Genomic DNA, 72089 nt, shown 5'->3' on the forward strand with positions numbered 1-72089 from the left:
GATGGAGTGGGTGAGGATGGACTCTATGATGGCCGTGTAAAACTGGACCATCATGGACCTCGGCAGGCTGAATTTCCTCAGCTGCCGGAGGAAGAACATCCTCTTCTGGGCCTTCTTCGTGAGGGCCTCGGTGTTCCGCTCCCACTTAAGGTCCCGGGAGATGGTCATGCCTAGAAAGCGGCATGACTCCACGGAGGCCACCGGGGTACCTCCCAGCGTGATGGGAGGGGGCAGGGCTGCTTTCCTACGGAAGTCCACCACCATCTCCACTGTTTTTAGAGCATTGAGCTCCAGATTGTTAACACTGCACCAGCTCTGCAGCCCCTCGATCTCACCCCTGTAGGCAGATTCGTCCCCCCTGGAGATGAGGCCCACCAGGGTGGTGTCGTCTGCAAACTTCAGGAGCTTGACCGAGGGGTGGCGGGAGACACAGCTGTTGGTGTATAGGGAGAATAGTGCTGGAGACAGGACGCAGCCCTGCGGGGAGCCCGTGCTGGTGGACCTGGAGCTGGAAATGCTCTTCCCCAGCTTCACCCGCTGAGACCTGTCAGTCAGGAAGTCCGTGATCCACCTGCAGGTGGAGTCCGGCACCTGCAGCAGGGATAGCTGGTGCTCCAGGATGTGTGGGAGGATCGTGTTGAAGGCCGAGCTGAAGTCCACGAACAGGATCCTGGCGTAGTTGCCTGCAGTGTCTAGGTGTTCTAGTGCGTAGTGCAGAGCCATGTTCACGGCGTCCTCCGTGGATCTATTGGCTCTGTACGCGAACTGCAGGGGGTCCAGCACAGGATCCGTGATGAGCTTCAGGTAGGCCAGGACAAGGCGCTCCAGGACCTTCATGATGACAGAGGTCAGAGCGACGGGTCTGTAGTCGTTGAGGCCTGTGACCTTGGCCTTCTTGGGGACGGGGATGATGATTGACGCCTTGAAGCACGCTGGGACGTGACACAGCTCCAGCGAGGCATTGAAGATGTGGGTAAACACCGGGGCCAGCTGGTCGGCGCAGTGCTTCAGGACAGAGGGAGAGACGGAATCCGGACCAGCTGCCTTCCGGGGATTCTGCCTCTTAAACAGTCTGCTTACCTCTCGCACTGTGACAGAGAGAGGGGGTGGGGAAAGGGGGGTGGGGGGGGCGGGGCGGGTGAGGAGGGGGGAGGGAGGGGAGGGGGGGGGGGGGAGGGGGGAGGTTGGGGGTAGCAGGAGGGACATTGGCCCCCCTGGGGGATGGGGGTGGTGGTTGTAGCCGGGGGGGGGGTGGAGGGAGAGGGCGGGGGTGGGCGGGAACCTCTCTTTCTCAAACCTACAGTAGAACTCGTTCAGCTCGTTAGCGAGAGGGAGGTTGTCGGACATCAGCGGGGACTTGGGTTTGTAGTTGGTGATGGTCTTTAGGCCTTTCCAGACGGAGGCGGAATCCCCCTCAGAGAGCTGTTGCTGCAGCTTCTCCGAAAAGCGATGCTTCGCCTCCTTCACCGCTTTGGCGAACCTGTACTTGGCCTGCTTGACCCGGTCCACGTCCCCACTGCGCCTAGCCACCTCCTTCTCTGACCTCAGACGCCTTAGTTGGGATGAAAACCAGGGCTTGTCGTTGTTGAAAGACTTCCTGGAGCGGAGGGGGACACACACCTCCTCGCCAAAGCTGATAAATGATGTAACAGTGTCTGTGTATACATCCAGATTGTTACCAGCCTCTGGCCCCGCCCACTCCACCAAGTCCTGGTCACAGCCTGCACTCTCCAACCAGGCGCAGAGTCGCTCACATGCCTCACTGGACCACACCCTGAAGCGCCGTACAACAGGCTTAGAGAGTTTTAACCTCTGCCTGTAGCGAGGGATCAGGTGTATGAGGATGTGGTCACTGTGGCCCAATGCGGCACGGGGGACAGAATGGTAGGCTTGTCGAGCTGTACAGTAGCAATGGTCCAGAGTGTTCACCCCCCTGGTGGGACACGTGACTTGCTGCCTGTATTTGGGGAGCACCCGGCTAAGATTAGCCTGGTTAAAATCCCCGATAACAACAACAAAACTGTCCGGGTAACTACGTTCCACACTCATCAATTGCTCTGCCAGTGTGTCTACTGCTGCGGTGATGTCAGCATCAGGTGGAATGTAGACACACGCGAGAATTAATGAGCTGAACTCGCGGGGGGAATAGAATGGACGACAAAGGATGAATAGGGATTCTATAGCCGTGGAACAGTGTTTGTGGAGCACTGTCACCTCGGAACTCCAGCGCTCGTTTACAAAGAACAGTAACCCCCCACCCCTAGACTTGCTCACCGCCTCGAAGTCTCTGTCAGCCCGGAACGCGGAGAATCCCTCTAGCTCCACCGCCTCGTCAGGGACAGATGAAGACAGATGGGTCTCCGTAAACGCGAAGACAGCCGAGGAGTGGAAGTCGCTGTTCCTCGCAACGAGACACCGGAGTTCATCCATTTTATTGCATAGGGAGTTCACGTTGCTCAGGAATATGCCCGGTAGTGGTGGTCGCGTCCCTCTCCGCCGAAGGCGAACCAAGCAGCCGGCTCTCCGACCTCGCTGCCTCCTGATCCACCTCACAGCACTGGCGAAAAACGCGGTCCCCCTCACAAGCATATCCAGAATGTCCGTGGAACGGGTGAGTAGTTTGGGGAAGATGTCCGGTGGGGTTAAACCCCTGATGTGCAGTAGTACGTCGTTTGTGTACGACGTTAGGCAGGACACAGTGACACAGAACAGACAGAACACAACAAACTGTAACACCTGGGCTACATCTCCACAGCCAATCCTATGCTGGCTTGTTCTATCAATTGCAATCAACGCTCTCCATTCAAATTGAGAAGAAGAAGAAGAAGAAGAAGAAGAAGAAGAAGAAGGAAAAGGAAAAGGAAAAGGAAAAGGAAAAGGAAAAGGAAAAGGAAAAGGAAAAGGAAAAAAGAAAGTTTAACATTGAAGATGGAAACTTCTGGCCACGCTTGTCGACCTCAAGTGAGTGATAGAAATTGTGTGATATTACGAGTACATCTAGATAATGTTAGCCTACTATATTATGATGCGTGTATCCATATCAATACCTATAATTAGACCTGCATGCATCACCTACAATCGTGATTTTAGCGTAACCTCTCCAACCTTACTAGACTAATGTTAGCTAGCACTAGCTGCCTAATTAGCTGACAACATATTAACTATGATCATTATGTAGCGTAATTGTGGTAGAGTCAGTCACTTTTCCGTTTCAGTTTACAATGTCCCTATAGTACAATGTGGGGTAGAGGGTGCATTAACTATGTGGAAAGTTTGAGCAATGTTAAGGTTAGATGGTTTGAGCAAACGTTAGCTAGCTAATAATAATCCAGCTATGTATTGCATGCAAAAAGTGGGGCCCTCATCCAATTAAGTTGTTTTTTCTCAAACTTTTTCATTTGGATAATGTATCACAATGCACGATTTGTAACACATGGGACTTTGACATGCTGGACACACTCCGAATATCCCTGTAGTTTTCAAAATATATAGCCTAACATTATTCTTCGTCTGAAATCTGGGTTTTAGCTAGGTGAAACTAGCATCTTGTGCTACTTGTAACTATGTTTCAGCTAGTTTCAGTCAGGAAAAGGTTGTTAAAAGAAAGATAATGTTTATTTTAGGCAGTACTTAATTAATTGTATTTTATGTTACAGGACATTCTGACAGACCAGCTTCTGGAGAGGGTGCAATCAAGATGGCAGCAAGCACTGGACAGATTACCCCTGGATCTAGATATTTAGATTTCCTATGTAAAAATGAGCATCATTTGCTGACCAAACTAACATCCCTCAAGTAATAGTAGACACACTGAGACAACTGTCAGTTCTTGTGAAAGCTGAAATTGAAGCGAATCCAACAACATCAATACAGCTGGAGACAGTTGTTGGAGCAAGAGGCCGCTCAAAATTCATAATATCAAAGGAACAGCTAAAGAATATGCTAGATACTTGCCTCTCTGTATCAACCATTGCAGAGCTATTAGGAGTCTCCAAGAGTACAATGTTTAATTATATTAAATACTATTTACTCTATCCAAATTCATTACACATTACACACTGTTCTCTAATAGTTCCATACATAACTTACTGTGTGGGGAAACACATACAAAACAATCACAAATCAGAGGAATATGTATGTTTATGAAAACAAAGATTAGAACAAATGCTAAACAAAGATGTATAACAGTTAAAGGAGTTAACTTATGGAATACTTTTGAAAGGAAATGAAAATGTGTAGTACACTAAAAGGACTTAAAAACTTTAAAAAAAATAAGATGATTAACAAGTATAAAACAGGTATAAATATAGTCTTTGGTATTTTTTAACCTTTTGTTAACATGCGTAAGTAAAATTCTGTTTATAAATGTTTCTGTCTTGATTATGCACTCATAAGGGGAAACCACTAATGTAAAAAATAAACATTCTCAATCACTTCACACACCGATGGCAACATTACACAAGCCCAAAACCTGTATCACAAGTGACTATGCAGGCCTCCAGTGCCATTTGGAAGTCGTTGTAGTCATGGTAATGAGCGGGAAGGCGTAGAGACTGGAAACAAGTTGATGACTTTGGGAATGCGCCATTCACCACCTCCACCTGCAAATTTTCTGTTGCCATCTCCCACCCTGTCCAAAACTTCAGCAGCTGCTTAAGATACTCTGGTGGTGCTAGGAATGAAGAAAACAAAACGTGTAAGTGCATGAAACAAATGATGTGCTTCATCCCTACAATTGTTGTGCTAATTATTCTGGTGAGACAGACAGATACACGGAAGCATATACCGGTACTCCACTCTGTAGGTGGTCCTCCACTTCAGAGTTAATAAATCAGTATTGGCTGAGATTATAATACCTGTCTCAATGAACTGACGGAGATACCCTGCTATACGGCATCTTGTTTCAATGGGGTGTGTTTCATCATCTGAGTGTTGTGCAGGCCACACAATGTGGTTAAGGATCATCTAGTTATGAATAGACATAGTGTGAGTGAGTACGTGCGCACACACACACACACACACACACACACACACACACACACATACACACACACACACACTAATACACTGAGGAATGAAGAGCGGTGCTCAGCCTGTGAGAAGAGTCAGACTATTGCAGAGCTGAAATGCAGAATCACTTAGTGTAAATATAGTTCAGGATTTGCAAGTCTATTCACAGGTATGCTAATGAATAAAAAATAACTGATGTTACCTCAGGTGTGTGACACAGAGGGTGTCCCACATTGTCCCACACAAACATACTCCTTGTCCCACATTTGGTTTGTTGGGACCTGGTCACCCTAGGTGTGTCTGCCTTTCGGGGGAACATGAATGGAGCGATGGCGTTTCTCAGAGTCAGCAGAGGCCACACTTGGGTCTCCTTGATGCCTCGCCGGAACGGTTTCATCTGTTGGACAGTTCTTCCCAAGACCTGGAAAACAAAAGCATGGAAAAACATTTCAAACAATCTCACTTCAGAAAATAAATATCAACAAGAATAAAGCATTAACTGGAGAAATCAACCCTCCAAAATTGTCGTGGCCTTGAATTTATATATTATTTTATGCTTAGATCACCATTTAAATGCTTCAAAAGTCTTATTTGAATGTAGGCCCCACTTTGCATGTAGACGAATCTAAAACTTTCCACATAGTTAATGCACCCTCTACCCCACATTGTACTATAGGAACATTGCAAACTGAAACGGAAAAGTGACTGACCCTACCACAATTACGCTTACATAATGATCATAGTTAATATGGTAATGCTAATTAGGCAGCTAGTGCTAGCTAACATTAGTCTAGTAAGGTTAGAACGGTTACGCTAAAAACACGATTGTAGGTGATGCATGCAGGTCTAATTATAGGTATTGATATGGATACACGCATCATAATATAGTAGGCTAACATTAGCTAGATGTACTCGTAATATCACACAATTTCTATCACTCACTTGAGGTCGACGAGCGTGGCCAGAAGCTTCCATCTTCAATGTTAAACTTTCTTTTTTCCTTTTCCTTTTCCTTCTTCTTCTTCTTCTTCTTCTTCTCAATAGGCTAGGTGCACGATCTCCCTACTTCCTGAAAGGCAACTGGGATGAACATATCCTGTCTCACTCTATTGGTTTAATTGATTAATCAGCTGTGCACTGTGTGTTCCAACGGTTTACCGCACAGCTGATTAATCAATTAAACCAATAGAGTGAGACAGGATATGTTCATCCCAGTTGCCTTTCAGGAAGTAGGGAGATCGTGCACCTAGCCTATTTGAATGGAGAGCGTTGATTGCAATTGATAGAACAAGCCAGCATAGGATTGGCTGTGGAGATGTAGCCCAGGTGAACGCCCTCCCACCTTTGCAAGTCTGCAACTCTTTTTGAGCCAAGACGTGAGAAAGTTGTAAGCTTGTACTTGGGATTCATAGTCTTTTTTTGCAACTACAACTTTGAAGATGCAAGTCTGCAAATCTTTTTTGCAACTACAACTCTGAAGATGCAAGTCTGCAAATCTGTTTTGCACCGACAACTGTCAATATACAAGTCTGCGTATTTATGACATCAATACTTACATACAGCGTGACATTCGCGTCAAACATCTGTGTGTGCGCATACTCAGTTAAACATGTACAAGTCTACAAATCTTTTTTGCAACTTCAACTCTGAATATGCAAGTCTACAAATCTTTTTTGCAACTTCAACTCTGAATATGCAAGTCTGCAAATCTGTTTTGCACCGACAACTGTCAATATACAAGTCTGCGTATTTGTGACATCGATATAACTCCATACAAAGTTAGCTTTGTCTTCGAATTTGTGTGTAACATGTATATGAAAAGTTACAGGATGGTGTAGTTCTTATTAAATAATTTGATTCATTATCAGTCTTGCTTCTTACAGCTTTGCATTTATTTGAAGGATGTGATGTAGGCTGAAAGGTTAGCGGAGCTCGTAGTGCTTATTTGATTCTTTTTCTAGGATTTGACTGAATTATTTTTTATTTTTTATTTTTTTATGATAACAACCTGTCACTTAAGCTCCACCGTCACAATATATCTCTGTTACCTAGAAACTCCCAACAATGGATCTGTATTGCAAGACATGTCATTCCATGTTCCATTCCAGCACCCAATTGTCTGAGTGGTGTCGGAGATAAAGCGTGTGACATATGAAGGGACAGAGACCCTCACCGATTTCATGGTGGGATGGTCAGAGTGCTGGCTCTGGGCATCTCAGGCTCATGCTGCTGCCCCCTCTACCCCCCTGATGTCCCTCTGGTGGGCCAGCCCGTGACAGAGTGGACGCAGGGTAGGTGGGTGCTGGCCTTGTCCTTTAGATTACAACTACTGTAGATGTGCCCTGTCAGATGGCTCTGAGCCCCTCAAAACTAGACTCAAGTTCCTGAATTCATCAGGCTGAGTCCGATATTGTTTGTAATTGTATTTATTGTTTATATTGTTTAGTATTGTTTTTGGTGAGAAGCACTTGTGAAGGAAGAAGTGCTATACAAATATATTTTATTGATTGGTTGCCTATCATGTTGATGGTCATGCCTTTGCATCTATGTAGGCTATAGAGTGGTTGCATTTCTCCAGTCCCATCCCTTAGCTGCTTACCAAAAACAAGTGGCGGAGAGACGCTTCGTTATTTGAATTCAAGATTGCCCCTTTAATCAGTTCAGGTCCATATGACATTGTCCACATGACCTGAACCGTTCCAAGTGTCACAGCATTTAACGGAGATCGTGCGTCATGTTCTCCCTCTTCCCCCCAAGTACTCCGAGGACCGAGCAGGTGCTGCGTTTTACCGTTCAGTATTTACAGCCGAGGACGTCTTGAGCTGGGGAACCCGCAATAATGGTAGATACAATATGTTATTGTCCAATGCAATTTAGTTTTCACAAATGGCAGGTAATCAGAATGGATCAGAACTGTTTAATCATGAACACCACGGTGTCCCCCTTAGCATATCATATTTTATTTTCGATGACGTAATGGTAACTGGTAAGTGATGATCAAGCAAACAGCTTGAAACAACAACGTTTCTAGGATACAAACAATTATGATGTTATTGTAATAACATATTGTGTTATTGTTAACGTCGATTCAATTAGAAAATAGCAGGGTACGCCACAATGTCTAAGTAAAGTACAGACAGTAGCCTATGCTGTACACTGTTTTGTTTAGGCGCAACATATCTTTAATTAAACTTGGGACACGTTCATGTGCCTTATATCCGAATGTTTTGCTCAAGCTGTTTTAGACCTGTACTACCCCTTATCTTATTTTTGTTTCATATATGAGTTTTATTATCTTCTGAGGTCTACCTTTCATTTCGGTAGTCTACTGCCTGCCCCTGCTGGGGTACAGATATTGGAATAACGTTACCCCCGGCTATAAATAGCATGTGCACGCCCACTGTTCCCTATGATACCCGTATTTCATATCCAGAGATTGTGCAATCGCTTTTACAGCGCTGTTGTGTAGTACTGAGAATCTGATATGGTTTTGGCTTTTGTAACACAATGCACCTATACCAGACCATGGTGCACGACTCGAGCTAAGGGTCAGAGTAGCATTACATTGCTATACTGTAGGGGGTATATTATGATTTCCTTTTACGCATGTATGGCTCTGCAAATTCCAAGATATGGTATTCTCGCCAAGGTATCTCTCCAAATAGACGTGCCAGACTTTACGCACACGATTGTAACTCTGTCTCAAAATCACACCAAGAGAAATCATTTGAGTTACATTCAAGATTTGTGTGTGGAATTCCTAAGTGGCTCCTGGTGCCGTTCAAGATTCGATGGACGATTTGTATGGCCTTATTTCTATTACGACATATTGGATGACTGCATTCATATTCCATTCACCCAATGTAACATAGGTTTAGGTTACTAAATACCCAGCGCAGATACTAGACTTTGCCCACCATCAATTTAAACACGCACCAAACTACACCGATTTAGGGCGCCTGGGCGCGGACTCTAAAACAGAGCGAAAACATGATGGAATATGGTAATTCAGACGGGTAAGGACAGCAAAATAAACAAACAAAATAAACATGGAGGACGTCTAACATTCATAACCGCACACATCTAAAGACAGACATTCATACATTACATAACACATCAGGAACATCTCAGTAGCCTAGTTCACGGCAGTAGTGAGTTGTAAGCAGTCTTGAAAGTCTCTAGGTCGGGGCGATACACCCATCAGGAGGTTGCTACCCTACACAGGAAAGTTTAAGGTGCACAGGAGGAGAGACAGCTACAGATACAGAGTTATCCAGGTGGCAGTGACACATTCAACACCACCATGCACACCTTGCATATAGCTGATCTAACCAGTGGAGGAAGAGGAGGACCTTCCTACTCAGTGAATTTCTAAACAATAAAAACTAGTGAAACAGTTCTAAAGTTCTAATTTTAGATACACCTATACTAAATACTGTATATTCACATGCCACCTAATACCTGATTAAAACCCATTGTTTAGCAATAAAGGTCTACAGTAGTCTTAACAGCACCCTCTAAGGTAGCAACATGGTTTAGCCAGAGGATAGTTATTTTCCATCCTCCTCTGGCTATTATTGACTTCAAAACAAAACATTGGAGGCTCTTGGTTCTCACCCCCTTACATAGACCTACACAGTAACTATGGTGACTTCCGGAGGACGTCCTCCCACCTTTCAGAGCTCTTGCAGTATGAACTAAGATCTTGTCCAGCCAATGAAAGGATCAGAGAATGAAGTAGGATACTGAAAGGATAAGCTATAGCTATAGCACTGCAGTGTGCAAAGTGTGGTGAGTAGTTGACCCAAAGAGGGAGAGAGGGAGAGAGAGAGAGACCCAAAGAGGGAGAGAGGGAGAGAGAGAGAGAGAGAGTTGAGAGAGAGAGAGAGAGAGAGAGAGAGAGAGAGAGAGAGAGAGAGAGAGAGAAAAAGAGAGTTCGCTATTTAGTAATATTATTTTATTGTATTTTTTTGTTCTTCTTAGTTTACTTTTCACTTCCTTAGCTAATGCTGTTAGTTTAGCCTACTCAACAACCTGACAGGAATGCTTTTATGTAAACTAGTTGGCTAAGGCTATCCAACATGACAGCTCCTCCAATTCAAGGTAAGCTTTTGGTTTTATTAAGTTATTGCCACCGAAGCCTTCTGTTGTAACTGCTTGTTGTTGCTTTATTGTAAACATAATTCATTGTAAACATTGATTAGAATTGTAGGTTATTCGTGTTAGTTCTAGTTTCTTAACTTTCATTGTTAATATGATGACAACGATTGATGCTGTGTAACAGTTATTGTAGTGATTATGGTATGAAAGTTTGCTTGTTGTACACTGGCAAAAGGAAAAGGTGAGAGGAAGTGATGACGCTGTATGTGGCTGCTGTTGAGATGACGTAGACAAACAATAGGTTTCAATCAGGTATTTGTTGACGTGAATATATTTACTACAGTTTTATCTAAAAAGGATAACTTTGGAAATGTTTCAAATGTTTATCTTTTTTCCCCTGAAATTTACAGTAGTAGGATGATCCTCCACTTCCCCCTCTGAAGAGCCTTGTAACATATACAGGCATCATAACTATGATGTGATCCAACCCCTTTCAGGTGAACTTTACAGTAGACCAGATCCGGGAGATCATGGACAAAAAGTCCAACATCAGGAACATGTCCGTGATCGCCCATGTGGACCATGGCAAGTCCACTCTTACAGACTCCCTGGTCAGTAAGGCTGGGATCATTGCCTCTGCGCGAGCTGGAGATACCAGGTTTACGGACACAAGGAAAGATGAGCAGGAGAGATGTATCACCATCAAGTCAACGTAGGTATTTCTGAAAGGCGTATGTTGTGAACGCATTGTGCAGTGATGATCATTCTCCATTAGAATAAAACACTGTGCGTCGGTATCATGCTTTACATGTTTTTCTACTGCTAATTTGTGACAGGAGGATTAGATCCTTTCTTGACACATGCAGAAGGAATATGGAGTGATTTATCATCTGATATGTGATATCTTCACCACATGGCTTGCTGTACAGGTTACAATACACAAGTTGTGATGATGATGAGTATCATCTGATGTTGTATCCAGAGCCCTGTGTAAGAGATGGGACAGTTTTCTTCTTTTGGCTCTACACTCCAAAAGTTTGGATTTTAAATCTAACAATTACAATGAGGTTACATTTGAGATTCTCTGCTTTTATTTGATGGTATTTGTGTACATTGGGTTTACCATTCAGAAATGACACACTTTTTATGCATAGTCCCCCTATTTCAGGGTACCCAAAAGTGATGGAACACATTTATCAAACGTTAAGCACTCATGTTTAGTATTTGGTCAACAATCCTTTGCATGCAATAATTGTCCAAAGTCTGTGACCAATTGACCCCATGGTGATGCTGGGTATCTTCTCTGGTGATGCTCTGCCAGGCCTGTACTTCAGCCATATTCAGTCAGCAAATTAAATGTTCAGCTTTTTAGCCCTGACAAACTCCCTGGTTGCTATGGCAGTTACTGTAGGGTCATTGTCCTGCTGAATGATGAAGCGCCGTCCAATGAGTTTGGAAGCATTTTCTTGTACTTGAGATGTTTCATCCTGCTGCTGCTGTTAGTAGTTGCATAAACAATTGAGACAAGTGAGCTAATTCTAGTCAAAGCCATACATGCCCAAGCCATAACACCATGTTTCACAGATGAGATGGTGTGCTGTGGAGATAGGGCAGCTCCTTTTTTCCACTTTACTCTTGCTATCACTGTGGAAATGTTCATCTTTGTTTCATCTGTCCACAAGTTTTTCCAGAACTTTCAAGGCTCTTTTACAGTAGGTACTTTTTTGATGCAGAATGGGGTCACATTTCCCAAGGCGACCCCTAGGTGTCCTCCTCCGGTCCTTCACTGTGGTACCTCACTCGCTCGTCTCATCATGGACTAATTACCTTCACCTGTCTGCTATGTAGCTACTTCTGTCCTCTCCTCCCCTCACTCCATGCTCAATCTTCACTGTGCGTGTACTGTGTGTGTGTGTGACAGTGTGACACTCTTTGAGACGTAAGCCTATTGATCCCTTTTTCGAGTCTGTTTGGTGACATAGTGCTCTCATCTCTTCTTCCCATCTGCTCATCTTAACTGGAGAGTGGGTTTCTCCCCTTTTATTTTCGAGTATAGTTCGTATTTTGTTCCTGTTGATTCCTGCAGCAAAATGTTTTAAAAATTAAAGATTCCTTTTGTTTTGGCACCGCATCTGTTGGTCTGTCTCCATCTCTACGTACTGCACCTGGGGCCGCTCATTCCCTCAGAAAGCCTAAGCCACTTTTTAGCTGGGGAACACATCTAACAAATCAGAAACACCTTTCAAGCCATGAGCCGTGTCCCATCCCTAGGGTTAACCCTAACCCTAACCCTCTGAAATAGGGGGACTATGCATAAACAGAAATACCATCAAATAAAAGCTGATAACTTTAACATAATTGTAATTGTTTGATTTAAAATAGAGCCAAAAAAGTAAAATGGAGCCAAAAAGTGTCCCATTACTTATGCAAGGCACTGTACATTCCTCTGAAAATCTACTTTAATATTCTAGGTCTAATCCAAAATGTGTTCTATGGGTAATTAAACTGCCTCTTTAGGTAGCTAGCCTTCATCTACAGGATCATCATTTTGGTGTATAGGGTAGGGTATAGGGTAGGGTATATGAAGGGTATAGTTGTGTAACTTGCATTGTATTGACTTTGCACCAACTACCTGAAATGCTGTGCACCCCACTTCATCCACTGTGTGAGAAACAATAATGTGTGGTCAAAATGGCTTCTGTCAGGTTAACATCACATTGTTATGTGTCACCCCCCCCCCCTTGCAGAGCTATCTCTCTGTTCTATGAGCTCAAAGACACTGACCTGGCCTTCATCAAACAGTGCAAGGATGGAACTGGTTTCCTCATAAACCTGATTGACTCTCCTGGTCACGTCGATTTCTCCTCTGAGGTGACTGCTGCTCTGCGGGTCACTGACGGAGCTCTTGTAGTAGTAGACTGTGTCTCAGGTATGAGAGCGCCAGGCCGCAAAGGTCCAAAGCTCACTGTGTGCAGCAGTTACTGTCCTGCTTTCAATGCTTGGCTTACACATACGCAAGTACTACAATAACACACATTGTAGGACAAATACTGTACAACACAAGCACAACCAATTTGTTCTGTGTATGCGTCATTACTAGAAATACTGTGCATCTACAGTTTTGCACACTGCTTAGAAACTGTACAAGTACTACACTGTGTAAGAACAATATATATATATATATATCTATATATAGATATATATATAGATATATATATAGATATATATATATATATATATATATATATATATATATATATATATATATATATATATACATAGGCAGTATCTGTCAGATCTGTCAGAGTAAAAGCTACAATATTTAAAGCCAAATCTAATGCGCTCTGCATTTGTTTATCTAATGAGCTGTATTGATGAGATGAGATGTATTTTGGCGGCAGCTGACACGCTGTCATGCACATGGAGGCAATCACAACAGTTATGAAGAAGAGCGCAGTTACTATTGGTTAAGAAAAAACGTTCTGTTTGAATCACCTAAGCGCATGATCGAATAGACACTGGAATCACAATTTAGTCACTCAAAATGTTACGTTACGTTATGTTTTCTTTTCTTTTAATTTTGTTTGTATCTTTTAAACTTTATTTTATTGTAACACGTGTAAAGTTTACATGGTTTACAAATTCAGAAATATTTGTTTTTGTTCATGTTCATGAAGTTTTAATATGGATAATTATCTTATTACATTAAGACTTCAATGAGAGGATAAACACTAAATAAAAGCTAAATAGCTAAATACTCCTCTCCATCAGAGGAGGTTTGAAGGTAATACCATTGCCTCTTTCAACATTTTACAGTACAGAAGCATTACTCATGTAATTATCATGTAATTAATGTGAATTAACAATTAATTAGGGTTAGGTTTAGGGTTTTCCCGCACTGATCTACACAACCCACTAGACACTTTCATAGCATAGTGAAAGATAGAATATAAATAATGTATTACAAATGAAAAACAGGGAAGACTTGTTTGCAAAAGTCTACACACCCTTCAAATGCTAAAACAGCCATTGAGTGCAATGATGACAGTTCAAACAGTTCAAACAGTTCAATGATGACAGTTCAAACAGTTCAAACAGTTCAATGATGACAGCTCAAACAGTTCAATTATGACAGTTCAAACAGTTTTTGTTGAATGTATAACCTTATCTTTGCAGGGTCCCTTAATTGAATAAGTAACACACTCTGTTGATCTTGTTGTCACTACAATCTGAGCAAATACAGATTTTAAAAGGGTGTAGACTTTCCATAGACACTGTACGTACGACTAATACAATACTAAAAGGTGACTTCATAACTGAGTATATCATAATTGCATGAACATACTAACCTATATTTGTACATAGTAGGCCCATAGGAATACCACAAGAGATTATATTCATAAAAAAGTCATAAACTATCAATGATAATATAGTGGTGAACACCATGATAACATGCCACAGCCATATTAAAGGGATCTCTCCGTCTTCACCAGGTGTGTGTGTCCAGACAGAGACAGTCCTGAGGCAGGCCATCGCAGAGCGGATCAAACCGGTTCTGATGATGAACAAGATGGACCGCGCTCTTCTGGAGCTGCAGCTGAAGCCTGACGCGCTGTACCAGACGTTCCAGCGCATCGTGGAGAACGTTAACGTCATCATCTCCACCTACGGAGAAGGAGAACACGGACCCATGGCCAACATCATGGTCAGTGGAACCTCTGTTTGGAACGGTTCTGTTTTTCTGTTTGTTTTCTCAATAACAATGCAAAAACAAGGGTATCTGCTTCCATAATATAGGAAACTGAGTCTGCTGCAATAATCTGGATATGGATTTTAAAAAGTATCTTGATATATTAACTTGAGTGAAGGTATGCGGTTCATCACAGAAACGTGATTTGAGGATGAGCTGACCCTATAAAGCATGCTTCCTGCCTCTCGCTCTTCTCTGTGCGGTGCAGCTGGACCCAGTGGTGGGGACGGTTGGGTTCGGCTCAGGCCTCCACGGCTGGGCCTTCACTCTTAAGCAGTTCTCTGAGATGTACGTGGCCAAGTTTGCAGCCAAGGGCGACAAGAAGGGAGATCTGTCTCCTGAACAACACGCCAAGAAGGTGGAGGACATGATGAAGAAGCTATGGGGGGACAAGTTAGTATTTCAAATACAAAGCTAATCAATTGTGACACAGTGTCTGGTGAAAAGGTCCTCAAGTAGGGCAAGGTAATTTTTCAGTTTGCAGATTGTAAGATTTCAAATGATCTGCCATACATTGACATCTGAAAATAGTTGAAAAAGGTATGCTTATTTGAGTGTTGGTACACCTCAAACCAAATACTGGAGAATGTCGCTCTGAATAAAAACACAGGCAAAACAGCTGCTAGTAGCTACCAGGAACATCGCTATGAACATCTAACTGCATGTTTAGCACATCACAACATGCTGATAGAACGTCAACATGCTAAAACACATAACTACATATAATTAGATGATCACACAGTCCTTGCCTTTGAACACGTCCTAAAATGATTAATCCAATTCACGTATTTAGTGATCGTATGTGGACTCTTCAACACTTAAATGTGATATGGTAAAAAATAAAAAATAAAGAAACTTTTTGGTCATTTATGTGACTTGAGAATTGCCAACATGCGGGGTAGTGGTGGTCTAGTGGATAGTGAGTTGGACTTGTTGGAAGTTGTGAGTTTGTGAGTTGGAACTCACAATGCACAATGTGAGTTGGAACTCACAATGCGGGGTAGTGGTGGTCTAGTCAGTGGATAGTGAGTTGAACTTGTTGGACGTTGTGAGTTTGTGAGTTGGAAGTTGGAAGGTTGTGAGTTCAAATCCCACCTGAAACCACACCACTACTAGTGTGCCCTTGAGTAAGGCACTTAGCCCTCAGTTACTCCAGGGGGAATGTCCCTGTAATTCGTAATTGTAAATCGTTTTGGATTAAAAGCATCTGCTAAATTATTAAATTATGCAGTTATACAAATAATGTATTATTTATAAAGCGAGTTAACAATTATATGAGAATAATCTCAAAGGGCATAAAATAAAATATGAAATAAACTAATTATTTATATTAAACAAAAAATACATAAGCACATTTTTTTATATAACTATCATAAAGGTAGCAATCAAGGTCTAAGATGAAGGGTAGTACAGACGATAAAGATGCCAGGTACAGTATGATCCATCTGCCTTGGATTGGATCCACATACATATGAATGGAAATCAAGTGGTCCAAGCCAGTGACATAAACCCAAGCTATGAACATACTAAAGTAATGAACTGATGATTGTGTGTGTTATTCAGGTACTTCGATCCTGCTACTGGAAAATTCAGCAAGACAGACAAGAATGCAGAGGGCACCAAGCTTCCACGAACATTCTGCCAACTTGTTTTGGATCCTATTTTCAAGGTTTGTTTAAGGGAATGAAAGGGTTAATCACATTAAAATGAGTGGAAATTAAGAGAAAATGTGTTGCTGCCAGGGAACTAGACACATCTGGGGTAAGTAGACTTTCAATTGATTTACTTTTTCACCAAAGGTTTTTGACGCTATCATGAACTTCAAGACAGAGGAGACCCAGAAGCTCATCCAGAAACTGAATGTGAAGCTTGATGCTGATGACAAAGACAAGGAAGGGAAACAACTCCTGAAGGTAGTCCAAAGAGATGTTGAGGTTACAGGTGTGGGAGTTCCTAAAATGAAAATCCTTTGCCATATGTCCCAAATTTCACCTCTTGATTCAGTTCAATATGACTTTATTAATCCACAAGCAGCAATTAGAATGGCATAGTCAATGCAGGGAGCAATAATCCACATGCATCCAACAATACTAGAGTTGGACATATTGAACGTGTAGCTACATGAATTTCATGAACAATGTTGCCACTGTGTTATTGTTGTCCCCTAGGCCGTGATGCGCCGTTGGCTGCCAGCAGGAGAAGCTCTTCTCCAGATGATCACCATCCACCTGCCTTCACCCGTGACGGCCCAAAAGTACCGCTGTGAGCTGCTTTATGAGGGGCCTATGGACGACGAGGTTGCTATAGGTGAGTCAGGAAGAAACACCTTGAAAAAAGGCCAAGTGTCACAAGGTTCTGTGTTCTCACCTTTCTTATTCAAGCATGTCCTCAGCCAACTTGCTCTTAATCCTATACAGGTATCAAAAACTGCGACCCCAAAGCTCCACTGATGATGTACATCTCCAAAATGGTACCCACCACTGACAAGGGTCGATTCTATGCTTTTGGACGTGTCTTCTCCGGCATCGTGGCCACAGGGGGTAAAGTACGCATCATGGGCCCAAATTACACACCTGGGAAGAAGGAGGACCTGTACATCAAACCCATCCAGAGGTTTGTGAAGTGCAGCTACCGAACACTTTGGCACAATTTATCTGCTGTCTTATCTTTAAAAAATCTCTAAAAAATCTCTCTGAGATATTACGTAAATAATGTCTGAATGTTTCCATGCTAAGGTTGCAACATAGCAATGTATGTTTTCGTCAGTGTCTAATCCAAAAGTGTTTCTAATCATTATTTGTTGCGCAGAACCATCCTGATGATGGGGCGTTACGTGGAGCCCATCGAGGACGTGCCCTGCGGGAACATCGTGGGTTTGGTCGGTGTTGACCAGTACCTGGTGAAGACGGGGACCATCACCACATTTGAGCACGCTCACAACCTGAGGGTGATGAAGTTCAGCGTCAGCCCTGTGGTGAGGGTGGCCGTGGAGGCTAAAAACCCAGCTGACCTCCCCAAGCTGGTGGAGGGCCTCAAACGCCTGGCCAAGTCGGACCCCATGGTTCAGGTATGAGTCTGACCCATGGTCCAGGTATGAGTCTGACCCATGGTCCAGGTATGGGTCTGACCCATGGTCCAGGTATGAGTCTGACCCATGGTCCAGGTATGAGTCTGACCCATGGTTCATGGGCATGGGCGTATGAGGGCAACAGATGCAAAAGGGAACTGTCAGGGGTTGACATTTACTGGCTGATTTCAAAGGATAAACAATTCAGAATTGGTCAAACTGAAACACTAATGGGGTCAACACATTTATGAGGACAAATACAGTGCCCTGCATAAGTAATGGGACAGTGAAGCATGTTTTCTTCATTGAAATTGATTCTCAGCTTTTATTTGCTGGTATTTGTGTACATTTTGTGTACATAAACTCTACTCATAGTCATGCTATTTCAGGGTACCCAAAAGTGATGTGCAAATTGGCTTGACCGGTGTTTCTGGTTTATTAGCTGTGTTCTGATCAATTGTGCAGGCATAAGAGAGCTCTCAATATTGAGAATACCTCTGTGTCATTGGCTGTCATTGGCCCCCATTTTCCCCTGACCTCAACCCTATTGAGAACCTTTGGAGCATCCTCAAGCAAAATATACAGTATATGAGGGTGGGAGGCAGTTCACATCAAAACAGCAGCTCTGGGAGGCTATTCTGGCATCCTGCAAAGAAATTCAAGCAGAAACTGTCCAAAAACTCACAAGTTCAATGGATGCAAGAATTGTGAAGGTGATATCAAAGAAGGGGTCCTATGTTAACATGTAACTTGACCTGTTAAGATGTTTTTGTTTGAAATAGCTTTTGATTTCAGTAAATATTACCTCCTAATATGACCTCCTAACCCTAAATTCATCAAATTACAATGTTTAGTTCTTTACAACCTATACAATGTTTTGAAACTCTGTTGTGCATAATAATTTGGAACAGTGCATTTTGAGTTTTTTTATTTAAAAAAAAAATACTGTTATCATTGGGAGGTTTGTTCAATAAAATTTGAATTATACTCTAACGGTTGATGACTTGAAAATTATACTGATTGTCATTTGCATCGACTATTTAGGAAAATCTGAGAAAAATATAATTTGCATAATAATTTGGAACGAGGTGTATATACAGTGATTGCACAGGTAGCTGGAATAACCTGCTGGGCATTGCTGCCTGACGCACCTCCTCCGGTGCCCATGGATCAGCTGCAGGATTGTCAGCCAGGAACCACCATTCACCGACGTTTCGCTCCTTTAATCCTGGAACGTCTCCTGGTGGCGTCTCCCTGTCACCCCCTGCAGCTGTAGTCTGGGTTAGATGTTCTTTCCCTAACACTTTTCCCTCCTCCTCAGCCACAGCCAAAAGCTGCCCTTCTCCGCCTCTTCAGCCAGCTCTTTCGTTGCCTTCTTGAGCTTTCCTCCTGTCACGCCTGTGTCCCTCAGTAGGCGTGTGGTTGACAGCCCCACAAAGCCTCGGCATCCAACCTCCACTGGGTAGATGGTGGTCCTCCAGCCAGCCTCCCTACACTCCACAGCCAGATCTGAATACTTGTTCTTCTTCCGTCCGAAAGCGGCCTCAATCCCCTCCGCCCACGGTACTGTGAGCTCGATGAGGAGTGCAGCTTTTGCCTTGGTGGACCACACCACTATGTCAGGACGGAGAGTTGTGATTTTGCTGGGGAACTGGAGCTGCCTGCCAAGATCAACTCTCATGTTCCACTCCTGGTCAGAGGAAAAGAGCATTAGTGTTTCTCTTGGCCTGGTGCTTCTTCTTCCCCCGCCCTCCCTGACAAAGTTGATGTGGTGTTCCCTGCTTTCCTGTCTGCGCCCCTCCAGCACCTCGGCTAGCTTTCTCAGGACCTGGTCATGGCGCCATCTATAGCACCCCTGCGAAAGCGCGATCTTACAGCGTGACAGGATGTGGCGGAGGGTAGCATTGGGAGTGTTGCAGAGTGGGCAGACTTCCTCATTTCCGAACCACTGGTGGACGTTCCGAGGACAGGGAAGCGTGTCATAGGTTGACCTGATGAGGAACCCGAGCCTTGCTTGAGGCATCTTCCACAAGTCTGACCAACTGATCTTTCGGTCAACAACCCCCTCCCAGGTTGTCCTGCTTCCTTGTCGGCTCTGGGACACCGCCTTGATCTTATAGCGTTCTTCCTCCATCCTTGTCACCTCTGACACCACCATCTCCTTTCTCTCTTTCCTGTTTGCCTAAGACCAAAAATGTGGTGCCTCTCCCCAGCCTAGTCCTGCTCTTCCTGACTGGACCCTGCTGATTATTTATTGGTGTTGCAGCCGACCGACTGCTCGGTCGACCTCGGCTTGGGCATCCCACTTCCGGCCAGTACAGACCTTGACGCCTGCGTTTCTCACTGACTGGTCGGTTGACTCTCTCAGTTCCAGAAGCATCCTGGTCTTTTCCTGCTTGTAGCCCCACTGATGGATTGTAGTGGCAGCTGCAAGGCATTCTTCCCGAAGAGGCCCGTGTCAGAGAGGCACCTCGGTAGCCCCAGCCACTTTCGGATGAATTAATTGGCTTTCCCATCCATCTTGCCTGTTGTGAATGAGGGAATCTCACTCATTTTCAGCGGCCACATTATCCTCCTGTAGAGCGTGAACTGGTAGATCCACACCTTGTACTTCCCAGGAAGTTGGCTTTGATCGATCCTTGCGAGGCCTTCTGAGAGCTGCTTCAATACAGCTCTCCCCATTTGCTTGTCGGAGAGCTCTGCTGTGTACTGTCTTCCCAGGCTTCTGATGGGATGCTCAGACAAAAGTGGGATTCTCTCGCCCCCTGCAACGAAGATTGTGCCGTCGTTTCTGACTCCCCTCCTGAGAGACAGGCTGCGGGACTTGGCAGGCTTGATTTTCATTCTTGCCCAGGACATTAGCTCGTCCATCCTTTTCAGCAATCTGGATGTACATGGTGCTGTCTGAAGGAGGCTGGTGATGTCATCCATGTAGCCCCTCAGTGGTGATAGCTTCTGTCCGGATGGTAGTTTGATCCCTCCCACAGTTTGTCTTGCTCCGATAAGGTTGATATCGAAGGCTGCCACAAACAGAATGGGAGAAATGGCACACCCCATGGCAATTCCCACTTCTAACTGCCGCTACCCGGTGATGAAGTCCTGAAGGGTAAAGCACAACTGCAGATCCTTGAAATAGCTTGCTACCAAGTTCTTGATACTGGAGGGCATGTGGAAAAACTCCATGGCATAGCTGATCAGCTGATGTGGAACTGACCCATAGGCATTGGCGAGGTCGAGCCAGATGACATGCAGGTACGTCTTCTCTCGCTTGGCCTTTTGGATCTGTTCCCAGATCATTGCAGAGTGTTCTACACAACCTGGGAAGCCTGGGACTCCTGCCTTCTGGCAGTTGGTGTCGATGTAGCCATTTTCCATCAGGTAGCTTGTCATCCTTTTGGCCAGTATAGAGAAGAAGTTCTTCCCTTCCACATTTAACAGGGCGATGCTCCTGAATTGGCCAATGTCTTTGGAGTTCTCTTCCTTGGGGATGAAGACCGCTACTGCTCTTTGCCACTCAGATGGAATACATTGCTTTTTCCAAACAGTTCTCATAAGGTACCATAGCAGCTCTAGCACTTTGGGGCAGTTCTTATAGAGCTTGTAGGGTACTCCATTGGGGCCCGGTGCTGATGAAGACCTTGCCTTCTCCACAACGTGTCTGACTTCGCTGAGCTTGGGGGGCATGATGTTGAACTCGGATGTTGGCAGTTTGGGCCGAGGTAAATTTCGTTGTTTGGTACCTGTACTGTAGCAATGACAATAAAGTCCATTCATTCACATACCCAGGTGTTCCTAGTGGGACGTCCCTTGCAGGATCGCTTAACTGTTTCCTGACATGCTGCTCCAGCTGCTCCTTGGTGATTTCCAGCTTCCCGCTCTTTTTCTCCTGCAGCAGCTGTCTGCTTGAATGGGTCTTTGAAGAAGTTGGCTCTTTCTTTTTCTTTCCGTTTCCTACGTTTACGGATGCGTTCAGATCTGCGCAGATTGGCCAGCCTCTGCCTGATCTCTTCCCACAGTGCTTTCAGGCCCTCTTTCTCCTCCTGAGTTGCCTTCCTCCAGTTCTTACGGAGTTGTCGTTGTCTCTGCGCCAGCTGGCCAATCTCCTTTTCTCTCCTTCGTTTCTCTCTCGGGCAGTTCTCTGCTTGCTGGAGACTTCGCCGAACCAGTCTTTGCACTCCTGGTATAGGATGTCCCCAAACAGGTTAAGCCTGGACTCTGCCCCTCCTCGCAACGACCCCTCCAATATCCTGACCAGGTCTGTGTCCAATTTAGATAGATAGATAGATAGATAGATAGATAGATAGACTTTATTTGTCATTGCTACAGTACAGGTACCAAACAACGAAATTTAGGAGGGGAGGCTCCCCTGGTGTTTAGGAAAGGAAAAAGAAACACATTTTAGAAAAAGCATAGATGCATAAAATCACAAGAAGGTAAGGAGCTGGTTTACATCAATAGAGGCTATGTACACAATCCACTGTACTATACTGCACAGATAGTCAACTAGGGTTGTCATATTTCACAAGAAAGTATTTTTTCACATTATTTTAAAGTGTCACAGTTTGCAGGCTTGAAAATGTACATGTTTGTGCCTCAGCACTAGCTGCCATACAATCCGTCCGGACTGTCCTGGGCCCAGAACTTAGGCCTTTTCTGTATTCAGGGCCTTGACGGCCCTGTGGTAGAAGCTGTCCTTCAGTCTGTTTGTCTTAGCGGCCGGGGTCCTGTACCTCCTGTTCGAGGGCAGCTTGACAAAGTGTTCGTGCCCAGGGTGGGTCGGGTCCTTGGAGATCTTGGAGGCCCTCCTGAGACAGCGTGTTTTGTACAGCTCCTCCAGAGAGGGGAGGGGGGCGCCGGTGATCTTCTGTGCTGTTCTCACGACTCTCTGTAGATCGCTTCTCTCCGCTGCCGTGCAGCTGTGGAACCAGTTGGAGATGCCGAAGGTGAGGATGCTCTCCACTGCGCCGTGGTAGAAGGCCACCAGCATCTCCTTCTTGCTGTGTTGTTTCTTGAGGCATCTCAGGGTGTATAGCCGCTGTTGTGCCCTCTTGATGGTGCCTTGATGGTGCCTTTAGTGTTGTCCTTCCATTTGTGCCATACCTCCACCTTGTTTGCCTTTGGCCATTTGATCTTGCTTCTCCTGGCTGGTTCCTTTCTCTCGACTTGACTTGGCTCAGTTCTGAATGGATTGGTGGGAACTTCTCCTTGGTGCTCACAGGGGGGCTCACCCTCCACCAGAGGGCCTTCTTCCTCCTCTACTTCCCTGCCTTCAGCAACATTGGGTCCATCGGCACTGTGGTTTTCAACCCGGCTTTCGGTCCCTCTTGTCTGTCCTGTCTCTGCAGTGCAACACCCTATATATACATATAACATATATACACACATACATATATAACATATATATACATATAACATATATACACACATACATATATAACATATATATACATATAACATATATACACATATACATATATAACATATGTCTATATACATATAACATATACACACATACATATATAACATATGTATATATACATATAACATATATACACATATACATATATAACATATGTCTATATACATATAACATATATACACATATACATATGTAACATATGTCTATATACATATAACATATATACACATATACATATGTAACATACAGTATGTCTATATACATATAACATATATACACATATACATATGTAACATATGTCTAAAAGCTTCCTCATAGTTGTAATGACTGTTTAATTGGTTGTGATCAGGGAATGAGATCCTTTGAAAGAAATATTTAATTTACGAACACTGTTGTGGATTTTTGTCTTTCATATGTGCATGCAGAAACAACAACAGCTAATGTCCGACACCGACAGTTTCAGGGGCTTGTATTATTATTATGGAAGATGTTGTTGTTTGGAACTTCTAACTGAATTGTTGGAGTCGCTGTGGTGGTTAGGGTTAGGGTCTCTCGCTGTGGTGGCAGATTTCCAACAAACTTACTTTCCTATAAAAAAAAGAAGCAGTATGTATTGTAGGAGTAAAAAAGATCTGTGAATAGTCTAAGATCTACTTTTTCTCTTTGTTCAAGATGGAAGACATACATGGTTGTTTTATGTAGCTGTAGTAACATGGTTGGTTGATGTGTAGCTCTCTCTGACATGGTCGTCCTTGTGTCTGGCAGTGCATTATTGAGGAATCAGGAGAGCACATTGTTGCTGGCGCAGGAGAGCTGCATCTGGAGATCTGCCTGAAGGATCTAGAGGAGGACCACGCCGGTATTCCCTTAAAGGTGAGAATCCAATGAATTGCAGACACATATTCCAGTCATTATAGTGAACAGGCTATATCAGCCCTTTGTGCTCTGCTCTTAGGCCTTCATTGACCAGTATAATTAAGGTGCGATAATAATAATAATAATAATAATAATAATAATAATGGGCAAACTCAGATGCCTCGATATCTAATGGAAAAGAGAATGCCCAGAAAAGAGCATTCAGTTACAAAACCACATTTCCATGCCAATTTCCATCCACAAAACAGCCATCTCCTGTTACTGTCCCCCCTCACAGAAATCAGACCCAGTGGTGTCGTATCGTGAGACAGTGAGCGAGGACTCGGACCAGGTCTGCCTGTCCAAGTCCCCCAACAAGCACAACCGGCTGTTCGTGAAGGCCCGTCCGTTCCCAGACGGACTGGCCGAGGACATTGACAAAGGAGAGGTGACCGCCAGACAGGAGCTCAAGCAGAGGGCCCGCTACCTGGCAGAGAAGTACGAGTGGGACGTCTCAGAGGTCCGCAAGATCTGGTGCTTCGGGCCCGATGGGACTGGACCCAACATCCTGGTGGATATCACCAAAGGGGTTCAGTACCTGAACGAGATCAAGGACAGCATGGTGGCAGGGTTTCAGTGGGCCACTAAGGAGGTGGGTATTAAGCCTCTTTTCCACGCTAGAGCCAAAGACATATGAATCCAAGAGACTCAACAAGCCTATGTTAGCCTATATACAGACTATGCAGACCAATGTCAATGGGAGAGTGGCACATTCTTCCATATTGTTTATTTATAAGCCCGTTCTCTGGTGCTATCACACACTGGCTCACCTGGAGATTGCTCTCACCTGGAGAAACAAATACTGTATCTTATATTGCTTCTGTTCTATGCTAGAGGGACAAAGACCTTTCGGAAACTTTCAATAATAGCCTATTAAAGTAAGCAGTACACACACACACACATCATCAAGTTGTCTTTTTTGTTGTAGTCGTAGATAATGAGCTACTCCACACATGTTAACCTCTCCACATGGGGATATTCATGAACATGTCTAATTATTTGCAGAGGCGTCATGCCATAGGGGGCATAAAGGCATGATTTTTCTTGTTTTAAAATGTGTCTAATGTTAAATTCATTACTGAACTTAATGTTTAAGCCCACATTTTTAAAATTATTTATTTAAAAGATCTGTCTGTGGTATTTGGGGGAGGGGGCACACTCTGTAATTCTAGCCACCGAGCAATAATATAGAGTTGGCACTAGCTAGCTATTGTTGCCATAAATGTAGGCATAATGATTATGGCTTGAGGAAAAAGCAGTTTCAGGTGGAAAATGCACTCACTTTGTGACCCCTCAAATAGAATGGGTGTATGGTGGTTACACATACCATAACAATCTAAAAGTTAGGCCTTATACCATAACAATCTAAAAGTTAGGCCTTACACCAGAACAATTTAAAAGTTAGACCCTATCATACCATAACAGTTTGAAGTTGATTAATAATACCAGACCATCTTCTTCATCAAAACCTAGTGGGAAGCGTATAGCCTACATCTCTTTCCCACATCAATGTGCTGAAGCCATGAGATAAAATTATGAGACTGGCACCTGTCGCAGTAAAATGGTGAATAGATACATTGTTGCACCCTAACCCAATTTCACTGGACACCTATCAAACAATAAAGGTTAAAAGTGTTTTACCCACCATTCAAAAGTCTTAAAACAATTAAAATGTGTTTGTGATTTTGTTGTCTTCATTTGCTAGGGTTCCCTGTCCGAGGAGAACATGAGGGCGGTGCGTTTCGACATCCATGATGTGACGCTGCACGCAGACGCCATCCACAGAGGGGGTGGTCAGATCATCCCCACAGCCCGCCGTGTGCTTAACGCCGCTATGCTCACCGCCCAGCCCAGACTCATGGAGCCTGTCTACCTGGTGGAGATCCAGGTGGGTTAGAACCACTAGAGTGCCCACTCTCCTACATATTAACTGAGATGATATGGGGAGCGCCATCTAGTCTACTTTCTTCTGTGATTTGAGTAGGTGTAAATCAAATGTTGGTGATTCACTGCCACCTGCTGGGCTGGAGTGTCAGGTCAGTCATTTATTTGCACCAGTAGTTGGTGATTCCCCCCTCTGACACACAGGTGGCAACATAATATGTCTGCGTGTCTTGCAGACATTTCTGCTTTGATGTTCCAGCCCACTACCTCAAGCTCAACCTTGAACAACTGAGCTACTCTTCCTACTTATTTATTTTTTATTTAACCTTTATTTAACCTTTATTTAACCAGGTAGGTCATTGAGAACCGAGTTTCATTTCCAATGACGACCTGGCCAAACAGAGGCAAGTCAGTACAACACAGTATATACAATATGAAACACGAGTACAAAAACAACAAAGGTCAATTTAAAAACACCCTAACACATACAATATTACAATATATACAGTACAGTATATAAAACAGTATATAAAAGCAGGTGCAGTGATCAGAGACTATTTCTAGTAATGAGTTTTTAAAGAGGGTAACGAGATGAAGGTGTTGAGTTTTAGTGTCTTTTGCAACTCATTCCAGTCAGTAGGGGACAGCAAACTGGAAAGAGTGACGGCCAAAGGAGGTGCTCACCAGAGTGATGAATTTGCTGGTGCGTAGATTGCATATGCTGTTGGAAATGTTCAGTAGTGAGTGAATGATAGATTTATAAATGAACTGATACCTGGTCCTCCCTGGGAAAGCCTGCCCTCTCTAAGACTTTTCCATCACAGTCGAGAACTGCACTGTGACCTCTCAGACAGCCAAGAATCTTGGGGTGCTCCATGACAACTTGTCCTGTGCGGCGAACATCACAACAACAGTGCACTCCTGTAGATTCTTCCTCTACAACATCCGAAGGGTACGTCCATTCCTCACGAGAGAAGTAGCACAACTCTTGGTCCAGGCATTTGTCATCTCCTGCCTTAACTACTGCAATGAACTCCTGGCCAGGCTCCCCGCCTCCGCCATCAGACCTGCAGCTCATTCAGAATGCTGCTGCCTGTCTGGTGTTCAATTTCCCCAAATGTCGCCCCCCCCTCTGTACCCTTCACTGGCTCCTGGTAGCAACTCGCATCAGATTCAAGACCCTGGTGCTCGCCTACTCAGTGGTAAAGGGAACAACTTTGCTTGCAAGCAATGGTCAGTCCCCAAACCCGATCATTCCATTCTTCCCCCTTAGGATCCTCTACGAGGATGCAGCGAGAGGGACCTCTTCACACCTCTCTCAAATCCCCATTCTTTGAATCCCCAAGTACCACAACAATGCAGATTAGAAAAATAAAAAAGAATACACTTCTATGGTGCTAAAGAAAATGACTACTGCACACTTCACGGTCAATATAGACAAAGTGACATCCTTGCACACAGGTAAATCCGAGGTTTAAGGCTAGAAATGCAGGCTCTTACTAAGTACAGAGTAGGCTAACCACATCTAATGGACATAAGTGTCTGGCCCTAGAATTTTCCTAAAGGAATTGTAGATCTAATAAATCAACACAATAATGGCAATAATTTCAGAAACATAACAACAATAGTTTTAAGACCAAAGTTGAATTAAAACGTCTGTGAGTTTCCAACTCATGGCCCAGAGTCCCCTGATCTCTCCTGCTACTGCTGCAGTGAGTTGGACATACTGAGTTAATAGCAGGCTGTAGGCTAAGCAGGCGGTTCCCCGAAGGACAGAAGGATACTTGCATCAACACCAGAACCAGTAGCACGGGCTGGGTAGGTGGTCTAAAAGAAAAAGGACAGCTCAGTGGACTGACTATGGAGTATTGGAAGACTCACAGCAGTGTAGTTCAGGAATCATGACCCCTTTTTAAGGGTTAGCAGGCGATGTCGGGAAGCCTCGATCTTTATGTGGCAGGGATCAGCCGGCTTCGCTCGTCAGCATTCACAGCAGCTGCTGTCGTCTCTCGGGCGGAGACAGCACAGCATGCTTGGATCCGAAGGAGAGATGGGGTGGCGAGTGTTGAGCGAGGCGCTGTCCTACTCAGTACGGCGCGGTCTGAGCGTCCGTGCCGTTCGGGAGATTACGGAGAAAAGCCACCGTTACACAAGTCTCAGTCACCATTATACCAAGTCGTCGTCACCATTCCAGTTCACCTGCAAAGACAAAAGCAACCAACAAAACACAGCACACCCAATGGCAACTAATAATGTAACCTCAAGGCCCGTTTAGAGTCTCTTGTCCAAAAATGTTGGGGAATTCCTGCAAACACAGTAGTCGCATCCATGACAGATTCATGGCTTTTCATTGTCTTCGCACACCGGTGGCGGAATGAGCTTCCCACTGCTTTCAGGATTGCAGAGTCACTACCTATCTTCCGCCGTAGACTGGAGACCCATCTCTTCAGGCGACATCTTGACTGTCCTTCCTAAAGACCTCTTCACACCCCACTTTCCCTCTGTACAGTTCCTCTACTGTTAATCTTTTTTCTTTTTTTTTCTTTTTTTTTATCAAATCAGTGCTCTGTCCATCTCTGCTGTTCTTCTTTTGTGATTGGTAGTCTTCATCTTAGTCTTTTATATGTGTTTGTTTGAATTTTCCTGTGAGTGTCTTTGTAATATCATCTAGTTTTTGAAGGTTGTTTTGACCCACTGCTGTTTTACGTCCTCTCTGTATTGTCTTTTGTCTCTTCGGACACTTTTGCCCTAAGTTCCCTCTTCTTCTTCACCTCTCTGTTGGCCACTTGGTATTCCTTGTGTGCCGTTTCTTTGGTTGCTCTTGTTTTGCATCTGTTCAAGAGCCAGTGATTTGATTTTTTTTCTTCTGTCGACTGTTACCTCACATGTATCCTTCCAGATTAGGGATGGGACGATACACTCAACTCACGATATGATGCACCTCTTGATACAGGGCTTCACGATACGATACAGTCACGATACGATATCATAAATAAAACAAGATCAGTGTTTCCCCTAGGTTTGCTGCCTTGGGGGTGGCCAGCGTCATGTCCAGGGGGTGTAGGAGATAGGCTCCTGCCCTATGGGCCATTAGGCTCGAGAACCATCGGTTCTCAAGGCTACTTACTTATGTGGTCTTGACTACCTGTCCACTTTCTCACCTGGTTCTTGCTGTCTCTCTCTCTGGTGTGCCGACACCATCCTGCTCTCTCTTCTTCTCTCCCTCTCTATCCTCCTCTCTCCCTCTTTTGCTGTCAACCAAAAGGCAAACATAACAACCAGAGTATTTATAATCTAATAAGAGGTATACATTGATCCATATCAATTTATAATATCATTATAATTGAATATTGGATTGCTGTGGGCAATGCAGTCAGATAATGTCATTTTGACTTTACTCTCTCACCTGATTCTTTTTTAAAAATATGCCATTATGCTATTACCATAAAGCCCAATTCTAGCAGAATAAGAAAGATTGCATATCTACTTTAAGTAAAATAATAAAGTGCATCCAGTTAGCTCTTTAGCTGGCAAGTGTGCAAGGAGACTAGCTCATCTCATCACCTCGGAGCTAACTAGCTAGCTTGCTAGTTCTTTGACTATTTACACCATGGAATTATAGTCACACACTTGCTAACGTTTCAACTTTCTTACTTTCCATCTGCAGACATATCACCAGGCAAAAACTCTCTCGTGTCGCGCACGAACACTCACGCAAAATCTTGTATTATTCTCCAGCGCTGGCACAGCGCAGACCGAAGTGTGGAGATTGGCGGACTAATGTTACCAACGAGCCTATGGGCTTGCCACTCGCCAGATTCTGGTTGGGTGCGTTTAACGCAGATATTTTAGCCTGCTTGTCAGATGTTTGGTGTCTACGTCCGTAATAATTCCTCTTTATTACGGACGCCTCCCCAAGAAGTGTAGCTAATTTTAAATAAAACACAGTTTATTTCGCGATCCATTTTTCTGCAACACGATGCGTATCGTCACGTTTTTGTATCGCGATATATCGCCATACGATATTTCGTCCCATCCCTAACCCTAACCCTAACCCTATTCCAGATAGACTTGATGTTCATCCAGCTCTCATCCAAGGATGGTCTGCAGGATAGGTTATCTGCAAGCTGCCTGGAAGCTGTTCTGTAGTGTGATATGATATATAGTTCAGCTGTCCCTATGTCTTGAAGCTGCTGTATGTTGAGCTTCACTCTGCCTCCTCATGGATGAGCTGTACTTCAGCAGTAGATGGTTTTCTGATCCAGCACCAGAGCTTTAAACAGGCCTGAGTGTTCAAGCCTGACCCAACCCAGGCCCTGGGACTGGAGCCCAAGAATGCCATGGCCCATACCATTTAGAAAGTACAACCTTTTTTAAACATACCTAAACAGCCTATTTCAAGGCTCCAAAAGTATTGTTTTTTTCTTCTAAATAAAGTACTTGTGTCCTTTTGCCCTAAGTTCCCTCTTCAGCAAATGAAATGCATGGATTTAAATCTGGAAATTGACATGACCATTGTAGAACGTTGCATTTAAAAAAAATGAAAACCTAGTTGCTATGGCAGTATTTTTTGGGTCATAAAAAACAATGCTTCACTGTCCCATGGCTTTCGCAGGCCACTGTATCTTGTATCTCCTCACGTCTTCTCCAACATCGCTTTTCATCACTCCAACTACGGTGGTTCACAGCTCAAAAATAACACTTCAATACATAACAGTTGCGGTCTTTTCTCCAGCATACATGCTCCTGACATTCCATGAGCCGATGGAACTCCTGGGGCTGAGATATGTCCTCATGCCTCGTTTCCTCCAGATCTGGTCTTCTGTTCTCAGGGTTGTCTTTTATTCATCAATGTTACTGTAGTCAATGTCCTCCACCACACAGGTGATGTGTAGTTTACCAGCAGGGCGGGGATGTAGGGGGGGTATGGAGGTATGGAGGGGATGTAGGGGGGATATGTAGGTATGGAGGTATGGAGGGGATGTAGGGGGGGTATGGAGGTATGGAGGTATGGAGGGGATGTAGGGGGGGTATGGAGGTATGGAGGTATGTAGGTACGGAGGTATGGAGGGGATGTAGGGGGGGTATGGAGCAAGGACGTGCCGTCCATATAAGCAGAGTAAGCAGTGCTTACCCAACGAAAAAATAAAAAAGGACTGAAAATATTAAAATAAAAGTGCATGTAACCGTTTGTTTGTTTTCATTAAAAGAGTCGTATTTTAGGTCCCAGGGCAGCAGGAGTCATTCATTTTGACGTTGCATTTTTAGCGCCACCTGCAGGAGTAAGCACTTCCTACTCTGCTTGCATTGCGTTACATTATAAGCACTTCTCTCTCTGCTTTCCCTCGCGTACATTCGAATGCGTGAACATTTATTTTTTATTTTTTTCCGATGCCTCAGCCCGCTGTTTAATGTGGCCAGGGTAAGCATGCTTACAGCCAATCAGTAGTTCTTTCATTCCGATAAGAGCTACTGATTGGCTCTTATCACTTTCAAGTTCACTTAACATTTCACCTCTCGCCCGGCAGAATGGCTTATGCCAGCTAGCTCAAACGATCTAAATAATAATAATCAATAAGGATAACTTGCTTGATTTTGTGAATATGGACATTACTGTCAGCGACCTAAAGGGATTTCGTAGACTGGACTGGACTGGAAAAACAGAACTACTGGCTAAATGCCGCCCGGCCGCCCGCTCACCGATCTTCACACCCAGAAAGGGAGAGTCGCTACGGGGTTCCAGCAAGCCTGGTATGAGCGGTTTATATGATTTATATGATTCGCGAGGCTGGTGATGTGTGATGTCAAGTGCCTGTGTGACAAAGTGTGAAAAGAAAGTGTGTTGTGAGTTTACTATGGAGGATGGAAACGGTGTGTGTCTGTGTTGTGCGTGTGTGCGTTTGTGATGTTGAAACTGGACTTGTAGATTTCAGCAGGCTGGCTACTTGAAAAGATCTTGGTTCGAAAAAGATTGAACAATGAGCACCCCTGATATAGTCGAAACTGGCAACTGTTTTTTTTGTTTTTGGTAATCTGATCACAAAGTGAAACTACAGTTTATTAGCGGGTTCTAGGGCATCAAAATTGCATTTCCTTGAAACTGCGTTCACTGATAGCGTGTATGTGTAATTATGTGTATTTCTATATCTTATGCTTACCCAATCTAAAAGCTCACGGCATGTGCCTGGTATGGAGGTATGGAGGGGATGTAGGGGGGGGTTGTTGTGCAGAATGCTCAAGGTTTCATTTCACCTACTGCATACAAGTTAAAGTGTAGCACTCTGCAGCACGTCAGACAAGTTCTGCACTCTGCAGCACGTTAGAATTCAATTCAATTCAATTCAATTCAAGGTTTTCAAGGGTGCTACGTTGTTTTGCCAGGAAATCAAAAGCACACAAGTTTTATTTATAGACTACAATATGCTATTATATACCAATAGTGGGCAACAGGCTTTGTTATTAAGGCTATGTGATATGTTCATTCGTAGTGACTATACAATGTGTGACGGCATTGTTTTGCACACAATAAATCTACAGGTTCATTAGGACTTTGAAATCCTAATTCTTGTAATGCACTCATCTACATGAAAATATGCAGTGATCCTAAATATGATTTGAAGTTTGTGAAGCATACAGTAAGCTACAGCTCAAACTTGTCATACCTCGGCAATGTACTCCCAGACCAACTGAGTACCCCACAAACTGTTAAAAAGCCCTCCTCTTGAGGAAGGCCATCAGTTTTAGCCGTGTTCCTTGTTGTCCTTATCCTTTTTGTTGCTGTTTTTTTTATGGAATCATATAGTGGACTTTCATTCAAATGTTAATGCATTTGAGATTGCAATTGCATGTTCCACTTTTGCATGCATTCTTTCAGTCAATATTCAAAATCAAATGCAATCATATGATTGGCATTTTCATTTTCATGTACCTGGTATGCACATTCGCTATATTAAAATGATAATGCAAAGCCATTTGACATTTCATTTTCAAAATCATGCGCTGCTTTGTAACGGACAAAATTCTAAAGTTCATTCTACAGTGAAAATTACTATGCAATCCCACAATAGCATTTTCATTTTCCACTTTTGCCTGCATTATTTGAGTCAATATGACAATTGAAATGCAATAATGTGATTAGCGTTTGCATTTCCATGTTCTAGTAAACACATCTACTTCGTAGCTGACAAAATTCAAATGTTGACCATTTCATGCAATAATGGTAGCCTATTGCATGAAACACACACGCTTATAGGCTAATATATTTGAATATATTATTCAAATGATCCCATTCTCATGTTCTACCGGCCTGTCAGTCATTCTCTGGGGGCAGGACAATGTGGCAGGGCTATCGCAAGTAATTTGGGATTTCGCAGATCAGATCGAAAGCAATTTGATTCCCTGGTCAGATTCTCATGACAGAATAGAACTACTAATTGAGGCCTAACTTGGCATAATACCACACCATAATCCACAGCTGTCCCTTTTTAATGAATAGAGTGATGACCATTCCTGTCCTTGGTAGAACTAACTTGTGTTATGCCAAGTCTAAACATCCAAAATACCAAGTAACCCAGGCTAATGTTGTAGTAGTGTAGTGTTGTAATGTTATGAATCTTGTGTTAGTTCAGACAGTTCAGCATTTTAAGTGGAACGATGCAGCTGTCCTTAGATGACAGCTTACACAAAAACATCCATCACATGTTCAAGGGATAAGGCTTGAAAGCAGCCAAGTTGTAACACTCCACCATAGTTAAACAGTGTAATACGATCACTGGCTATGGAAGTAATATTTGTTGGTCGTACCACCCACCACCACTAGCCTCGGCCGTTCTTTAAGCCTACCTACGGGGTTTGATAAATCTTGGGCTCCCTGCCATATTGGTATTTGTATATTATAGTTGTATAAACTCCAGGCAGGGAGCTATACATAGCAGAACCATCCAGTTATGCCAAGTTTAAATGACATTCTCATCAATGAAATTGATCAATACATCAGTGTTCTGACTGAACTTCATTCAATTACAATGTCCAACTTGCATCAAAGTGAACATGGCAAAGCATCTCTCATGCTTTCAGATGCCATATATGGGAATGACAGGATGTGCCTGTGTAGTCTCCTTGTACCATATGGGCCTAGTTCCATTTCAGACTCAGAGGTTGAAATGGAAGATGGGTCACAAAAACAGCAGACTCCAAACTTGAACACTTGAACTAATGTTGGTGGGTACAGTAGGTAGGTAGTAGGTGTGCATGTGTTTGTGTGTTGAATGTGGATGGAATGGATGTGCAACATGACACAGCCTCTCACGTGCACATGGTAAAGGCCTATATTTTCTTTGTTATAACTGTCTTAGTGTCCAGAGCAGGCTGTGGGAGGAATCTATGGAGTGCTGAACAGGAAGAGAGGCCATGTGTTCGAGGAGTCCCAGATAATTGGAACACCTATCTTTGTAGTGAAAGCATACCTCCCTGTCAATGAATCATTTGGTAAGTTCACACACATCATCCACAGTTGTATCATTTAGTAATATGCTCTGTTTAGTATGCATTTTTTTCCACAACAAAATCTAATTCCATAAATGCTGTCTGCTGAATAAATACAAAAACACTAATTTTGGGTGAATAATTGCACCTTGCAAGCAAAATGTCATGCACAGAATAGACAAATAAGAGTGAACCACCATATCGAAAACTGTTGAAAATAAACACAAAACAATAGATTACCACATATAAATATTTTAATTGTTTTGCCCATCAGGTTTCACAGCGGACTTGCGGTCCAACACTGGTGGCCAGGCCTTCCCTCAGTGTATATTTGACCACTGGCAGATCCTGCCAGGAGACCCTTTTGATGAAAACAGCCGTCCCTACCAGGTGGTTGCGGAGACCCGCAAACGTAAAGGCCTCAAGGAGGGCATCCCAGCCCTTGACAACTTCCTGGACAAAATGTGATTGTTTTTTTGGGGACTGTCTCTGAGTGCAATTGGTCATTGTAGCACCTATCGTTGAAATGTAAAAAAAAAAAAGAAAGAAAAAAAAAAGAAGAGAATACAACAATGCACACTTTAAAATTAAAACATACATGGGGATAAGTTTACAATTACAATAAAAGGGATGGCGCTTTACTGAGGTACACAAAGACTACTAAATCCTGACGGCAAATAAAAATGAGCCCCTTATTGTGTGTGTGTGTGTGTGTGTGTGTGTGTGTATTTGTTTCTATACTTGATGGCAAAATGTCCTTACGGTAAATTTGGTTACATTTACAAAACATCTAGTCCCATAGTCCAGGTTCGCAAAGCATTTTGTCGTTGTCGTTGTCATTACACGCTGTCAGCTAGAAGTATATAACATGTTCTGAGCCTTCTATGTCTCTTCTCAATCGTCTGTGCCCCTCGGTCTGCAACCACTCTCTCAAAGATCTCTGCTCTGCTAGCCGTTCCACCCAGGCCAGCTCTCTGCAAGGGGTGCGCCCGCAAGCACTGAGGTTCATTCCAGTTTTCAGCTCACCCACACCCGAGAACTGGGTTGCTATACTGGCCCCAATTGGCTGGAAAACTGGCCTGATTGACAGAGACGTTTGAAAGAGTGGTTGCAGAGCAGTCATAGAACCTGGATCTCAAGAGGTTATTTAAGGTAATTTTTTGGAGTGTGGCGCACTCTCATACGGGTCTGTTTTACCTGATAGAGACAAGGGAGAAAGACAGGAAATTAAGGAGGAGAGTGTGTTGGGATAGCATGGGCCAGGTCCGAACCCATGCAGACATGGGCACGTGCTGTGCACTGTAGGCCGTGGTTCTCCACCACTGAACCTCCCCCCAGGACACTTCTCTCAGAACATCTGACAATGTGGAATGACGATTCCACCGAACCATAATGGAAAAATGATTTGTGGAAAGTTGCCTACTTAAGATTTTAGTCTGTAATATTATATTTCAGGTCCTATTACACTAGACAAAGCCACTTAAAAACTTGAGATGTACTAAACAAGAGGGTTTTTTGAAAAGGATGTTGAATGATCCGCTTCCAAAGCTGTACCCATCATTAGGTTGTGAAAAGGTTTGTTAAAATGCTCTGCTCATTTGCGAGCCATCAAAATAATAGGCTATATGACTGCTGCTGTTCAGAGGAATATGACATTTTAGATTTACATTTATTTGCACAATAGGCTGGAATATTGGTTTTATACATCCCAATGCTGACATGAGCCCATATTAATAGTGTGAACTTGTGCACCTCTGGCGGGGGAAAACTGTCCCAGTGAAAATATGGTCTAAAGAGGGATGGTCTAATGGTGGCAAAAAGAATGACAGCTGATAGGCCTACATACACACAAGGTCAAACTAAATAGAAAACTAAAACAATACATTTGAGGAACAAAATGGCAAAAGTAGGTCCCTTGAATTTTTGATAACTTTGTACAACTAAAAACATTATGTTTGCGTGTAGGTCTAATTGTTTGCAATGCACCAAAGAGCTTGAGGACCACTGGTCAGGTTTGAAACTTCAAACCGTGTTCAACATATGGTAGGTATTCAAATCTCTGTATTATTGCTGACTCCGTTAGAAGATAGGGAACACAATTATACAAATGTAACTGGTTAGTAGAACAATAGTGAGCTGCCTCCCCCTTAAATGGCTGTTGGCTAGTACCAGTCAACAGTCTATTGTGCCGCCTCCTGCTCAATGCCTCTCCATTTCAGTTCAGCCAATAAGAAAGGCAATGTGAACATTGGTAAAAGCCATTGTCGTTACATTAAAGAAAAGACAAATCCCTTCACAAGTCCTCATAAGGGGTAATGTGGTGAGGCCAGCTCAGTCAACATGGAGTCTGTGGGTCCGTCCCAGTAAGGTAAACTAGCGTCCTCTTCTAAAGCAACAAGTCCAGACCCATGTCTCTTCACTTCCGTTTCACCTGCTCCATCTCTCCTCCCTCCACCTCCAGAGAGGGGGGAGGCGGCTGCTCTGGAGAGACTGGGTGGTCGTCCAGCGCTGGGCTCTTACAGAGGGAGAGACTCCTGGAGGACTAGAAACTCAGTCCAGTGAGATGATGTCTGATATGCTGCTTGTTCCTCCCCCACCGCCGCCGGTGATGACACCGGTCTCGTGGGCAGACGTGGCGGCGTGGCCGCTGGGCTCGTACTGGCTGGAGGAGGACACCAGGGCAGCGCTGGTGGTGGCGCTCTGGAGGCTGCTGGACAGGTTGTCCAGGAACATGGGCGCTCGGTAATGCTGATGGGGACAAAAGGAGGGAACATTCTGGTATATATACAAGTGTTAATGCAGAGTTTCCAACTGCCATTTCACACCTTTCTCCCAAATCACTTTTTATGAACGTTGACTTACCTCTTTAACAAAGCAGCCCAAAAGAAACCACTCTTAATTGTGTGATTTTTCCTTTCTGCTGCTAAGAATTGTAATGTTGATGTTCATCCTCTGCTGTGTGCATCAATTCATTTGACGTTTAAAAAAACTAAAACATTTACATACCTGGGGGTCTCCTTGAATTAAGGAAAACAGGTCGAGACCTAAAGACAGAAACGATATTCCAGTGTTTAGACTTCCTCAACCTACATCACACCAATACAATAAAGCAATAAACAAGTGATTGACTGAGGTGAAAAATAGAGAAGTCCAACCAAAGCTAGGTGACCAACTTTGCATATCTGTGGGGATGGTGGACAGGCTGGAGTGGTGGAAGGGCACCGTGTAGTCGGCCAGGGAGGTCAGGTAGGGGGCGTCCAAGGCCTGGACGTTTGGCACTCGCACTGTCGACGGCTGATAGGTCAAAACTCTGAGAGGGAGAGGAAGAAAGAGACAAACTCAAGATGTGAACATTGACCCCCTATCCATTGTGTATTTTTACCCCATTGGATTTCTGAAAAGACTGGATAGGGATAATGTGCAGTAATAATAAGTAGTCATATGTAATGATAGTATTAAAGGAATGGTAATGGTGCCATATTAGGCGAGGTGAGGGTTTGTGCCATTTTTCTTTCAGGATATGACTTGATGGTTCTGGTTGGTGGAAGCTTTAGTTAGTTGAAGTTGTAGAACAGTTGAACTCACCCCTTCCCATGCATGTCCTCGCTTTTAGACATGTAGAGGCAGCGCTTCTTGAGTGCCGGGTCCAACTCTTCCTCCTCCTCCTCCTCCTCCTCCTCCTCCTCTGAGGAGCTCTCCAAGGTGAGGTCGATCACGTCTGCCTTCTTAGTGGCACTGGGCTCGCTGTGGGTGACCACTGCACACTGACGCGCTGTGAAACACCAATCAGTTACTGTGACAACATTCGAAATATGACATTAACGGTGTGTCAAATTGACTTGTTCTTTGAAACGAGGACGAGAACATCTATAGGTATCCAGTAAGCTTTACTTACTCTCTATTTTTGGGATGCACTGTGAGGACACTTTGACAGCCTCCTTCTTTGGTCTCATTGGACACCAGGTCCCATCCTCTTGGAACTTGATCTCATCCACGTCAGAGCAGTCGTTCAAGATCTCCATAAACAAGCTGATAGGTGGAGACAAAGTTAATAGGTAGGGAAAAACTTAGGGATGGACAGAAATGAAAATTGTTGTCTGAAGCCGAATTTAAGGAAACGTTTGGCCGAATACCGGCAGTTTTTCATGTATTTTTGTACCGTTGAATAAATTAAATACATTTTGTCAATGTAATACAAACGTCTACTCAGGGTTTTTCTTGGCACAAAAGGAGGTGTTATGACAGAGAAAGTTCTTTAGTTAATGACTGTAGTACCATGTCAGTCCAAAACCTATTGTTGACTGTCTGATCAATAGAACTTTTCAGCGATTGAAAACCCTGACAGTCTTCAAAACTCATCATTTTGCAAATAATACATTAAAAGTAGCACTGACTAACGCTAGTATAGGCTCAACTTGTCATTCTGGATAATGAAACAGCAAGCCAACTAATGTGACTTCCAGTATTTTTTATATAAAATAAAGTTTCGACCTAGAAGACTATTCGGACAGTTGACAAAGCGACGAGTGCGCAAGGCCAGGGCATAACAAGTTGCTGGCTGGTCGCCTGGTTCCCTGTTAAAGGGAGAGTTGACCCAAAATATTAGCATGTTTAATAAAAAAAAACAATTAAAGTCAATACAGCCTAAATAAGCATCAGCCTAAATACAAAATTCAAACGGGGTGACGATATTATTTTAAAACAACTGTGATCCCATTGTTCAAACTATCAAAACAGATCTGCTAGGTAGGGGGATCCTCTTGAAGATGCTGCTGCACGATAAACAGATTTGACTTGTTAATCTATATGGTCCAAATAATGAGAATATCTATAATATATGTGTGGTGGCCTGGGAAAACCCTTCACATGGTGGCATTTTGACATTTTCATTTTTTTATATTTCCATAAATTAGAAGTTCTCAGCTATTCATAACTGGTTGAATGACTGAGATAGCCCTTTATTTTAAAAAGTTATGAGCATTTTAATGTAGCATGTCAAAAAAAGTGAAAGGGGAGAAATCCTCCCCTTTCTCCTCCGGGTCGGGGGAGGAGCCTATGCAGATCGGCCGGTCTCGTTTGTCTGCTTGTGATGCGGTGGTAGTCTGCTCGCCTCGTCGGTATGCGAGGGACAGATCCATTTGTGTGTCTTCTAGTTAAGATTTTATTACTTTATGCTTATTGTGAGCATCAGTAAACTGGCAATAACACAGGTGGAAGTATCGTCTCTCCTTTCGCTCATGTGTGCGTTGCTTAACTGAGAATGAGACACGTTCAACGTGATGTTGTTTCGCTAGCTAACTACCCGCCACAAAAACATCAAAATAAGTACTTTCTCTTTTGTTTTCTTAAAATGTTTATTCACCATAATGTAGTATGGAGTTCAAAGTACTAGAATACCACATAATATCAAAATCGCGATTTCCATCTATATTTGCTCTTTGCCACGAACGAACGCCAGCGACCTCCGACGGGTTTTCCCAGGCCACCACACATATGACTGTTTTAAGTACATCAAGGGGCCGTAAAGGAAATCATTCTGTAAATGATGACCCTCTAGTGCTCACGGAGATCACAACTATTATGGACGCAATAGAACTACACCTCGTTCCAAATTATTATGCAAATTATATTTTTCTCAGATTTTCCTAAATAGTCGATGCAAATGACAATCAGTATAATTTTCAAGTCATCAACCGTTAGAGTATAATTCAAATTTTATTGAACAAACCTCCCAATGATAACAGTATTTTTTTTTTTAAATAAAAAACTCAAAATGCACTGTTCCAAATTATAATGCACAACAGAGTTTCAAAACATTTTATAGGTTGTAAAGAACAAAAAATTGTAATTTGATGAATTTAGGGTTAGGAGGTCATATTAGGAGGTCATATTTACTGAAATCAAAAGCTATTTCAAACAAAAACATCTTAACAGGTCAAGTTACATGTTAACATAGGACCCCTTCTTTGATATCACCTTCACAATTCTTGCATCCATTGAACTTGTGAGTTTATGGACAGTTTCTGCTTGAATTTCTTTGCAGGATGCCAGAATAGCCTCCCAGAGCTGCTGTTTTGATGTGAACTGCCTCCCACCCTCATATATATTTAGCTTGAGGATGCTCCAAAGGTTCTCAATAGGGTTGAGGTCAGGGGAAGATGGGGGCCACACCATGAGTTTCTCTCCTTTTATGCCTATAGCAGCCAATGACACAGAGGTATTCTTTGCACTCTCTTCTCTTTTGCTTCTTTTTAGCAAAGAGCGAGCTCAGTTTAGCACATTTGTCCGCATTAGCTTCAAGAGCTTTTCTTTTTTTAATTCTTGCCTTTTCGGCGCCGCCTTTTCTCTTTCTCATTTTTTACTTTGCAACTTGCTCACAAGTGAATACCTAACGTGCACTGACAGACGACGGTTGGATATACGTCATGCACTCGGCGCTATATGGGCCGGGTAGTTCAATCCAGTAGCCTACCACGGAGAAGGAACCATCATCCATGGATGCATCTGCAGACTCGCAGAACGGCCCAGAACGGTATCGGCCCAGAATGGTATCGGCCCAACCGCCCAGAACGGTATCGCCTTGCAAGTACTACCACGACTGAACACCGGCCTAGACCGGCCCAAAACCAGACCGTCCCACCGGGAAAACTCCAGATCCTCCCGATTAGCCACCTGACATCGCAAGTGTTGCAATGTGACTAAGATAGACATGGAGGAGGCCAAATCAAGCTAGTCATCTTTACTATTTCCTTGTGCCCTTGTCTTTATATGGTGGGCCGTAGCGCTCTCTGCTTCGTTTTTCAGATGATCTATCCCTGGCTATCCTATCTATCCCTGGCTATCCTATATTTTTTTCTCAACACATTTCTATTTTTTCTCAACACATTTCTATTTCACATTTTTCTATTAAACCCCCCAAATCACGCAGTCTGTCTATCAGGAAAGGAGTCAGAAGCGACAACACCATCTTTGTCGCAGGTGGTGAGGACATCCCATTGCTGGCAAATCAACCCGTCCGCAGCCTGGGTCGAACCTACACAGCAGAGCTTTCTGACAGGCAGATGGGGGAGACGGTGAGGAAGCAGCTCGCAGATGGCCTGGCCAGGATCAACCAGAGCCAGCTCCCCGGAAAGTACAAAGTATGGTGTTACCAGTTCATACTGTACCAAAGGGTGATGTGGCCTCTGAAGATGAGCGAAATCCCCACCTCAGTGGTAAGCAAGATGGACGGGCTGGCAAACTCGTTCATCAGGAAGTGGCTGGGACTGCCAAGACGTGGGCCTCTTTGGTAGGAATACGCTTCAACTGCCACTGCGATCCATCAGCTCTGGATACAAGCAAGAGAAGGCTCGATTGGTGCTAGAGCTGAGGGAATCCACTGACCAGCTGGTGAGAGCAGCGGGCACCCAGATAAGAACTGGAAGGAAGTGGAAAGCCCAAGAGGAGGTTGATTTGGCAATCGGCCAGCTGAAGCACCGCGAGGTGGTCGGCAGAGTCCAGGAGGGTAGAGCAGGCCTTGGAAGGGGCGAGACTCCCTTGTTCTGGTCAAAGGCTTCCAAAGAAGATCGAAGAGCCATGGTGGTGGCAGAAGTGGCAAGAACTGAGCAGGAACGCCTTAACATAAAGGCGGTGTCCCAGGGCCAGCAAGGACGCTGGACGTCATGGGAAGGTCTCACAAACAGGCCCATGTCATGGTCTGACCTGTGGAAGATCCCCCAAGCTAGGCTCAGCTTCCTGATCAGAGCAACATATGACACCTTGCCTTGTCCCCGAAACCTCCACCAATGGTTTTCTGCCGAAGAGACCTGCCCCCTTTGCAACACCATCAATGCGAGCCTCCAGCACATCCTGACAGGCTGCAAGACAGCGCTGTCCCAAGGCCGCTACACATGGCGACACGACCTGGTGCTGAAAAAGCTGGCAGAGGTGGCAGAGTCATGCAGACAGGAGGCAAACAGCAGACCTTCCGCTCCAGACAGACATCCCATCCAGTTTGCAAGGGCTGGAGAGAGAGTCAAACCCTCCCGTCAGAGAGATACAGCAAGACTACTCGCACCGGGTAGTGAGTGGACCATGAGGGTCGACCTGGGGAGACAGCTCCAGTTCCCCAGGGAGATCGTGGAAACATCGCTCCGACCAGACCTGGTCATGTGGACAGAGGCTTGCAAGACAGTCCTTCTGGTCGAACTCACTGTCCCTTGGGAGGGTGGTTTGGAGGCAGCCAACGAGCGGAAGCGAGCCAAGTATGCAGATCTGGCTGCGGAGTGCAGGGAGGCTGGCTGGAAAGCCGTTACGTGCCCTGTGGAAGTAGGGTGTAGGGGCTTCGTAGGTTCCTCAGCTGCTCGCCTACTCCGTGACATAGGATGCACAGGAGCAAGGCATCGGAAAGTCATGAAAGAGCTGGCTGAGGAGGCGGAGAAAGGCAGCTTCTGGCTGTGGCTAAGAAGGAAGCATAAGGGTTGGGGGGCGAACAACACCTAGGGCATCAGCAGGGGGTGGCAGGGAGAGATCCCTGCCATCGCTCCGCCACCAGGAGATGTACTGGGGTTAAAGGAGCGAAACGTCAATGACTGGTGGTCCCCAGCTGATGACCCAGTTAGGCCCACATAGGTGTTCAGTGAGGTGTCACAGCACACCTGTTCTAAAGGCACTGTTGGAGGTGCGTCAGGCAGCAATGCCCAGCAGGAGTACCATCACCTGTATCATGATTTGTTGGCAATGTCAATTCTTATTTTTAAAACAACTTTAAACACATTTGAAAGTCAATCGGGCAAACACTAGGCATTACTAAAAAGTAAACCAATCAAAAACTTGGGTTACCATCTCGTGACCTTGAGTCTGCCAATCAAGTTCTTCCCAACTGAGACAAGGAAGTAAACAGACAGCGCAGAGACCAGGCATGTGATTGGCAATGGACAACAAAGCAGGAAAACATACAGAGTGCAGAGCATGCAAGGACATGCAAGTATATTTAATCATATTATCATGTTATATGGTGTGTGTGTGTGCGTGCTCATACGTGAGTGTGTTTTTAGAAATAGTTGATATTTGAACTAGTCTAGACCTACGTTATCATAGTGACAGCTCTGTAGTAGTTCTGGTGGCCAGACTATCACGTCACTGCAGCCTTTTGATTCTTGCAATATCACTTCTCTTAGATCTGATGATGACATCAACACCTTTACTTACTGGACAGCACTTCTCTGCTCCACCATCAGTGAGGTAGACTACTTAACGGTCACTGTAAAAGAGCTTCAGAGTTCCTGTGCAGATATGGAAGAATCTGGCAGAAGGACAACCATCTCTCCAGCCCTCCCATCAACCAGGCCTTTATGGCCAGACGGAAGACAAAGACTAGCTGGCACCGAGAAGACCTGTGTTAACTTGTTTAGACCAGAGTGTTATGATGACCTTCTCTTAGCATCAGAGTATGGTAAGTGTTGTTTGCCTGACTGGACTCTGGACTGGAGATGGACAGAGCTGCAGAGATGGTAGATGGTATCTGTCAGATTCTCCCATCTATGCACAGGAAGACCTGGTACACACATAAAGATAATCTGGCCGATTTCTTGTTAAGAGTCAATTTCTCCCGACAATCTACTCGGAAAATGGTCGGGGCCGACGATCGTAAATATTGAACACGTTTAATATTTACGATCGTCGGCCCTGACCATTTTCCGAGTAGATTGCCGGGAGAAATTGACTTTTAACACACCTCACACCACAGGATAATCTTGTAGGATAATCTTTAGAGCCATCCGATAATCGGGCGTTTGCTGTCCAACTTCATTGCAACAGTTTGAGGAAGGCCATTTCCTGTTTCAGCATGACAATGCCCTGTGCACAAAGTAAGGTCCATAATGACATGGTTTGATGAGTTTGGTGTGGAAGAACTTGACTGGCCTGCACACAGAGCTCTGACTTCAACGCCATCCAACACCTTTTGGATGAATTGGAACGCCGACTGGGAGGCAGGCTTTCTCGCCCAACACCAATGCCCGACCTCATTAATGCTGGTGGTTGAATGGGAGCGAATCCTACAGCCATGTTCCAAAAAGAAGCTACGGTCGGACCAACTCCATACTAACGCCTGTGGTTTTGGAATGAGATGTTCAGCAAGCACATATGGGTGTGGTGCTCGGGCATACTTTTGGCCATGTAGTGTATAACTGAATGCACACTGTTCACCTGCAGAATTATGGCATTGAAAATCTCTACAGCTCACATCTGCACATCTGGTAAGAGCACAGGCAAAAGAGAGTCCTTGTGAGCCACTCAGATGAAGCTACAGCGAAGGGTTTAAGGTGATGGAGATTTGCTGCCAACTTCCGTCCCCACGTTTTACTTCCTTCAACCCCCTCATCTCTGGGATCCGAGTTCTCCACTTCTCCAATTAAAAAAAAAAGTCCTGTCTATTAACATTCATACTAAATTCAGGCAAATAAAGATGACAGCTTTTGGGGTGAGAAAGAACATCGGAGGAAAAGAATACAACGTGCAAAGTGAATACCGTATTTTCCGCACTATAAGGCGCACTTAAAAGCCTTTAATTTTCAAAAAAAACGACAGTGCGCCTTATAACCCGGAGCGCCTTATATATGGATCAATTGGTTAATTTGTTGATCCATACTGGTTGTACACGGCGCTCAAGGCGCTCTGTCAAAATGTTTCAGTACGACTGGTAAACTACAAAGCCGCACCGCTTGCAGCATTACGGTAATCAGTAAACACCGGTATACTGTGCTTACTCACAGTCCCACACCACTTGTGTAAGACCCCAAGTAAAGAAGACTAAACAGAGTTTCCGAGGGAACAAAGTGAGATTCTTGGTGCTTTCAACTTGAAGTTTTAAAGTACCCACTCGATATAATAAACAACAGTTTAACGATCACTAAACACTTAGCATTTGTGTATTGGATTCATTATTCTCGTTTGCCGGAGGCTACCGGTAAGGGAGGGTTGACTTGTAAACAAAGTTTCGTTTTAGCTCGTGTTCAAAAGCAAGAACTGTGTGTTCATCTAGTTATGTGTAGTTATGTGTTTTTAGCATGTCGATGTTCTCCCAGTATGTTGTCATGTTATTAAAATACAGTTTAGACCTTCGTAGCGATGTGTTTTGTTAGCTGTTAGCCGCTAGCAGCGTTTGTTGTGGTTTGGTCAGAGTCACTTTTCTCCCATTCAGTGTTTGAGGTGAACCAACATTCAAATACGCCTGTCGTGTTCAATCTTTCTCTGATTTGAATGTATGACACATCATTTGAAAGCTTACAATCTGTAGTTTAAGCATGTGTAAAAACTGAAAAAGTACGTTGCACATTTCACCAGGAGCTGTCACATATTGGTTGTTGGTTATAATTGTATAGCCTATTGGTTGTTTTCTGGTGTTGTTTTGCTCTGTTTGTAGTCTACTTGATGTATTTTTATCAGCTGTTAAATCACCACAGCGGTTAATCCACTAATAGAGATAATAGCAGATTGAAAATGCTTGTAGCTAACTACTCTATATCTCGTGGTTGCAGCTATTGCGAATTGCTATTCACGCGAGTCAGCTGTGAATCACCGCAGGTCCTTGACGCTTGTTGCAAAAATGGATGACGAACGGCGGATACTTGAGGTGGAAAAATATATATTTTTGACAGTGGAGCAGGTAGAACGTTGACGGTGACAACGCTCAGGTGGAGCTTGGACAACGGGAAGTTGACACAACACCGATGGAGAGGTGACGCAACGCAGTAGGTGGAGCTTGGGCGTAACGCAACCCCAGTCAAACGTTTGACTGCAGTATCTATTCTATGCGCCTTATAATCCGGTGCGCCTTATAATCCGGTGCGCCCTGTATATGAAAACAGTTCTAAAATAGGCCATTCATTGAAGGTGCGCCTTATAATCCGGTGCGCCTTATAGTGCGGAAAATACGGTACTTCTGTTCTCGTCGCCTTCTCATTGCTGAATAGCTCAATGACATTATTGTAAAAGGGGTGTCCTCTCACCCGTCGATGATTAGACTCTCGTAGGCAGCCTTCTTATCGCAGACGGGGCAAATCCATGTGGGTTTCTTCTCATTCATCTGCAAGTAGAGGGCCGCATCGAAGCACTGCAGGTGGGAGCAGGTGACCGCCCGGCATGGCACAGTCAGACGCATCTTACCCAGCTAGAGATAGGGAGAGCGTAACAAAAAGAGGGTCAGTGAGTGGCACAGAGAAAGAGAGAGACACAGATAGAAAGAAAGAAAGCATCAGCGTATCAGTCTGGATCAAGAATGGTTACCCGACGTGCAATTTATATAAAAAATAAAAAAAGTTAAACCTTACATCTGAATGGAAGCTGGTAGATCAACTATACTTTACAGTACATATGTTCTATACATCTCACCAACCAGTAAAAGTACTATAAAGTGGATCCAATGGTTTTGGAGGACTTACCGGGCACATCAGTGAGACTCGCAGACTGGTTGTGGCGATCTCACTGTCTGGGTCTGCTGTGAGCTTCTCTTTTACTGCAAGGGGGCAGAGGAAGGTACATACATCACCACTCACTGCAGCGAGCAAAACCTCCCAAAATAACACTCATATTTTAAATGGACAGAAATGACGTCAAAAACGAGTTCGCATAATCTCATCACAAACGGTCATCATGAGAGAAACAAACTTTGTTTTTTTCCCCCAATCTTGCAAATAGAAAATGTTACCCAAAAAAACCTGCTTGATAAAAAGAACATGGCACAGTAAGGACATAACACACACACACAGACAGACACACACACACACACATATTTCTCTCTCTGACAGTTAATGCATGTTCTTACTCAGGGCTCTGGAGTGGTCAGGGTTCCGTATGCCTTTCATCCTGAGCCTCTGCAGCAGCAGAGGAGACGTCAGCTGTCTGACCAGGTACACAGACATGGAGTACGTCTGGGGGGGAAACGACCACACACACTTCAGACACTTACTGCTTCAGTCATTTATCCAAACAAACTTTCTCATTTCTGAGGGAGTGTTTCATGGGTCGTTAAAGGGCAGCGAAATAAACCCCTCAAAAAAGTTCGGAAACGCTTTTTTTGTTGATTATTCCTCCCCTTTAATAATACCAATTGGTATGAGCAACACAGCTAAACGTGTGGGTAGCGGCCCAAAAATATTTCCCAAAATCCCCTATATTCTTCTGTTGGTATTCACTCTCGTTTTGCGTTGCTTGGTGGATTGGATGATTGCACTCTCCTACAGTAATAAGGAAAAAACAACACATATTGGCCATTTTTACACTTGATTAATTTTACATTGTCAGGGACCTCAGTAGTGTGTGGAAGATCCATACGCAGTCACAACAGCTTGGCACCTCCTCCTCATGCTGGTCACCAGCCTGGTCACACACTGCTGTGGGACAGCATCCCATTCCTCAACTAGGATTTGCCGCAAGTCAGCCAACATGTTTGCGTTGGTCACTCTGGCACGTACAGCACGCCCAAGCTGATCCCACAAGTGTTCAATTGGGTTGAGGTCTGGACTCACGGCAGGCCATTCCACCCTCTCCACTCCCAAATACTGGAGGTGCTCTGTGATGATCCTGGCTCTGTGGGGGCGAGTGTTATCATCCTGGAGGATGGAGTCAGGTGCCAGATTCTGGAGATATGGGATCGCCACTGGCCCCAGAATATCATTCCTGTCAATTAGGTGCCATTCAGGTGCCAGTCACACACCTGTGACTGAGGGGATTTTGGCAAATTGTTTTGGGCCGCTACCCACACATTTAGCTGTGTTGCTCATTCCACGAATGCATGATCCTTACAAGTTGTACCTTGTTGTAAAGGTGACTAATCAGGCTTTCCAACGATATAAAATACAATACCAATTGGTATTATTAAAGGGGAGGAATAATCAACAAAAAAAGCGTTTCCAAACTTGTTTTGAGGGGTTTACAATATGAATGGGGGTACTATACTATACTTTCCTACCCAGTCTCGCTCCCACTCAAACTCAACATCCTTACTCCTGTCTCACATGAAAATGCCTAAATGTCTTGTCCTGTAATCCATCGGTTACATTATCAAAGTCAACGCGTTTTCATTCGTGTCATGTTGGCACTGAAGTCGGCCACGGTTTCCATGGCAGCATGAACCTTCTAAACACTGGCCTGCTGTAGCACTTCCTTTCCACTCTGATCTGTCTGATAACTCCATAGCAACTATGAAAAGGATAAAAAGCAGTCGGCCTTGTTGCACTGTCAAAATGGTCACAACAGGAAAGACAAACAGTTCAGCTTAGTCGACTAGTCAGAACTATTGATCAAAACGATAAATCCATAAGCTGGCAGACACAGAGAAATATTTAAAACTCTAAATTGGTTTCATAACTTAAGGTGCAACGGTACAAAGAAGGGGTCATGCTAGAATAACGATGTACAGGAAGTAAGACAATGTTAGGGCTTTCACACCGGCAAAGAACCGTGCCGGTTCACGTTCGGAAACCTCCGAACGTTGGCGCTGTCTGGCGAACGAGCCCGGTTCGCCAGACAGCGCCAACGTTCGGAGGTTCCCAAACACGAACGCGAACCAGCACGGTTCTTTGCCGGTGTGAAAGCCCTATCAGTGTATTTAGACAAATGAAATGTAAGTATACTTAAGAAGTCTAAAGGTTAGTATGGTCCCATATCCATAGCATGCAATAACTCTGTCAGTGCCTACCTTCCCAATTTCAGGTGCCCATGTGACCGAGATCTGATTGGGTACCGCAGAAGAGAGTCGGACCAATGAGGTGATGTTTAGAGGTCTTCCTGGTCTCTTCTGTTCCACTCCGTTTTTAGGTGGTGGTGCGTAACCCTGACAGAATTCAACATGTTACATGCGTGCCATGACTCATGTGCATGTGCTTTGTTAGGAGCCGTGTCCACAAAACGTGCGTTTGCTTACAAAAAAGCCAGGCGTGCCTCTTTCGTACCTGAAACAGCGGCCCTCGAAGCAGAGTGGAAAAATAAGTGAATGTGGTTCTCTTAAAATGATTCGAGATGCCGACTTCCTAGGCAATTCCATGCTAGTAACAGAGTATCTTGCTAGCAAGAGCGGATAAAATACATTTAGAGAGTGTTTGTTTCATACTGAAGTAGCCATCTTACCAGGGTTCCGACAAGTTTCAACAAGTCAAATTTAAGACCTTTTTTTAGACCTGTTTGGATAGAATTTTCGACCTATTCGTGACACCATATGATAGCTATTTGTCATCCTCAAGGTGATGAAATTAGGGATTTCACTGCCATACAGACAAAAAAGTCTGAAGGATAATTAATATAAAATAAATATTGGTTCCAGCTTGATTAATTTCCATGTAAATCGATGACTGATTTCCTTGCAGGACAAGCTAATCTAATTTTTTAGACCTAGGACTTCATTTCTAGACCTAATAACTGGAATGTGGGACCTTTTTAGGCCTTGTAAATCGGATTGCTGGATTTTAGACTTTACGGCTTTTTAAGCGCGGGAACCCTGTCTTACTGTGAATTTTCTGTTAGTCAAATTTTCCTCTGTCAATTTGATCGGTTTCTTGGGCCAAAGTAACATTAAAGGCACAACGTTCACTTCCAAAAGTTGAACAAAATCCAATATGAGGTAGTAGCTCTGGCAAGAACAGTGAGGCGTTGTGCTTTGGTTGAGGGGCATGCAAACGCTTCCTTCTAACTGAAATCAACTGAGAAAAGGCGCTGGTGGACACGGCCCCTTAGTCATACAGGCATGTAGAATCATCTGAACATGACTTGAGCTGACTTATAGCGAGACAGAAACAAACCACATACTGGTAGAGGGAACAGCTTCCCATTGACTTTAATGCAGAGACTGTTTGGGTAGTTGTCTTCTTGCGGGCAACTCGTCTCTGACAGGCAAAACCTTAAGGACAGAAAAACATCACAAGTAGCAAATTAAATGATTTCATCAAACCTTTTCATGACTTTTCTATAGACTAGCCAGATTAGGCATTGGGAAAAACTGGTAAGGGGAAAACAGTATCTTTTAAGTTTAAAGGTGGGTTTCCAAAAACTCTGGTCGGGATCCTAACAATCATGGATTGGGGGTGTTCTGAAGTAATCACCCAGTTGCTTTATTTTCATATGATCAAATAAAATACAGAATGGATTTAGGTCTGTTTCTATACTACCTCTAAACAAGGCAAAATTTGCGACAGTGGATTCCATTTGAAGTCCATACATTCTCACCTTAGTTGAATTTGAACCATGTAGTCTCTTCTGCCACCTGGTAGGAAGTCCCTTTAAAAACAAGGCAACTTACAGTTTTACAACCCAAAGAACTATGGAATGTGACAACAGTAACAGCCTGAGGTAGTGGCCCATACCTGGAGATACAGACTTCTCTGACTTGTTGGGGTGTCAAGGCAAAGATGAAGTACTTCTCTTGGTGGTATCTCTGAACAGTACTCGCCCCTAAAAGAAAAATAGCAATAAAAACAAACGAACAATGAGCATTTGTCTCTGTGGAGGACAAAAAATAGCATTTCTTGAGGGTTCAATTCAGAAGAACACCTACTCAAAGAAATAGCCTGTACTATATTACTTTTTGTTTTTAAAAGTATTGATCCCACTTAAAACTACCTACCACTTTGTTAATCATTATTTTTGTTGGTGTTATCGTTCTTTACAAAGCCTACATAAGATGCCACTTTTGGCAAAGCATGGACATGTTTTGATGCCCTTTATAAAGCATAATTTGCTTACACATGATTTATGATCTACGTGGTACAATATCAGATTTAACAATTACACAATAAGGCGGGAGAGGTCGGGATGTATTTTGAGAAGAACAGGGACATAAGAGAGACGCCAACCTAGGCTAGAGGGCTTGATCAGGACGTCCAGCACGTCGTAGAAAGGCAGTGACTTCATCTGAACGTCCGGATGGACGGGGGGGATTAGTGGGGTGGGTTGCTGCAAGTTCATCCTGGACCGAACCGTATCACGAATCAACAGCTGTTGCTGTTGTCCAAGTCGGCAGAGAGACCAGCACAGAGGGAAATGTCAGTCTTTACTATAGTTAGGCCACCTTCTGTAGAAAATAAGGCAGACTTGATGGTTGCCACGTTGGGATGGCTATCTATTGTCCTGGGGTAACGTCGTCGATATAGTTCATTGATTCTGATTTGCAGTGTTGCACTACAGCCACTTTTGAGCAAATACAAAGCTCTCAGAAGGAGTTCATGCTTGCAACCACTTTTGTTTCCTCCAGCAAAGGCCAATAACATTTGTAGGTCGGACACTCTGAAACTTGATACCATGCTCTGGAAAACAAGGGAAGAGATAGCACAAAGACATGAGGGTATCATGTAAATATAATGAGGCAGTTGGCAAGTTAAAATGTTTTTTATCCAAGGCATGTTTAAAATGTTTGCCAAATAGGAAACCTCTAGCTGTCATGCAAAGTCTTACATCAAAACTATCAATTCACAATTACTAGGCTACAATTACTGCCTACTTTTTAAACGGTAGAATGTCCCAACAACGTTTGTTAGCTTAGGCTAGCTAAAACAACAAGAGCAGTGCACTTCAATATAGACACATAAAATACATTTAAGCAATCCAGTAACCCCCCCCCCAAACAACCCCACAGAAAAGTAAGAAAGCTCCAACTGACCCTTCATTATATGGTCCATGCTTCATTGTTCTTACGCGTTGATCCTTTTTTCTTACAAATCCTTAACACATGTGACCGTAACGCATCTAAAAGGTTGAAAATAATTCCAAAAAACATTAGATAAAACATGGAGAGCATAGCAAGGCAGACACATGATGAATGGTGAGCAGTGAGGCTGAGCTTGACTTAAAAAACAAACAGAAAATGGGTCAATGACGGACAAGGTTTCCAGAAGTGCAAAAAGTTAAAAAGTTAAATGATGTATAACACATTTTCCATGAATAATATATTTTATATTTTGCACCCAAAAATGTGCAAATAGGACTAACATAGATTGTCATCATTCGGTACAACTATTATGTTTATATTTAACCAGATTTCTGGTTGTACCGAATGATTACTTTTGGTTGTACCGAATTATTTTCTTCAATTAAACAGTTAAAACAGGCACATGTTCTATGTGAGAACTTGACCTTGAGCTTGAACTTAGCAATATAAGAATTCATATTAAATATATCTTTCTAAAATATTTAAAAAATGTCAGTGTGTTTTAGCGGTTGTACCGAATGATGTGATATTTGAGGACATTGATAACAGGGAGCGGAAAAGTGCATTTATCAAACATTTAAGAGAGAGATGGCTACTTTTCTTCTCACTCAGAGGGTCTGCTGCAGGGGTCTTAATGATGTAATATCCTGTCACATGGTGATTATCAGTTGATTTGATCCAAAATGGTGCCTTGAAATGTGTTGCTCTGAATGATATCAGTGAAATATTTTTTGTGACAAAGGTGATTTGAGGAAAGCAAACATTTCTACATAAACATTTCTACATAAAAATCGTTAACCATTTTGCAGTAGCCTATATTTTTATGAACCCTTGTCAAATCATGCCAGTATGTTTATATAATAGTTGTAATATCATTTTAGATATTTTAATGGCACATTAGCTGGTTGCATTTGTGTTCGGACGGTTGTACCGAATGACTTTTCAACCCTTTAAAGAGCTGAAAGTGCCTGAATTTGTAAAAAAAAAAAATCCCCATAAACTCTTTGTGTATTCAATAAATAAGAGCAAATAGTGTTAGTTAACATATTATGTTATGATAATGTATACATTATGATAATGTATATTAGGGATGTCCCGATCCGATATTGATATCGCATATCGCCGCGATATCGGTCCTGAATGCTGGACCGCAGATCGCACCAGAAAAAAAATAGGCAGCGATCTGGGGCTCGCGATCCGGCGTGTCACTCACGTGATGACAACAGTAGTAGTCAGTGGTCACGGGCATGAGAGTTGGCTAGTAGCTACCTGTGTGTAATGAGTCTGAAAATGTCATGATGCTAGCTGGTGAAATCATAAACCATTTGCTTACGTAATTTTTCGTTTGTTTACATAGTCTGAAACTACAGATGGTAAGTTTTCAAATGATGCGTCATACATTGAAATCGGGAAAAAATTCAAGACGACAAGAGTATTTGAATGTTTGTTTGTATCAATGTTTTGCTCAAGAATGGTGACTGCTAAAAACGCTGCTAACAGCTAGCGGCTAACGTTTCGTTCTAAAACGAAAGTATTGTAACGTCCCTACTTGGACAGTGGTTGAAATAATGACAGATAGCTTCTCATGTAATCTGTGCGTTTAATTGTAAACTATCTCATACACAACTTTCTTAGTTCACCGGAGCTCTCTCTCCCAACGGTCTCAACTAGGGGTGGGCATCAATGATCGACGATCGATAATTGATCGATAAGGATCTTGGTCGATCACAAAATATTTTGCTCGATATTTTTATTTTTTTTATTTTTTATAATAATAATAATAATAATGGAAATTAGTTTGTCCACGTGTCACCAGATTGCGTTCGTCTCTCACCCCTGAACATGTTAACATGATCATCTTTCTGAACAAGAACCAGTAGGCCTGCCACCTACAGTCTCTCGCTGGAGTTTAAATGTAAGTTAAGCTGGACGCTCTTAAGGACACTAACGTTTTCAGTCATCCTCCTATTTGTGAGTAACTGTTTTTTTACTGCTCCTATGGTGAGTTACTTATTTTCTATATTTTTATTTATAACGTAAAATGTGTTTTTAAGTTAAACAATTTAGGCTACTCACTGCCTTGTTTAAGAGGATTGTTATCTGACTGTAGTGTCTAGTTTGAATGTGAATGAATGAATGTGTGCAATAGCAACACAAAATAACGTTTTTTCCCCAAGGGGCACACAACACAGTAACAGTGCGAACATGAACATGAACTCAAGCATTAATGAACATTAATGAACAGGGTTGCTACACTATGTTTACAAGCCAGGTATCACTTACCGGTAGCCTCTGGCAACAGTGAATCCAACCCACAGATTATAAGTATTATTAAGTGATCGTTAAACTGTTGTATATTATATCGAGTGGTACTTTAAAACTTCCAAGTTGCCTGTTATGAAAAAAAAAAACGAAAAGCAGATATCGTTGACACTAGGGCTGCAACGATTAGTCGACATAATCGACGACGTCGATCATAAAAACTCGTCGACGTGGAATTTTAGTGTCGACTAATCGTATAATTTTTTTTACAAATAAAGCGTTTTTTTTTTTTTTTTTTTTACGGGAGCCATGCAAGAATCAGCTGGGTAAGTTTTAGCTAACGTTGTTAGCCAACTGGCTAACGTTATATTGTTAGGGTCGTAATGTTTATGTTAGCTTTACTGTTACATGTTGGAAAACAACGTCTCATGGACAGGGCTGTACATGCTATGAGCGTTTGTGCTATTCATTTATTTGCCCTGTGGCACACGTGTGACAGACAGAGGCGCTTGTATGTAACGTTACGTAGCAGGGGTTTTCCATGTTGAAGCCAGGAGAACGCGAGATTAAATGAAGTGAGGGGTGGTCACTATTAAAATACCAGGTAGTCATGGTGGATGATCATGAATGATTCTTGATAAGTGAATTAGGGCTGTTACGATTATTCGACGTCGTCGACGTCACCGACTACGTCAATACGTCGGTTAGCGTAATATGCGTCGGTTAGTCGCAAATATTATTTTTTTTTTTTTTTTTTTTTTTTACCTTTATTTTACCAGGCGAGACAATTAAGTGTATGAGTGAAAATGGATAGCTACTAGCTAATGTTACACAAGCAATGTAGCTCACCACAGTTCGTATGTCTTGTCTTCTGGTGTTAGTAACGTTAGCTATGTAGCTGGCTAGCTACAGTAGCCTATTGTCATTGTGGTGCGAGCACCTACTGTACGTTATCTAGCTCGTAGCTCGCATGCTACGTTAGCATCAATTTAGCTAATCATAACATAGCAGCGAGAGTAACGTTAGCTAGCTATGTGTTGTGGTGATGGACAGACTTCTAAATGGCCATGTTGGCATTCAAGTTGGCTAAACATAGCAGTGAGGTGGAGACCCAAAAGTTTTTTTTTTTTTTTTTTTTTTTTTACAGTACAAAAATTATCGTTAGACTTATCGATAAATTGGTCGTTAGACTAATCGAATAATCGATAAAATAATCGCTAGATTAATCGTTAGAAAAATAGTCGTTTGGGACAGCACTAAAGTGAATGCTATTTCAATTATGTTGAGTCCACCAGCGAGCTGTCTGTAAGATAAACAGCGCCAAGCGTAGCCTACTAACGTGAGCTGTCTGTAGTCTAGCCAGCAATGCTAGCTAGCCAATCAACTAGCTCTGTGAGCAGCTGTAGCTTGGCGTAACGTTAGGTTAGATAGCTAGTTAAGCCGGATTTATGCTTCTGCGTCGCCATTTACGCGCAGCGCAAAGCCACACGACTAATAGAAAAAATAATCGACAGATTAGTCGACTACCAAAATAATCGTTAGTTGCAGCCCTAGTTGACACCCCTTCGATTCTGCGACTGGTTTCTGGTCTCACCAGCGGGCGTCTCTAGGCTACACTTTTAAAAAGGGTGCTATAATTGATTTGCCATTTGTAAGAGAAGATAAATAGAATAAAAACATGAAGGCACTAAAACTAGAAATCTGACAGTAACTAATTTTTTTTCTATAATGCTGAATGCTGCAGTTTAAATTGTTTTAACTTTTAACCAGTTGGTCACTGAGTACTGCAGAGTACTGTTTTTGTTGCTTGAATAAAGGCTGGCAGTCTTTAATAGCCAACTGTTGTTGTGGACTATATACTGGGGAAGTATTTGTTATTATTCAGGAGTAAAACAATAAATACAAATATCGGATTGATATCGGTATCGCAGATACCTGAAGCCCAGGTATCGGTATCGGTAGTGAAAAAATGGGATCGGGACATCCCTAATGTATATTTATGTTACGGTACATGTGGGAATACGGTACATGTGGGACTAGGAGCTAACTAGGGTTAGGTGCTAGGGTGACTTGGTACATGCTGGCATGTCTTTGAAATACCTCATTGTAAACATGTAAAACGCATGCCTCCCACAAAGACCCAAGACATAATGCCATCACAACTAGGGAGTTTCAAGACCAAAAAGTGGACCATTATTGACTGGCCAAGTCAATCTTCTGATTTAAACGCAATTGAACATGCATTTCACTTCCTGATAAGATTGTAGGAAAAAGACCTCAAAATAAACAAGTGAAGACAGCTGCAGTACAGGCCTGGCAGAGCATCACCAGAGAAGACACCCAGCATCAAGTGGGGTTGTAGACTTCAGACAGTCACTGCATGCAAAGGTCAGCCAAATAGTAAACATGAGTGCAAAAGGAAGGACATTATATGAAACTGTCCAGTACTTCTGGAGCCCTGAAATAGGGGGACACTGTATAAAAAAGTGTTGTAATTTTTGAATGGAGAAACCAAATACTGATATAGAGCTAAAAGAAGAAAAAATGCTTCACTGTCCCATGACTTAGGCAGGGCACTGGCTGCTGGGCTCTTCTCATTAGACACCACGTGTGCTGTTGTCAGTGAATCCCAAACATGGTCGGGTACGTTTTCCTCAAAAAGTTCTAGAAATTGCAATCGGAACATTCTTAAGAGGACTTGAAGTTCACAATGAGGAATTGCAATCGGGAAACTAAAGGACAGGTTTTTTTTGTTGTTGTAGGAATCAACACACTAAAAAGAACATTGCATATCTTGTAGGGCCAAGGCCATACAACCATCTATCCAGCCGCCAAGAGGAAATCGCTGAAACTAATATCCTGCCATGACTCATCTTTTTTAGGGGGGATGCTAGCACCCTCAACCCCGTATCGTGATAGATATTATTATCCAAAACTGAACGTCAAACTTTAACGAGTACGTTTTGAAGGAAATTGCTTTGTTTTGATTTGCCCTCATGACGCAGGCGAAACACACCGTGTGACGGAAGAACAGTGCCGTGTCCGGGTGGCTGACACAATGTGCTCGAAAAGTTAATAAAAGTGGTCAATTCAGAATGAAGTCTAACGATAGGGATTTGAGGATGGTAGTAACCCAATAATGTCTATAATCTGGTGAGCCTTGGCAGGATGTTAGCTAGCTAGTCCGTTGCATGGCCTATGGTATTCACTGTTCGACTAGGCTATAAGAGCTGAACAAAAAACATAATACCAACCTAGCCTGAGCTATGACAACAGGAGATACCAACTTAGCCTGAGACAACAGAAGACACCGTTAGGAAGGTCTAAATACCAGCCTAGTCTGAGCTATGACATCAGGAGACACCGCTAGGAAGGTCTAAATGCTGGAATTAAAACAGTAACGTTGTTACCTAGCTAGCTATAAAATACAAGTACAATAGCTAGCCCAACAACAGGCTGTTTGTTGACAATACCGCAGCTGTACGCTAGCTAGAACAAACCACATACGTCGACCATTGCACAGTAATGTATTTATCTCTACCATGCATCAACAATCATTAAGTGATCAAAATAGAGGAATGCTGGCGGTTGTTGTGTTATAGCCTACCCGTAGATCCTGACAATCCGCCATTTGCTTGTCGCGGTCATCCTTCACATAGTATCGCGTGGTCACACTTCTAAATCTCGTTGTCATTCTTACGTACAGAGGGAGTCACTGCAGACCGCAGACCAGGGCGTTTGTTGATGTCAAGAAACGCCCATTGATGCTCATCATTGGTCAGGGGGGTATTTCTTTGATAGTCTTTATCCAGTCATTAACTACTATGGATCCACCTTTCACAGCTGAGACAAACAAACTATAGCCCCTTTCACACATACAAGCCTTCCCAGCAGATTCCATGCAATTTCCCAGGTCGGCTTAAGTGTGAACGCGACTGACCAGGGAAATTCATAATAATAATAATAATAATACATTTTATTTATAAAAGCACTTTACATATAAAATCTCAGAGTGCTACAATGCTACGACACAGTAAGATAAAGCAAAAAAAAGGCTAAAAAAAGGCTCTATTAAAAAGGTGGGTTTTAAGGCCCCGTTTAAAACAATCCACAGACTGTGGTGCCCTTAGGTGGTCAGGGAGAGCATTCCACAGCCTGGGAGCAGCCGAGCAGAAGGCCCGATCTCCCATCGTGCGGAGCTTGGTCCTGGGGGTCTTGAGGAGGTTGGTGGCAGTAGAACGGAGGGTGCGTGAGGAGGTCTGAGGGGTATGGAGGAGTTCCTTGAGGTAGGGGGGGGCAGTTCCATGGATGCACTGCTGGGTGAGGAGGGAGACCTTGAATTCAATTCTGAGGGAGACGGGGAGACAGTGAAGTGATTTGAGGATGGGGGTGATATGATCATATTTGCACACCCTCATCAGGATCCTAGCAGCGCTGTTCTGGATGTATTGAAGTTTCTGGAGGCAGCTGCTAGGAATCCCGATGAGGAGTGCGTTGCAGTAGTCCAGTCTGGAGGAGACAAAGGCGTGGACGAGCTTCTCTGCATCTGCCAGAGTGAGTGCAGGACGGAGTTTGGCAATGTTCCTTAAGTGAAAAAAAGCTGTTTTGGATATATGTTTGATGTGGGTCTCGTAGGTGAGGTGAGGAAAATTCAACCAGGCAATTACCCAGGTCACGACCATGTATTTCTCCATGGAATTTACAGGGAAGCCTTAGGTGTGAATAGAAATAAGCCTGAAGATTCCCTGGTCCGTCTCCTTTCACAGCTGTCCTGCATCGCGCAACCAGCAGGGCAGAGCGCATAAGAACTGCCCCAAATACTAAATATAATTCCACAACTGGACACTACTTACTTTCCAATCATAGTGGAGGTATGTTATATGGCATATATATATATATATATATATATATATATATATATATATATATGGTATATGGCAGTCTCACTGGCTCCACGGTTCTTTGGTGGAAAGGCATTTTTAACGAACTCCCAGCGAGGTCAAAACACGAAAATCTGTGCTCACTACCTTTTCCAGTTGAACATAAACTAAACTATTTCAATGCAACTATTTATTTGCAAAGTTACAAGATCCTTACATGCCGCCATTTTTTTTCAAGGGATGTAAAGTTCTAATGTAGCCTCTGGAGACGTTGTAGTTGATCCCAAAGTCTGTTGAAACCCAGGCAGCGAGACCAGCAGGAAAACACAACTAGATCTTCTATCATTCTAATTGGATAATACTTTGTTTCCAATCATAGTTAGCTAGATTACTTACTTAGCTAGCTTACTTTTACTTATCAAATGTACATTTTGTGATATAGATGCAGTGCACACCAGTGGCGGGCGGTACATTTCACACCTAGGCCTTCAGTGATGTCCGACACATTCCTACCTGAATTATTCTACCTCTTAATACCATCGTTATGACGCCATGGCTCTAGAAACTAGACAGAAACACAGTATAACCGGGCGTTGCATCACCTTAACATAGTCAGACAAGTACAACAGAGTTATATTAATATTTCCGAAGCATTTTTAATCAATAAATCCGCATTTACAATGAAGAGTGTTAAACTAACATATTTAAGATCGCTACATTACCCACGTCTGTCGTCTCGTCCACCATAATAGCGACAAAGGGTGCCTTTTTAATCTCCATTTTGATCTCTTCGCCCATCACTTCAGCAATAGCAAAAATCAGGTCGTTTTGTATTTTGCCTGACGTCCCAGTAAACACTTTGTTTGTGGACAGGTGGTAATGTAAATCTGGCTTTCATCGTGTCCCCTAAATGAAAGTTATTGTTTACCCAAAAACAGGACACAATCGATCAGTATTATCGATCAGTCAACGAAAGGGTGACACTTGTTCGTTGAGCTGTAAATCCACTCGCGTGTCCCCAAAGGTGTTCAAAAATCCCACATCTACCGGCATTGTTACGCATCTCAATAGTGAATATCAATAGTGCGTATCAATAGTGCGTATCCAATCAAAAGACGTGCTGGGTGCTGACATCATTGAGCCTTACAGCAGGCGCCGTTGTTGCTATTGCTCACCAACTCGAAATCTACGTAGGTTTCCACTAGGAACGCCACAGGTTTTCTCGATCAACGTTAAGTTACAGGTCGTATCCGCGGCACGGTTTATTGTGCAGGCGGGCAGATTTTGGAGCCCCCTGGCAACACATTTTGATTGGATAAAAGCTCTAACATAAAGGCCAGCCCTCCAAATCTCAATTGGAGACTGGAAGCAGCGCAACCAAGAGGAAAGCTATGAAATGAAGAGAATAGACTATGGGGAATCATTAATACATATTTGTGGAAAAAATATATTAAAATAAAATGTATATTCTGATGATGTTTAGGCCAGCAGAGAAGGCCTTGCTGGCCCTGACGGCACACCACTGGTGCACACACTCTCAGCTGTCCTGCATCGCGCAGTCAGCAGGGAGAGCCCGCAGAGCGCATAGCAATAATATGTCTAATTGAGTTAACTCGTATTATGCTTACCATCACCAAGTTCTCCCATACTGTGCTTTTGGACGAGTATATGTTTATATCAATGGTAATCAAATGCTTTAGTTGGCGAGCGAACTTGGTGATGGTAAGCATAACACGAGTTGACTCGCTGGAACGAGACAGGCGCGTGAGACTGCCATAAAGCCTACCATATATCTGCCATATATCATACCTCTGTTTAATATGTATTTATCATCATATTTTTAAATACAAAATGGAGGTATGATATATGGCAGATATATATGGTATATGGCATATATGCGCCTGTCTCGTTTCAGTTCTGCATCCAGTTGAATGCATGATTCAAGTAGATCGCGCAACCCGACAATGCCGACATGTGTGAAAGGGACCAACACAGCAATCTACCGGTATTTCGCTGACCTAAATCCTGACCTAAATCCAGTTGAGATGCTGTGACAGGACCTGAAGCGGGCATTTCATGCCAGACACCCCTCAAACGTCAATTGGCTCACTTCTGTAAGGAGGAATGGGCAAAAATATCTCAAAACAGATGTCAAAGACTGATTAGTTGCCATACGAGACGTTTACTCCAAGTTATCGGTGCTAATGGAGGTGCCACAAGCTATTGCCTGAAGAGGCTTTTGCACTTGCACTAATTTTTAAAAATAATGTAGGTTTCCTACTACATGCATGATTCCCTCTAAACCTGTTATGTGAGATAAAAAAGACTGATTAAATAAAGATTTCATGGTAAAAACTAAAATAATCTACAATTGCACAAGGGGTTTACATACTTTCAAGCAGCACTGTACCTCTTTGATAAAAGATCTCAACACCACCAGGACCAAGCTCCGGACCTGGGGTGATAAGGCCTTTTCAGCCGCAGCCCGTCCCTCTGGAACGCCCTCCCCAACCACATCAGACAGGCAAACACCCTCCCAACATTTAAACAGGCCCTCAAAACCCACCTCTTCAAGCTCGCCTTCACCAGTTAAAAAAGTCGAAAAGCACTTTCTCAAATCAAGTGTCTCGGGATGACACAGGTTTGTTTACAATTGACATGGAATTTTCCATTACACCATGACCAATAAAAAATACACATTATATGCATTGTGCGTCCATCGTGCTCTTTCACTAAGATTGTATCCCAGGTCCCTTGCCTTTTCTACCAGATTAGAAGGAAATAATTATATTATATTATAATTATATATGTCATAATTATATTTCTAAGGCAGTTGAGGGATTTGTTAAATAGATTGTATTTTATTTGATTTCAAATGGATTGTATGTGTACATTACCAGAAAAGAGGAAACAGCCCTCTGCAAACAATTCATACACAGCTTTGGATACTAACCTGTCTGTTTCAATAACAAATATATTCAGATGAATGCACAGTTTTGTATTGAATGTTTAACAGAAGGGACATATTTACATTCAACTCACATTTCAGGAGATTATGCTATGACAAGAATTGGCATGTATACCGTGTGCTTCCCTTTCACCACAAGATGGAGGCACAACCTTTTTGATACAGAGGCAAAAGTCACAGAATCAACAGACTGTCCTATACCCCCTATACACTTGTATGAATCAACAGACTGTACTATACCCCCTATACACTTGTATGTTGAATCAACAGACTGTCCTATACCCCCTATACACTTGTATGTTGGCTGGCACTCTAAATAATCTCAAAGTAATAACTCTAAGGGCCGGTTTCAGAGACAAGGCTTAAGCCTAGTCCTGGACTAAATCACACTTTCAATGTAAAATCTCCATTGAAGATGCTTTTTAGTCTAGGATTAGGCTTAAGCCTTGTCTGTGAAACCGGCCCTAAGTGATCTAATAATATAGATGCACACTGATCATATGATATATATGTTATGCATATATTTGGTGAAATGAGTAACCTCCCAAAGTTGTTGTTCGATGTACAGTTGAAGTCAGAAGTTTACATACACTTAGGTTGAACATTTTTTAGATTTCATTTGAACAAACTATAGTTTTGGCAAGTTGGTTAGGACATCTACTTTGCGCATGACACAAATACATTTTCCAACAATTGTTTGCAGACAGATTATTTCACTTATAATTCACTATATCACAATTCCAGTGGGTCAGAAGTTTACATGCTGACTGGAACATTTCTGAAAATGATGTCATGGCTTTAGAATGGTCTTGGTGTACCTGTGTATGTATTTTAAGGCGTACCTTTCAAACTATGTGCCTCTTTAATTAACATCATGGGAAAATCAAAATAAATTAGCCAATACCTCAGAAAAAAAGATTGGTGACCTCCACAAGTCTGGTTCATCCTTGGGAGCAACTTCCAAATGCCTGAAGGTACCAAGTCCTTCTGTACACACAGTAGTATGCCAGTCTAAACACCATGGGACCACGCAGCTGTCATAGTCTAAACACCATGGGACCACGCAGCTGTCATACCGCTCAGGAAGGAAGCACTGTCTGTCTCAGAGAGATGAATGTATTTGGTGCAAATCAATCCTAGAACAACAGCACTTGTAAAATAAATATTTGCACTTGTATCTTGAAAGTTGACCTTGATGCGAGAACTTACCGTTGCGCCTTGAGTTTTGACCCAATTCTTGCAATAAACTTGTGTCAAAACTAATTTGAGCACTTGTAACCATGAAGCTGACACAGCATTCTGCGTCGAATTTACGCGTGGCTACGCCGTAGCCTACACCGTAGTCTACGCAAGGGCTTTCCCAGTTTATACTTCTGCGTTGGTCGGTCTGCGTCACGTTGGTCGGTGTACTCATAGCCAGAGGTGTCAAAAGTATTCACATTCATTACTCAAGTAGAAGTATAGATACTATGGTTTAAAAAGACTTCTGTAGAAGTTGAAGTATCAACTCAAGCTTTTTACTCAAGTAAAAGTATAAAAGTACTGGTTTCAAAACTACTTAAAGTATAAAAGTAAAAGTAATGTAAGGGGAAAAAAATGCCATTAAGGACAAAAGCTTAGGCCACGCCACAGGGGCCTATAGTGCACTACCCCACCTCCCCCCCAAAAAACATTTTTCTAAAGGCCATAATGACTATTATGTTATTATTAAAATGTTAATGTTGAAAAATTTGGGATGCACTTGTTTCAGACGCATTTATGCCCATTGAAAATGAACACATTTTAGTACAATGCAAATACATTAAAGAACCATATATGTGTACTACTGAGCATTAACATGTGAACACGGAAGATATGATGACTAGTTGCCTAAGTATTGTAATGGTGCAAAAAGTCAAACGTCAAAAGTCAAACGTCAAAAGTCAAAAGTCAATAGCCTTTATTGGAACTGTGAGGGCAAAACCATACAAATCATAACAAAGTAGTGATTCAATATTTCCTGAAAAAACACACACATACACACAATCTACATCAGCATCAGAGATACCAATAAGCTTTGTTCAGCCGCAAAAGCAGCAGGTTCTCAAAGTTCTTTGAGCCAATGCATGCTCTTTTTGGCCTGAAGATCAGCCCTGCGACACTAAACAGTCTTTCACAGGCTGCTGAGGCAGGGAGTCCCGTATTAAGTTTGAGTGATAGCTGGCACACAGCTGGGAAGGTCTTCAGTACCTCTACTGTGTCTCCTGGGCACCCCAGGTACGCATCCAACTGCTGGGACGTTTCAAGAGGGCCGGTCTTCTTCAAGGAGGAAAAGAAGTCCTCTTCCTCAGACGATTGGGAGCCCTCACTGAAGTGTTTCTCGGCCTGACAGTCCAAGTGGCTTCTGATATAGTGAAGGCCTGTGGAATAAAAAACAAAAATCATGACAATTTAGACTATATGGCAGTATTGTAACTGTGTATTGGATAGTGTTGTGTGTGTCATTAAATGTAATTTCAAACTAATTTCACTGTCTTCATAGAAATTACACATATTAAGCGGAAGTGAGACACTTACCAAGTTTGAGGATATTTTCGTCACTTGTCCAACAGGTCTTAAATTTGGGAACTAGAATGGCTGCGGCTATCAGTTCTGGATCTGCAAGCATCTCTCCGAAGCGTTTCTCAAGGCCTGAAAGAAGTGCAGCAATCAAAGGCTCACAGAACTTGGAGGCGACTTGAAGGTGCTGTAGCTTGGTCCTTACCAGAGTTATGGTGGGGACCAACCATCCCATCTGCACACTGGTTTCTCCCTGAAGAACATCCAGTGCCTTTGCAACCGGGCTCATTGTCTTCGCATATTCTGCAAGAAATGCAAGTTCCACTGGAGTAAACCTGTACAAAGAAGAAGAGAAAAACACAACATGGAACATTAAGTCTACTTGATGTAGCACCTTCAACTGGAGGAACTGATCATTAAAAAGGGAAAATATTGTCATCTGAGACTTTTAGAAATGAAGTTGTGTTGCTACAAATCACATTCATAGTAAATATGGGGACTGCATATTGGCATAGTGCATACGTGTTCTACAGTATTCCATGTATAAAACTGTGACTTAATCTATTGTTAATCACTTCATTAACTGTAAGGCAGAAAAACAAGCACTTACTTGGGTGTATCTAGTTCACTGCAGACAGCTGCAAGGGCTCCCTCGCCTTGTTCTCGTGTTATTCTCACTATTCTTTCTACGGCTGAGAAGAGTGAATTCCACCTTGTAGCAACAGGCCTTACGAGTTGGAGTTTGCAGTGGTCTTCAATTACTTCAGATGCGGTGGTTGATCTTGAACTTTTATTCCACAGGCTAGAGCATTTGGCAAATGTGGACCTTGACACGCGCTTGTACAGTGGGTTGACCTCTGCTTTTGAAGCATCAACTGTGGACACTAAATTGAGGAGGTGGCAGGCGCAGCGATGGTGCTTGGGTAGCTGGTATTCTAAGTAGTCATCTTCTTTCCTCTTCTTCATCGTTATCATCATTTTGGCCACCATCATCCTCTTCTCCATCACCCTCTCCTACAGGTTCAGCATTGTTGTTCTCGTCAGTCTGCCCATAAACTCTGAAGGCTTTCAGGAAGTTTGATCCGTTGTCAGTTGTAGTGCAAACGATCTTCTCTCTGACATTGAATTCTGTGTGAATATCATTTAGGGCACCAGCCAAGGCAGAAAAGGTATGTGACCCTTTAAGTTGCTTGCATGCCAGGGCAGCACAGGATCTCTGCATGGTCTGGGGGTTAAACCAGTGCGCAGTGACACCAATGAAACCGCAACGGTGTGCCGTCCAGCAGTCTGTTGTTGTTGCTATGAACTCAATTTCACTAAGGGCAGCTTTCAGTTTTCTTTTCATTTCAACAGAGGCCTTTGTGACTTTGTTAACAACAGTATTACGCGTCATGACATTTGTATTTGGCTGAAGATGTTGCACAAGCTCAATGAAGCCCTGTTGCTGAACAATGTGTGGTGGGTGCAAGCCTTGGACAATGAATTTGAGGACTACTTCATCCACACTTGCCTGGGACACTCTTCGAGCCTCCCACAGCTTGGTTTGTTTGGAGGGTGGGGTCAAAGAACCTTCAGTGGATGACTTCCTTTTGAGGGCTGTTGAAGAAAGTTGCGTGTACCTCTCTAGACGAGTGGGGTGTTTCTTCTGTGGAGAAAATGAATGCACAGGCACAGATTGAGATTCATATTATTTCTCTCAAACCACAAGCTGAGACTATCTAGGACTTCCGCTGTATTAAATGTCACGCTGGAAGTTCATGAATGGAGGTCAGACTACAAGTTAGGGAGCAGTTTCACTGGTCTATGCAATTATGTTGAGCAGACCAGAATATTGCCACTTAAAGCTGTTTTAGGACCACAAGCAGCTGCTGGCATGACTGAAAAGTAACATTATTGTTAATGGCACACACCGCGCACATTTCTTCTCCCGTGGGAACATAATTAACTCTTTACAGCAACAAACACGTTAAAACTCCGACCTCAACACATGAAGGATTACAAATGAAACATTGAATCATAGCCTACTGCTAGCAAGCAAACCATGGCATGTTCTTAGCCATAGCAAACATTGCAAATTTACCATTAGTACGTTACTAGGTTACTACAAAATGTCGACTGATAATAACAAACTTTCAGCTTACCTCAATATGCTTTTTCAAATTAGACGGTGAGTTTTTGAAGGCCATTAGCTCGTGGTACTTGGGTGCGCAGAGCTTGCAGCGCATTCGAAAGGAGTTGTTTTTGCATCCAACCATTTCAAAAAATTCTTCCAGGTACGGCCAGGGATGGAGAAGGGTTGGCTGATCTTCCTGGCTATCAACCTGGTTGATGCTGGTGCTTGGTTGGGACATTTCGCTGTTATTTTGAGTCTCTGGCACGGTCACGGACATCTTTGGCTACATACATCTGCTTTCCTTGCTGGAGTGTGATTTGTGTCATGTGCAGCAGATGGAATGCATCTCGTACAAACCAATAGAGTGTCGGAATGGTATAATGTTTATACTTCTCATCCAACCAAAATCAAATTCACTCTATCCGGATGGCGCGACTTATCTGGATAGGTTTTTTTTGTGTGTGTTTTTTTTTACGATGAAAAGCTGTAATGAAAACAAGCTGAAATGAAATAGGAGTAACAAGGCTATTTTTAAAATGTAAGGAGTAGAAAGTACAGATAATTGTGTGAAAATGTAATGAGTAGAAGTAAAAAGTTGGCTGAAAAATAATTACTCCAGTAAAGTATAGATACCCAAAATTTCTACTTAAGTAAGGTAACGAAGTATTTAACATTTATTAGCTAAATTTGACTAGTCGTAATCCGATTTTTACTAGTCTAAATTTGTATTCAAGATATCTATAACGTCATTCTGACTAGTCAAAACGACAGTTAGAGATATCTGTAATTCAGTTTTGACTAGTCAAAATTGAATTACAGATATCAGCAGTGATGTCACCGAAAACGACACTCAACTCGTCACACATCCTTAAATGCAAAGACATATTACTGAACGGGCCTACCGGGCCCAGGCCCAGGGGCCCCAGAGATCAGGGGGCCCTTTGAATTTCTTGTCGCAGGGATGCCGGTAGAAAATGTCCTACTGTAACTGGGACAAATGAGATTCCTTATATGAACGTAAAAAACTATTTTGAATATACTTTTGAATATACTATTTTGAACAGTTTTATAGGGGCCCACGTCTTGCAAAAAAAAGAGAAGCTTGTGTGGGCTACATAGTTTCTATAGCCTACTCAGATTCTAATGCGAATACAGGCTACATTCCCATTAGATTAATGAGTAGGCTATAGAAACTAGACACTAGAGGGCGCCATTAAAGTTTGTGTACTGGGGACAGGTCACGAGGTCACACTGGTGCAGGTCTTTTCCAGATCTTTTATTAAGGCTGAAGATGATAAAAGCCCACAAGGACAACTCCGCGTAATTATCGATTGTGGCCTGCAATCTATGTTTCCAAATGTCTATGTTGCGCTGCGGCTATTTTTGACTCTGCCTGTAACCAATTGCGATGGGGAGCGGTCATTCTCTGTGCTGTCCAGGATTAAAAATGAATTGCGGACTAAAATGACGCAACACCATCTCAAGGCTCTTTCTCTCATGGCAATTGAGAGCGAACTGACCAAATCACTGGACTTTAATGATATCGTGGATGATTTTGCACGAAGCAGAGCCAGGAAAAAATGCATTGCATAAGGTAAGACTATTTTATGATTATATTTAGTCTTATAAAGCCATCCTGTGGTTGCTATATATGACACCATAGTGTTGCCAATTGTTTTTGGTTGAAAGCGGTGTATTTTGTTACTGTACATGTACTGTTGTTGGCTTCAATTGAGTGTGGCATGCCTGTGTTGTAAATCCTGTGTCGTTGAAATACAGGTGAATTTTTTATAGTTATTGTGCTGTTGGCTTTGAGTGTTCCTCCGCTGTAAAACCTGTTGAGATGCAGGTGAACGTAGGCTATGTCTTATATGCTGTTGGCATTGTGTTTACTTGCGCTCTCTGGGGAACTCCACTGGAGTTCCCCAGGGTTCCGTCCTAGGGCCCCTACTCTTCTCCCTCTACACCAAGTCTCTTGGCTCGGTAATCTCTTCACATGGGCTCTCCTACCACAGCTACGCAGACGACACTCAACTCTTCCTGTCCTTCCCCCCGTCTGATGTACACGTGGCAACCCGTATCTCAGCATGTCTCGCTGACATTTCAACTTGGATGGTTGACCACCATCTCAAGCTCAATCTTAACAAGACCGAGCTCCTCTTCATCCCCGGGAAAGCCTGCCCTCTCCAAGACTTCTCCATCACAGTGGAGAACTCTACTGTAACCCCCTCCCTGACAGCCAAGAACCTTGGAGTGATCCTGGATAACCGACTATCCTGTGCGGAGAACATTGCAGCAACGGCTCGCTCCTGCAGATTCCTCCTCTACAACATCAGAAGGATACGACCATTCCTTACCAGAGAGGCAGCGCAACTCTTGACCCAGGCACTGGTCATCTCCCGCCTGGATTACTGCAATGTACTCCTGGCTGGGCTCCCCGCTTCAGCCATTAGACCTCTGCAGCTCATCCAGAATGCTGCTGCCCGGCTGGTATTCAACCTCCCCAAATACTCGCATGTCACCCCTCTCCTTCGCACCCTGCACTGGCTCCCGATAGCAGCTCACATCAGATTCAAGACCCTGGTGCTTGCATACCAGGCAGCTAAAGGGACAGCCCCTGCCTACCTGAAGGAAATGGTAACCCCCCAAACCCCTGCCCGCTCACTCCGTTCCTCCACCTCGGCTGGCCGACTGGCCCCACCTCCTCTACACAGCAGTCGGGCTGCCCGATCACGTCTCTTCACAACACTGGCTCCCCGCTGGTGGAATGAGCTCCCCACGGCTGTCAGAACGGCAAAGTCACTACCCATCTTCCGTCGTAGACTGAAGACCCATCTCTTCAGGTTACATCTTAACTGCTCCTCCTGAGACATCTTCTGACCCTCACCACTACGTCTCCTAAAGACACCCGCTTTCCCCTTTACTGTGTCCCTAAGAACTTCTACTGCCCCCCTTGTACTGTTTCTCAGTTTCTCCAGTAATAAAAATAAATAAATAAAACGTTTTAGTAGAAGGCGATAATAGGGAGAAGGTTTTTCCTTCTATCAGTGGCCCCGGGCCCGAGCTAGAGTACTCTTCCTGCAACGAATAGTGGACTGCTGATTCACATGCTTAGTATTCAAATGTATTGATTGTAAGTCGCTTTGGAATAAGGCGTCTGCTAAATGCCAAAAATGTAAATGTAAATGTAAATGTAAAATAAAAAAGTGTTTGCGCTGGGGAGGGGGGGGGGCCTTTCTACACGTCCAGGCCCAGGGGCCCATTTTTTCATGATCCGTCTATGCTTAAATGACATTGCAGATATCTGTAATTCAGTTTTGACTAGTCAAAATATTAGTTGCAGATATCTCAAACGTCATTATGATTAGTCCGAATTGTATTGCATGACGATGCTCATGATGCGAGGTATCTCATGATATTGGCGGGACCAGCAAAGCATTTGATGAGTGTTGGCAGAAGCAATGGCGGTTGCTGTGGTGGATAGGATAGCGCGAAAATGCCATGAAATAGAGAGAATATATCATCAAGGGATTTTTGGTGAACGTGAAATTCGTTCACTAGATGCTTGTACTAGAAATCTACAGCGCATTGAAGATGTGTTGTCTCCAGACACACTGCTCCCGCGTTTTCTGACAACAACAGACATTATCTGAAACGTCATTTCGCCTAGTCTAAACTCTAATTTAAGATATCTGTAATAACATTTCGACTAGGCAGAATGATAGTTAAAGATATCACCAATTTGAGATATCAATCATTAAAATGAATTTCAAGATATCTATAACTTTATAATAGATATATACAATTAAATTACGACTATTCCTAATTCCAGTTTGAGATATCTACAACTTCATTCAAGATATCTTCAACTTAATTTAAGATATCTTAAAGGACAATGTAGATATCTTGAATTAATGGGAATTGTAGATATCTTGAACTGGAATTATGACTAGTCAGAATGAAACCGATATCTGAAACTGTAATTACAACTAGTCATAATTCAGTTGCAGATATCGGCAATGTGAATAGCTGATATCTACAACTGAATTGTAGATATCTGTAATGACAAACCCCATACACTTGAATGGCAAAATACATTTGAATCTTACTAGTCAAAATATAATTACAGATATCTAAAATGTGAGTTTCGATTAGTCAAAATATCATTAAAGATATCTTGAATTTGAGTTTTGACTAGGCAAAATTATGTTGTAGATATCAGTAATGAATATTCATTGTAGCTAATAAATGTTAAAACGGCTTGCCATATTTGCAGTACCTCAGGATTTAAGCAGCTGGTGACATTTTGGGGCTAAATCTACCTGCCTGACACTGCACTAAGGACCACCAGCTCCTGAGAGCATACAAACTCCAGGTAGTCCAAATCCAATGGGACACGAGAGAGACTCTTCCACATGTATTTCAATGACAGAAAAAAACAAGTGAAGCATAATACTGATAAGGTTTAGAGAGTTAACAAACAACATTTTTGGAATATAGCTAGCTACACTTCCCCTAGGAGTGTGGGACCTATTTTCCATGTTGCCTTCATAGGCAGGGGCGGCGCTAGGGGGTGACTACTTGGGCTCAAGCCCCGGATGTTTTCTGAAAACCCCCGAATGTTTTACTTAAAAAAAAAAAAAAAAAAAAACTCTCGTGAGTAACGTGCAGTACCGGAGTCCAACAGAGAGGCAGCAGCTGCGCGACATTAGCCTGCGTACTGCGTAGCCTGCCCTGCCCTGAAGAAGACGTGATCTCAATCAGTGCCTGACTTTGTAAGCATGGATATCCCAAAGTTTTTTTCAACAAAACAAGCGCCAAGAACTGTTGCAGCAGCAGTATCAGCAGCTGACAACAATGACATCACCAGCAGTGATGACATGGATGATGTTTCAGGTTTGTGAATCTTATTAGAAAGGTGACTGACTCACTGACACTACTTTTCTGGTTTGCTAATGCTAGCTGGCTATCATAACATAACGTTATGTTTAGAATGAAAATGAAACATAGCAAGGTACTGTT

The 72089-nt window shown here is 43.1% G+C and overlaps 2 protein-coding genes across 2 annotated transcripts; one reads left to right on the plus strand and one right to left on the minus strand.

Moving 5' to 3' along the window:
* Window positions 1–2464: 2464 nt before the first annotated feature.
* Window positions 2465–35130, plus strand: eef2l2 (eukaryotic translation elongation factor 2, like 2; the record flags this gene model as incomplete). Its single annotated transcript, XM_080531601.1, has 15 exons — window positions 2465–2611; window positions 10608–10822; window positions 12858–13039; window positions 14604–14815; window positions 15069–15253; window positions 16424–16529; window positions 16660–16773; window positions 17029–17167; window positions 17278–17473; window positions 17669–17927; window positions 24112–24219; window positions 24500–24853; window positions 25967–26149; window positions 34500–34632; window positions 34904–35130. The coding sequence occupies 15 exons, from the start codon at window positions 2465–2467 to the stop codon at window positions 35095–35097; spliced, it is 2727 nt and encodes a 908-aa protein (XP_080387727.1). The 3' UTR covers window positions 35098–35130.
* A 2022-nt stretch (window positions 35131–37152) lies between these two features.
* On the minus strand, window positions 37153–51651 carry pias2 (protein inhibitor of activated STAT, 2). Its single transcript, XM_080531184.1, has 13 exons — window positions 51456–51651; window positions 50967–51054; window positions 50830–50880; window positions 50413–50503; window positions 49310–49444; window positions 47435–47540; window positions 47052–47125; window positions 46620–46780; window positions 38525–38658; window positions 38215–38401; window positions 37803–37939; window positions 37636–37673; window positions 37153–37377 (listed from the first exon to the last, which is right to left on the minus strand). Exons 1-13 carry the CDS (start codon window positions 51565–51567, stop codon window positions 37180–37182), a joined length of 1512 nt encoding a protein of 503 aa, XP_080387310.1. The 5' UTR covers window positions 51568–51651; the 3' UTR covers window positions 37153–37179.
* Window positions 51652–72089: the final 20438 nt, after the last annotated feature.

Source organism: Nansenia antarctica (genome assembly GCF_963989245.1).
Source record: "Nansenia antarctica genome assembly, chromosome: 5".
NCBI lineage: Eukaryota > Metazoa > Chordata > Actinopteri > Argentiniformes > Microstomatidae > Nansenia > Nansenia antarctica.

Excerpts from the sequence above, each read along its gene's own strand:
- pias2 (XM_080531184.1), bottom strand. The coding sequence starts at position 51,567 with ATGAACTTGCAGCAACCCACCCCACTAATCCCCCCCGTCCATCCGGAC. Across the intron at positions 47,541-49,309 it reads GGGCACCTGAAATTGGGAAG|ACGTACTCCATGTCTGTGTA; the intron begins GTAGGCACTGAC and ends TTTCCCCCCCAG. Across the intron at positions 46,781-47,051 it reads GAGTCTCACTGATGTGCCCG|CTGGGTAAGATGCGTCTGAC; the intron begins GTAAGTCCTCCA and ends CCCTATCTCTAG.